Source organism: Rutilus rutilus, assembly GCF_951802725.1.
Source record: "Rutilus rutilus genome assembly, chromosome: 1".
Lineage (NCBI taxonomy): Eukaryota > Metazoa > Chordata > Actinopteri > Cypriniformes > Leuciscidae > Rutilus > Rutilus rutilus.
In genome coordinates this window covers 34,447,574-34,519,662 of record NC_140209.1, presented here as the reverse complement: position 1 = coordinate 34,519,662, position 72,089 = coordinate 34,447,574, and the positions used below count along the sequence as shown (strand labels likewise).

General features: G+C 39.5%; 1 protein-coding gene across 1 annotated transcript; it reads left to right on the top strand.

Annotated features, from left to right (window-relative positions):
* Positions 1-13,070: 13,070 nt before the first annotated feature.
* On the top strand, positions 13,071-64,886 carry baiap3 (BAI1 associated protein 3). Its single transcript, XM_084414511.1, has 34 exons — positions 13,071-13,205; positions 23,557-23,718; positions 36,682-36,769; positions 40,046-40,123; positions 40,223-40,330; positions 42,148-42,207; positions 42,746-42,812; positions 43,207-43,420; positions 43,518-43,562; positions 43,642-43,719; positions 43,849-43,954; positions 44,056-44,163; positions 46,235-46,327; positions 46,411-46,514; positions 46,729-46,846; positions 49,308-49,432; positions 49,813-49,903; positions 51,007-51,063; positions 51,459-51,556; positions 51,810-51,861; positions 51,976-52,127; positions 52,331-52,454; positions 53,484-53,627; positions 53,794-53,892; positions 54,178-54,393; positions 55,423-55,491; positions 55,601-55,680; positions 55,885-55,993; positions 57,609-57,680; positions 57,761-57,844; positions 58,581-58,701; positions 60,910-61,033; positions 61,129-61,334; positions 62,737-64,886. Exons 2-34 carry the CDS (start codon positions 23,570-23,572, stop codon positions 62,838-62,840), a joined length of 3,543 nt encoding a protein of 1,180 aa, XP_084270637.1. The 5' UTR covers positions 13,071-13,205; positions 23,557-23,569; the 3' UTR covers positions 62,841-64,886.
* Positions 64,887-72,089: the final 7,203 nt, after the last annotated feature.

The window sequence follows — 72,089 nt, the reverse complement described above, 5'->3', positions numbered from 1 at the left end:
TGGATACACCGTAATAACATGGGAATGGTTGGTGATATTAAAGTCCTGTTTGTGGCACATTAGTATATGTGAGGGGGCAAACTCCTCAAGATGGGTGGTGACCATGGTGGCCATTTAGAAGTCGGCCATCTTGGATACAACTTTTGTTTTTTTCAATAGGAAGAGGGCCATGTGACACATCAAACTTATTGGTAATGTCACAAGAAAAACAATGGTGTGCTTGGTTTCAACGTAACTTTATTCGTTCATGAGTTATTTACAAGTTTCTGACCACTTATAAAATGTGTTCAATGTGCTGCCCATTGTGTTGGATTGTCAATGCAACCCTGTTCTCCCACTCTTCACACACTGATAGCAACACCGCAGGAGAAATGCCAGCACAGGCATCCAGTATCCGTAGTTTCAGGTGCTGCACATCTCGTATCTTCACACCATAGACAATTGCCTTCAGATGACCCCAAAGATTTTGTTCAGTGATGAGGCAAACTTTTATGTGAATGGTGAAGTTAACAAACAAAACCACCGCTATTGGTCTGACACTAACCCACATTGGATGGATCCCTCCAAGACTGTTGGAACAACAAAAGTGATGGTTTGGTGTGGTATATGGGGTACAACGATAGTGGGTCCATTCTTCATCAATGGAAACCTCAAGGCCACTGGATATTTGAAATTGCTACATGATGATGTGTTTCCCTCTTTATGCACTGAAGCTGGCACGTTCCCTGAGTTTTTCCAGCAAGATGGTGCACCACCACATTATGGGTGCCAGGTCCGAGCATTCCTAGATGAACAGTTTCCTGGAAAGTGGATTGGTCGTCGTGGGCCAGTTGAATGGCCCCCAAGGTCTCCCGATCTGACCCCCTTAGACTTTTATCTTTGGGGTCATCTGAAGGCAATTGTCTATGGTGTGAAGATACGAGATGTGCAGCACCTGATACTACGGATACTGGATGCCTGTGCTGGCATTTCTCCTGCGGTGTTGCTATCAGTGTGTGAAGAGTGGGAGAACAGGGTTGCATTGACAATCCAACACAATGGGCAGCACATTGAACACATTTTATAAGTGGTCAGAAACTTGTAAATAACTCATGAACGAATAAAGTTACGTTGAAACCAAGCACACCATTGTTTTTCTTGTGACATTACCAATAAGTTTGATGTGTCACATGGCCCTCTTCCTATTGAAAAAACAAAAGTTGTATCCAAGATGGCCGACTTCTAAATGGCCACCATGGTCACCACCCATCTTGAGGAGTTTGCCCCCTCACATATACTAATGTGCCACAAACAGGACTTTAATATCACCAACCATTCCCATGTTATTACGGTGTATCCATATAAATGGCCCACCCTGTACTTTGAGGTGAAAACAGGGTTCTGCAAGAACTCAACTTTCTATCTGATGCTGTTTTTTTTTGTTTTTAGATTATATAACTTTCGAAGAGGCTCTATCATGATCACTTGGGACGGCATTGAAGAACCTCCTATGAATGCTTTTGATTACACAAAAGAGGAGACGTCTGTGCGAAGACAATTCGACCCATGGAAGCTTTGAATGCAAGCGATGAGGGAAGCTTGAAAGAAATATTCCCATTTGATCCTTTCTAACTGTGATGTATTTTAATACAAAACAGTACGCAGCACCACAAGTGGGCTGGTGGAAGTGGAAACCTCTAGAGCTTCAAAGGACCCATCAATTGCGTCGACTGGCTGTTTATAAAGTGCAGGCCCTAATTCTCCATGTTACAAGCACTCAGCGTTTGCAAGAACAGAACACAGTAGCGTCTAGCATCCTGTTCAAATCTAATTCATTCTGACCCGGCCACTTAGCGTGCACTGAAAAAGAAGCAAACCTGCATTCTGTAATCCAGTGGAGCTCATTACATCGGTTATGGCTCAATAACAGTGGCTCAAACTCTTAATTGTGTTTTTTAGCATGTTTTATTTGTCGTGGTAAATATATTTCAATGCTAATGCATGTATAAATTACTAAATTGGTCACATTGGATAGCCACTCAGCAGTGGAGCCAAATGTATCATAATAGAATGAGCTGTAGGCTGTAACACAAGTTTTTCTGTGCTTTATATATATGCTCCATGCTGGGGAGTAACTAACTAAAGGTAGTGATGCTAATAACATTGTTACAGAAAAAAAAAACTGCATTACAGCTTAACTAGCTATTTTTGTAACACTGTATTTCAGTGGTCCACTTTAGACATTCTACAAGTAACTTTGCAACTACATGTCAGCTAACTCTCATTAGAGTATTAGTAGACTGTCTGCTTACAGTTTTTCTCGATTGCTTAAACACATTTCTTGAAACTATGCCTCGTATTCTCAAAACTATAAACACAAATCCATAACGTCTCACCCAATTCCCCAAACGTCCTATTTTCGGGTCAAAATGAAGCTCTACACTCAAAACCATTCACTCTTGCTGAAAAACCAAACTTTGTCCTCAGACAGGACACACAAGACCTCAAAATCACACGCACTACAACATAGTCTAAGACACTGGTGCAATACATTCAAAACAACATTTCCAAAATTGGTAAGTTATGTTGCTTGTGGTTCCCCCCCCCCCCCCCCCCTTCACAAACCTTTTCACATGATGAACACAAAAGACACAACCAATGGATACATTGGCACATTTTTATTCATTCATGTACTACACAGTACAACACACACACACAAAAACAATTTTTTCTTTTTCTTTTTTTTTTTTACTTTCTCCTCTACTTTTTTTTTTATATATTTACTTACAGTAAGATGTGTGTGACCATCATATGACAGTAAAAGAGCACACACAAACCATATTCTAATATGGAATTGTATTGGAATGGTAAAGAGTGTTGTTACGTGACAGGAGGGCCTCCACTCAAGGATACAATATGATGAACAAGTCTAAGAATGTTCCACATATGGTTGAAATACCATCATTGGCCTAGAAAGATAACATTCTGGGAGTCAAGACTATAAAGGATGAAGGATGCCCTCCCTTTACTGTCACACTCTGTAGCCACTCTGTGTGACTGTACGACTGCTGGCCTTTTCTTGCAAGAAAATACACCTCATCAAAGACTATTGGAAATGTTTGTCTCTTATTCAGTGATAGAATTTTGTTTGCCACCACACCTCCCTGAAGGTTCTCGAGGTGACGGTAAAGCGACTCAGATTTGGCCTTACTCGTAGCCCAGCTTCCCTCATAGTCATACCATTGACAAAGACATGGGCAACTAGAGTAACTTGATTTTCATCTGAGACTGCTTGTCTTCTTGTCCTTGCCCTTCCTCCTCCTCATTCTTATCCCTCTTCCTTCATGTCTTTCTGGATCCATTGTTCCAAAACTCAATAAACTGATTTGGGCCCTTTTATATATCTATTGAAGGTTCTGATTGATGTGTGTTAAATTTTGACTCTTAATGTTTCCACCTGGGTAATTGTGTGCTAACTGAGCTGAAGCTGTGCTGATTTGAGTGAACAATATTGAATGCTAGTGCTTTCTAAATGACAACATGGTCTAGGCAATGAGAAATGAAGGGATTTGTGTGCAGAGTTTTGCAGTGGCAGTTCAACAAATCTGACTCATGTGTCAAAACAGGGAATAGTGTTTATAGTTTAGGGAAATGGGTGTGCTTTTTGATAAATGGCATTATGGTTTTGAAATTTTAGTTCAAAAGCCTGGTTATAGTGTTTAAGCAATCGAGAAACTGTAATATCTGCTTAATCTTTATTTTGATGCTCCACAACAGACATTCTACTAACTATAAGTAACTTTGCAAGTAGATGTCAACATATTATAACCCTAACCTAATGAATGGAAGTTGACATGTAGTTGCAAAGTTACTCATAGTTAGTAAACAATGTCTAAAGTGGACTACTGGAATAGTGTAATCACTTTCTTTTCTTTTTTTACCCTCAGAATACATTTAAAATCTGCATAATATTTTTGCATCCCTGTGTTTTGAATGTACAATTTTACATGAACTACATAGAAAAAAATAATAATATATATATTCAATATTCATGAAAACGAAATCATGAAATCTTAAATATCTAAGAATTTACAGAATCATATTTTTAATGATAATTAATTTGAATCAAAACGGTCAAAAACAGTCACATTTATGAAGCCTACATTTTCTTTTTCTTTTTCTTTAAAAAACAGCATAAAAGCAACATACATATTACTTTATAATATTTGTATCCAAGTCAAGTCACCTTTATTTATATAGTGCTTTTTACAATACAGATTATTTCAAAACAGCTTTACAGTGATAACAGAAAAATAATGCAACAACGTTTGTTTCTGCAGCAGCAGATCTAGAAGAAAATAGCGTCATTGTTCAGCTTAAGTAAGTTCAGTGATGGTTAATTTCTGTTGTAAAAAAGTTATTAATTTAGTTTAATTTTTGAATATCAAGTGTCCCCAACTAAGCAAGCCAAAAGTCAAAGGTGACAAAGATGATGGTGGCAAGGAACCAAAATTCCATCAGGTGAAAGAATGGAGAGAAAAAAACCTTGGGAGAAACCAGGCTCAGTCAGGGGGCCAGTTCTCCTCTGGCCAACGAACAAACTGTGTATGATTATGATTCAGGCACCAACACAGGTCAGAAGTCAGGTTGGATCGGAACATTCAGAATATTATCCAGCTCCATCTGGCTGAAGGTCAAAGTCATCACTCCGGTATGGAGAAGGGTTTGTTGAGGATCAGTGCCGATGGCTGTCATGTCGATGAGGCCTTCACAGGGGAGAGTCTAGTTGACACAATCTCTGCTGACACTTCAGGGATGCGTTGTGGTTGTGTCTTGGTGCAGGTCCAGCATCTGACTACAGTAAACATCGGGATAAACAGAGAGACTAATATTAGCGTAAATGCCATTCTTCTTATGATGTAACAAGTACATCAGGTGTTATAGGAAGTGTTCCCGGTTCCGACTGACCTAATTTATGCAGCCTAGCGTAACATAATTTGGGGGCTCATCCAGGATATTTTCTCAATATTGAGGAAGTTCCGGTAGTTAGCATAATCCCTGGTTTTACTCTGGGAGTGTCTGTGGTGGATGGACTCAAGTGACTATAGGGTTGTCAGTATTGTCACCCCTCCCCCACAACCAATCCTAAATCTACCAATGCTAGGGGGGTAATAATTTGGCGGGGGTCGAAATTCGGCACAACACCGGAAGCTTACCGATAAAAGTTTCAGAATTATAGGAAGAGTAGTAATCAGACCTTTGTCGAATTCGCACGTGAGAAAGGAGTTTTGTTTAAGTGGTTCGCTTCGAGTTATGGTAATGATTATCTTTCCTTATGTGAATTTAATGCTCCTTGAAGCTTTTAAAGTGTTTGCCTGAACGCATTGGTTTGTACTTGAATGAACAGAAGGTGATGGAAATGTCTGTGGGTGCTGTACTAGAAGACAAGTTTGCATTGAAAAAATGTGTTTAGTACCATGCGTTGTGATAGAAATGGTTCCGCCGGTTTTCCGCTGCACACCGCTGCAACTAAACCAAGGGTAGAACCACCTAAAGAAAAGCGTGAGTGTTTTAATTGTCACAAAATGGGTCATGTAATTGCAGATTGTATAGTGCTGAAAAGGAAACAGCAAAATTATTTTTTCAAAAGTCAGTTTGGTAAAAACAATCCCAGTATCTGTTGACTCTGTTTACCAATCGTTCTTGTTGGAAGGTTTTGTATCTTTTAGTGGCCAACCAGATGATCAAGTGGAGGTTCGGGTTTTGCGAGACACTGAGCTGCACGCTCATTCATACGTGGGGATTCCAGTATCCTGGTGCAAGGTATTAGCATGAGCATATTGAAAGTGCCACTGCATCGTGTGCATTTACGGACTGAGTTGGTTGCAGGTTTCGTGGGCGTCGGTGTGTGACCGGTGTTGCCAGTGCCTGGTGTTGAGGTCATTTTGGGCAATGACTTGGCTGGGGGTAGAGTGCTGCCAGTTTTGGAAGTGTTGGATAAACCTGTGGTTACTTCTGTTACAGAAGAATTAACTTTGAAGTATCCTGAGGCTTTTCCGGCCTGTGTGTTTACTCGTGCACAGATGAAGAAGATGGGGACAGAATTTACATTGGACGACACGTTCATGTGCACAGATGGTGATGTTTTTGTGGGAGATCATGTGCCTCAGGAAACAGGGAAAGAAAAGGACACCTGTAACCTGACACCTGTTACCTGTAAGCCGCAAAAAGTTCATCAAAGCCCAACGGGATGATAAAACTTGAACAAAGTGCTTTGATGCGGTATCTGATTTTAAAGGGGATGCATCATATTTAATGGAAGACAGTCTGTCAATGCAGAAATGGCGGTTTAGAATAGTCGATGATGTAGAGTTTTCTACTATTTGTCAGGTAGTTGTGCCTGCAGAGTATCGTGCACATGTGCTTTTACTCGCCCATGAGCATGTTATGTCTGGACATTTAGGGGTGACAAAGACATGCAATCGTGTGTTGCTGTTTTTTTTTTGTTTTGTTTTTGGCCTAGGTTGAAAAGGGATGTTGCAGCTTATTGCCGAACATGCTCTACTTGTCAGGTTATGGGGAAACCAAACCAAGTTATTCCTCCCGTGCCGTTAGTTCCAATTCCGGAGCTTGTGAACCTTTTGAGCATGTGATCATGGATTGTGTCGGACCACTGCCTAAAACTAAGACTGGACATCAGTGTTGCTTACGATAATGTGCGTAACGACTCGATACCCAGAAGCAGTGCCATTGCGAAAAATTACTTCCAAATCGGTCGTTAAGGCATTGGTCAAATTCTTTTCAACTTTTGGTCTGCCTAAGATAGTACAAACCGATCAAGGCACAAATTTCATGTCCAAGTTATTCACACAAACCTTGTCTTCGCTGGGTATCCGTCATCGTACTTCCAGTCCTTACCATCCTGAGAGTCAAGGTGTGCTCGGGAGATTCCACCAGACACTTAAGGCTATGTTGAAGAAGTATTGTTGGGAGACAGGGAATGAGTGGAATGAGGGTGTGCCACTTGTTCTTTTTGCTATTCGTGAAACCACTCAGGAGTCCTTAAGGTTCAGTCCAACTGAACTGGTGTTTGGACATAGTGTCCGAGGACCACTGAAAGTCCTTAAGGAGCAAATGCTTGGTCTGGATGACAGTCTAAGTCCTACAAAGTACATTTTTCAGGAAGTGCAGGAAGCCTGTAGCCTGGTCCTACCAGACTCTTGTGCATTTCATTTATACAGAGAGTCTGGCCACTCTCCATTGACATGCGTTAACTTCCTTGAAGGCGGGAACTCTGTTGAAGTTTAAAACTATTGGATCTGCCCAGAGCCACTCTGGATCTGCCATAACCAATCGCTAATGTTTGGTCGTGACGTAACCCTACAACTCAAACTAGTGCACGACATCAACGTCATCATTCTCAGCCATTCCGTCTGTTCGCTCAGTGGACCGCCAAAAAATTGGCCGGAGAAAAACCAAGAATATACCGTAAACCCAGACGGAGCACTGAAGGAAAATGACAATTGAGCGGAAGTACGTAGGAGGGAGCCTGTGCGCGTGCCAAAAAAGCTCTTTCTGAAGCTCAATCTAGCATGAAACAGCACTTTGATAAAGCAGCAGTGTCATGATCATTTTCAGTGGGTGATAAGGTACTTGTGTTATTACCAATTCAAGGGACTGCGTTGGAGCTCTCCATGTATCCAAGTTCCTAAAGCTGATGGAACAGTTTGATTTTGTACTGATTATCGTTGAGTGAATTCCGTAATAGTACCAGATTGTTTTCCATTGCCAAGGATGGAGGACTGCATTGACAATGTGGGTTCTGCTAAATTTGTTAGCAAGCTAGATATGCTCAAAGGTTTTTGGCAGGTTCTTGGGTAAGCAAGTGGGGAAAGGTCAAGTTCGTCCAGTAGAGGCCAAGGTTTATGCCATCAAAGAGTTCCCTGCACCTACTTCTCGTCGTGAGCTGAGAAGATTCTTAGGAATGGCAGGGTATTACAGAAGTTTTTGTCAGAACTTTTCTTCTGTTGCAAAACCCCTGACAGACTTGCTTAGCCCCACAAAACAATTCATTTAGTCAGCCCCGAAAGTCAGTGTGCTTTTGAAACTATTAAACATTTGTTATGTAGCTCTCCCGTGTTGTCTACCCCTAATTTTTCTGTACCCTTCAAAATAGAGGTGGACGCAAGTGCAGTTGGAGCAGGCGCTGTGCTGTTACAGGAGGACGAAGAAGGTATCGATCACCCAATTTGTTTATTTTCTAAGAAATGTAACAAACATCAATGTAACTACTCCACGATTGAGAGAGGCTTTGGCTTTGTTGTCATTGCAGCATTTTGAAGTGTATGTTGGGTCTACTTCGTATCCTGTAGTTGTGTATTCAGATCACTACCCCCTTACATTCCTGTGTCGAATGTACAATCAAAACCAAAGGCAAATGCGATGGGCTCTTGTGGTTCAAAATTATAATATTGAGATTCGGCACAAAAAGGTAGTGGATAATGTGGTTGCAGATGCCCTTTCTAGAGTGTACCTCCTGTGAGGGGTTGTTTTGTGTACAAACTTTATAAAAACGTATGTTTGATTTGAAGGGTGGGGGTGTTACGTGCTAGGATGTTTGTTCCCTCCCCTTTTGTTATTGTTTGCTGTGTTTCTCCCCTCTGCTGTTGGTTTCTTCCTGTTTTCCCGCTCTCTGCTATATCTGAGTTTGCAGGTCCTGCTATTGGTCGGAAACAACCAATCATCAGCTGTGGTTTGGGATATAAGGCACTCTGGAGAATGGAAGAGGAGGAGCTTGATGGCTGTGCTACTTTTGTTGTTAAAGTATACTGACTTTGTGGTGGTTCGCTGGCTTGCTTGCTTGCTTGCTTGCTTGCTTGCTTGATTGAGTTAACTCAGAGGACGACTTCACTGATCACTAGTCCGGAGAGAAGAGAAAAGGAAAGTATGTCACGTGATATAAGTACGTAATACATATTGCAAACACGTAGAACTATACCTCTGTTAGACACACTAGGTAAGGAGCATGTGCAACTCTGTGTAAGTTTTGTTTTAGTTAGTGAAGCTTTAGTTGTGGCGTGTTAAATGCAGAATAATTATTTTTCTGTTTTTTTGTTTTCAGTTAGCTTTGAGGGTGGGGATTAGTTAGTGTATGCTTTGGTTTTGTTATTTTTGTTTGTTTAGCACCACTCATCTTTTTTTTCTCTCTGTGGCTTATTTCAATTATTGGTTTTATTTTATTTTTGCTGAAGTTGTGTAAATAGCTATAAATAAGTTTGTTTTTGTTTCCATTTATGTAAATTATATTTTGCATATCATAAATAAAGTGAACCACCTGCTTGCAGTTATCTCAGTTATCCTTGTGTCATTCACCCACAGTGCTCTCCAGAGACAAATTATGGGAGTGTTTAAATTTTATTATGCATGTCTTCATGATCATACCTCTATGCCATCAGGGGACGAAACATAAGTAACTTCAGAATAGTTAGCTACTTTTGGTTTGTAGCCTCTAGATTAGTTAAACGCTTGTTCAAAACAGTCACTTGAGTGTACTTCCATTATGATTATCTTGTTGCTTGAAAAGCAGCAATTTCAAAACTGCATCACCAAAGAATTTTTGATGGAGACAATCCCAATCCATTCCACCATTCAAGCCAGGTACTATGATTTCAGCACAGCTGGGAAATCAATGAAAGTAAATAATGGTTGGATACATCCCCCACCTTCTTGTGTGCAGGTAAAGCCGTTTAGAGCTTCTTCCAGCCATTTGGAAATCCTTTGCTGAGAAGAGATGCCTGGCTGGCGCTTTGTTTTATTGGCTCTGCTAAAGAATAATTTCAGTGTACTGAGAGGCACCTCACCCCAGCAGCTACGTAATTAATGTGTCCGAGACTATTTATAGTAGCGAGGAAAGGCAGTGGAGACGTGGGTCGTGTAGATGGGTGAGGGGTACCGATGGTGGCGGGGTGTAAGGAACGAGCTGGGAAGCACTTTGCGTTGCCTCTTGGTCATGAAATCTGAGGCTTCATACGTGAATGACAAATAGTGAAACGCTCTGAGACAGGGTCTGATGTAGCAATGAAAAGCACAAATTGAATCGAGTTTAGAAACATCTTGAGAGGATTTCCAGAGTCAGCTAATCCTTGTTAGACACTTTTCCTGAGCATGTACACAAGGTTTGAGATCCATTCAACAGTGTTACTCTTTTATTAGTTTTATTTTCTCAGCTACACTGAAAATAAAGGATCTTTAATGGCATGGTTCCACAAAAGACCTTTAACATCCATATAACCTTTCCATTCCACAAAAAGTTCTTTATAATGGGGGAAAAAAGGTTCTTAATGTTCTCCACACAAGAAAAAAAATATTTAAGAACCTTTCACGGAACCAAAATTTTTTTTTTTTTTTTTTTTTTTTTTTTGCTCTGCACTCCAAAAGAGCAATGCCATAGAAGAACCATTTTTGGTTCCTCAATCTTCCAGTCTTAAAATATATATTTATTTTTTTTCGTGTGAAGAATATTTAAAAAATCTAAAGGATTCTTTTCCACTATAAAGAAACTTTTGTGGAATGGAAATGTTCTTCACGGAACCATCAATGCCAATAAAGAACCTTTATTTTTACGAGCATGGCATTGCTCTGAAAACTTTATTTTTAAGAGTCTAAAATAAATATAAATTGTGTCAAATGTTTCTCCTACAATTCATGATGAGAAATAAAATAGACAATTGTTGACATAGGAAGAGCAAAGAGCTATAAAATGAATGTTGTTGGCATAGCTCAGATAATTTGGATTAGAATAATTTGATGTGAAATTTGAATTCATATTGAGATTTGACATCTATTGGCATCTTAGCAAATCAGAGCAGAGTTTGGGATATTGGTTTTAAAGGAGACCTGTGTGAAGGTCTTTTTCTGAGGGAAAAAAATGGGCAGAAAATTAGACTGTCTGTTTCCTCTCCATTGAATCTAAATGTTAACCAATTAATGTTTTGCCAATCATTATTGCATATTCAAGTCTTTAGCGACCTGGATCTATATCTAACACGGATGGATCTCTACCTGCCGCGATAATATAAAACTCTTAGATTACTCTTAGAAACTCTTATTAGAGTAACAATTACAGAAGAATGAAATAAAGCATATTTCAGCCCGACGCAATTATCATTTTCATGTCCTGCGCGGCTGCGCCACAATGTTAGTAATGTGCGCCTATAGGCAGGTCCACAACGTGTGTACACTCTGCTTATTACACACACAGATTAATATTGTGTACATAAAGATATGGTGGAATCCAGCTTGTCCCATAGATGGTCTGCTTGCACGCTTTAACCTCGAGCACGAGCAGATCCGTTTGCGCTCTGAAGACGCGTTCAGTCTTTCCGCTTGCAAATTCCGCCATGTAAATAGGGAATCCGCCATGGCGCGAGCGCAACTGGCTTTTAAAGGGAATGGGAGATGAGACTCTGGTTAGTTTATTTCACGTTACGCCCAAAACACACTCATTACTCATATAGGGACAAGACAACCCTTTTAGACCATGCGCCTCACGTGCCGACCATTTTTTCCCGTCGTTAAACTAGCAAAAGTGGATTCGGACATGCCCTAAGTGCACTTGTGGCGTGCGCTTTAGACCATGTGCTTATAGATCATTAAAATATGGCCCTAAGAGTCCACTTCATCATTGTGTATCAGACATTGTCACCTTGTGGAATAAAGGTGAATTGCACCTATTCAGTCATCAAATATTCAATTATTGTTGTACAGAAAAAATATAAACGAATGGGAAAACAGGCATTCTATTATATATATATATTTGTTCTTGTTATATTGTTTATAATGAATTGATTGAGGAATACTAAGAAGGTTGAAGTCTATCTTTAAAAAAAAATGTAAAGAGGAGGAGGGTATGAATGACTTCCCAGGTCACTAAAGACCCGAGGGATGCGTTCAAAATTAACAACTGGTATTTGGCAAAGATTGCGTTTTAATTTTCTGAATTGACTTGCCAGATTTGTCTGTTGAGTATGACGTTGGCTAGTCCAATAGGTATTTTGACACTAATCTATTTCTAATCTAGTTTCCCATGTTGAAAGACCAGTAATCAATAACCGCAGCTCAATAAAATCAGCCAAAATATTAATCAAAAAGTGGGCTAATTTGAAAGAACACCCCATCTATAGCCTGTCACGTGTGTACATTTAATTGAATCTGTCTGGAGACAACACCAAAGAATAAGCAAAACAAAACATCTGAGAGTGGAGGTAATTTTCATCCTCAATGTCCTTTGCTTTCTTCCCTTGCTCCAAGCACTAAAAATATCATGTTTCATCATATTCTCACACACATGTCCATGATCACAAGGCTCTCACACGTTTGGTCTGTGACAGTATGAGTCACCGCACTGTTTGGAAGCTTGGGTCCACGCTTCTGTTTTACTCATACTAATAAATGTCTCAGATCTACTGTCTGCAGGGTAGCACCTCCTCCTACTGGTTTGTCTAATTGGAACAAAATAGAGGAGACCTACATAAATGCCAAGTCTTGGCTGTGGCTTTCTTTCTGTGAGCTCTGAAAACAATAGCCTGGAGTTTGTATGGAGATTTTGTGAAATTTGCCCAAGTTATGCAATGGCACAGCATGCAAAACCCACAGTTAAGGGAGAGTCAATTATTAGGCTGATTTGTAAAATTGTAGCCTGTCCAAATTGTGATATTCATCTGTTTGGCAGGCAATACTCATGCAACTATAATAGAGAATATATTATAACTTGCTGTATTCACACTTTCTGTAGGTTTTACCTGATGCTTTTGTTTTTGCCTGTAAGTCTCTGATATGCATTTCATGTTATAGTAGGCTACATGCTATACCCATAACAGTGAAATGTGCTCTTGTGCTGTAATAGTATAAAACACGGTCTTTCTTGGCAAAGCGGCTGACAGCCCCTCAGCAACAGCTCGAGGCATGCAAAGTAGTCTTGCACTTCCCTTTACCATATATGGATTATACCGGTGCGCACGAGAGCAGACGGAAACGTCTCGGAGAAATTAAAACGTTTTCCTGTCATCAGATGAGGACAAATTAACGTTTATTGCTTAGTTGACATCTCCCGTCTTAAAGAGATATACCACCAACCAGTTGCGTAGATTTCGATGGGAGAAGAAAAGTCTGAGACGCACGGAAACAGTCGCGCGCGCATCGCACAGCAGTGAATGAGAAATCCACAGGTGAGATGCTCGCATTTATATGGATTTATACGTGCATTGTGCTGCCTGAATTATATCCATTCATTTAACAAGGGGAATTATAGTCTAATTCGCATGAGAAGGAAATATTACTAGCTTAATCTATTTTCTGTGAGTATAAGTCAGTGTTTATGTTGTTTAGTCTTGCTTTATACCTCTCTCATGTCGTTGCAGGATTTCTGTTTAACTAAATCGCAATATATTTGTATTTTAGTCTGCATAATGGCTTATTGTGGGGTTGAATTGCGTTTTAGTTACATTTAAGAATTGCTTAAAATTTGTAAGCATTTGATTTAATGTTGCTACTTTAAAACAAAATATTATTTCAGATCTGTGTTTATGTCTTATAGTAGTTGCACACCTGTAGCCATGTCTCAACAGATGTTATAGGTGGCAACTGGCAAAGTAGCTTTCAGAGGGCGCAGCTTTTTTTAAAGGCTTTTTTTTTTTTTGACAATGAAAAACAAATTAAGTTGTGTTCCATATCACATGCAATTGTCCATATTGTAAATTATAATGAATTCTAAAACAGCCCCACACACTAAAAAACATTTTTTTTTTTTTTTTTCAGAAATGTAAAATGCATTTGGGTTTTAGCAACCAAGAGTAGAAATAATGCAGGAATAGTTGAAAGACCTGTGTCTGGATAACTTAGAATGCCAATAAGTATTTTCATCCCAATGCGAACATTTTATTTTACCCCCCACCCCCCATAATGTGTTGATGGTGCAATGGTGCACAAGGGAGTTAGTTTCCAAGACAACAACACATATAGACAGAAGATAAGGTTGACAATCCAAGAAGCAAATTATAAATCAAGTCTAGTATGTTTATTTAAACATGGTACAAAAACTTTTCAGTTCAATGCAAAAAAAAAAAAAAAAAAAAAAAAAAACCTTTAGAATTAAATGGCAAAATGGACTAAGATAGATGAAGTGGAGTTCGTAATTTGTAACAGTGGTTTAAATAACAACTTTGATGATCTTAGTGAAATGAATGTGAGTGGAAAATAATTTAGATATGTTAAAATGTACGTTTTCTGTGTGTTTGTCTCTTGTATTCATTGTAAACATCACTTGATGTTGTCGACATTGACAAAATGTTGAGAATTCAGAAATATCGTATACAAGACTGAAGTATCAAGATGGAAAATACGTCTTTCTTTTTCCATAGAGACGCATTCGCTCACACATGAGCTTGTCCCAGTGTAATTTAATGTGAAAGCTCGGCAGACTTCCCTTTGGTCTCTGATTGACAGTTTAAATCTGTGCTGTTCTTAATGGGGGCTTGAGCAGACATGTGAGCAGAGCTTCCTGCCACAGGTGAAAGACAGCACTCCATTCTCTCATCAGTCTTTCTGTGAGTTGCAGTGAACGTCTCAGTATAGCTAGAGAAAGACAAGAGGAATTGTTTTCCTTTTCTTGCAGCGACTATGTATTTTAATGTGTTGCTGTCAGATGCTGTTTTGGAGTTTAAGATCTCTTTTGATTTGAAGTTAGATTGTATTTTATTAGAGCTGTTGGCTTGCAAATGTCCATCCATTTTTCATCAGTCTCTTAAATCATGATGGCTCGTCATCATTTACCCTTTATTTTACCCAATAATCAGCTGCTCCACTTTATAGTTGAGTGACAGTTTTCTGCCTAATTTAAAAAGACCGCTTGAAATTTGCTGTTGATTTGAGTACTTAAATGTATTCCACTCTTATTCTAACAGTGGCCTGTTAAAACCCTGACCGTAAATGTCAAAATCATTTACCCACTCTGATCTCATTCCAAATCTAGAATTGTTGCAGAATCTTCACTTCATTATGATGAGAATCCATAGTGATAATTCCTGATAAGGTCCCAAAATGCACCGTACGACGCATCATTCTTGTATTCTAGTCAAGTAAAGCGTTGTGTGATGAACAAATTGAAATTTAAGGCATTATTCACTGAAAAGTCAGTGAGTTGAACCAGAGAACCACAAAACTATCATATGGTTGCAGAAGCCTGGAAATATAGTTACTTTTTTTGTTATGGAGCTGAACAGCCTTTGTCAAGCTTTTTGTTCTACTGAAGAAAGAGTCATATGTGTCTGGAATGACATGAGGGTGAGAGATAATTATGAAGGTAAAAGAGTAGCAAAATTCGAGAGCACGTAGATGTGAATTTGAGAACTTGTACAATAAATATTCGTACTTGTACGTGAACATTTCCACTCACAGCTCCAATGTGAAAACCTGTAAAATAAAAATCTGAAGGAGCCGTTTTATTGGTTGGCGCCTAGCCAATGAAATGGGACTTCTATTGTACGTGATGATGTCACGAAATCCGCGTCTCCGACGCTCTGAAACACTAAAGGCTTAATGCATTAGACTGATATTAAAAGACATAAATGATATTATCAAACTCAGTAAACACGATACTAATAATGCATACTACAGAAAAGCAGATGAGCACAGAATATGACGAAAAAAAGCTAATTTGTGTTCAGTGCAAATAAACTTGCTTGTGTTTTATTAATAATGTATAACGAATTGTGTGTTTTTTTATAATTTTTTTAACTGTTGGTCCATTAAGCCTCATTAAGTGTCTTGGTTTTCTATGGGCGGAAAATGCTTAACGTACAATTTAACGCGATGCTCAATTGCTTTTCTGTACGCTTTATTTGTATGGTGTTCCAAAGCTCCTGAGTTTGGTCTTTTAATACCACTGTCTTGATTAAATGCGTTGCGTTCATCTGCTGTGCTCATCTGCTTTTCATCTGCTGTGCTCATCTGTGCTCAGGTGTTTTGTTTTTTGTCTAGATTAACTGACAATGGGGGAAAGAATTCCTCAGAAACTGAACCGTCATCTTACTTCTGTTATTTTCAGTATGCAAAGAGCAGTAGACAAAAAGTAGAATCATGGTGTAATGTACATAATTAAGTTTTGTATAACAAAGTATCCAAAAGAAAACAAGACTTTTTTTTTTTAATTAAGCATCGTAAATTAAGCTGCTTCCTAAGATGCCTTGTTTTGGCCAAATTTCAGTGCAGCATTGTGTGGATCCTTTGGCTACTTAAAAAAAATTTAAAATTAAAATTTGATATGTTTGGTCTTGGCGGAATAGATCTGCTACGCTGCTGCTGCTGTAGGTTATTGCTGTTGCTGTTATTGCTGCTGCTGCTGCTGCAGAGCAAGTACGGGACTTGCTACTGCCAATAAATACACGACACGCTGCTGTGAGCAAGTAAGCTGTACAATATAGCATACATGAATTACCCATAGCAGATCTATACAGGTGGAGCTGGGGAAGGTGGAGAGTTTCTGAAAGCATGCTGTCCTGCTACAGCGAATGCTGACCCAGTATTAGAAGGTTGAGCAGTGAGTTAATTGGCTACTGATTCAGCAGGAACCAATCACCTGTGTCCTATAGAGAATGATGTGATTGCAAGCAGATTGAGTTAAGGATCTATTAGCCTGCCTGCGCCATCTAGAGTTTTATGACAGAACATTGTATATGATTGGCCATTGCGGCCAGATATGTTATTATCCTCATAGAAAATGTTGGCAACGTGCAAGACACTGCATGCCAAGTCAATTGTACAAATAATGAATAATTAAATAAAAATGTGTAATAAAAAATGTCAGTCCTTTGCAATATTTATCCTTAAGAATAGTGCAGTGTTACCTGCAACAATGTCAAACTCTATTTAAATCAATTGTGTGCGTCAAGTCTCCTATACAGATCGCTATTTGTCTTGCTGCCAATAGCTAAAAACCCTGTGCAGGATTCAAAGATTTTGATTGAGTTAAGCTGATGACTGGTTTGCAGCAAGAAGTCACATAGTGCACGCCATCCGCTGAAGTTCATCTACTGAGCTGACTTGTGAGATGACTGCATGTTGTTGTTGTCATATTGTCAAGAATCAGCAATCGTATGCGAGCAAATGTATTCAAGGATCATGTGAAGAAGAACAATCTTGCAATTTACACACCTAGTCAGTGATCACTTGTATAGTTTGTGCACACCACCATGACAGGAGTCCTTTAGTGCCCACAGGGAGACATTTTCTGTCTTTGTAGTGAGTGCTTGGCTTATGTGGAGAGTTTTTAAAATCATTTGAGGTGCCATAATGATTATAGGATGCTGCCTTTGAGGCAAGTTGCTATGTAGGCAGCGAAGTAGCTCACTAGGTTTTGGAACTGGGCGAATATTTCACTAGCTGTCATTGTTCAGCATCCAGTTACACAACACACTCAGAGTAAAAGACTGTGTCACTGGATGTCTATCTGATTTGTTCCATCACATGGTGAGTGTAAATGCCTGTAAACATCTCAAATGCATCTTGGACAGACAAAGAACTATAGCTATTCTTATTTAGTTTCATTTCAGAGAGACCAATGGGTCTTCGAGTCGGATCGATCCCAATTGTGAAACGTCTCTGCGATACTATGCTTGACGTTAACGTTGATCAACACTGCAGATTGGCTCTGTGAAAATAGCCTTGTGGGGAATAAGCTGGCATAGATCCCCTGATGGCCCCATACACCTTTATCACAGCCTGGAGGATTATTGGTCTTATCGACTCCTAGATTGTAATGATATGTGACCCGGTTCCTCCCCTGTGTTACCTGCCCTGTATTAGTGTTTCCTAACCTTTTTTGTCTTAGGACCCCCACGGCCCAGCAATAGTAGTAACTAGTAAGTACCAATTAATTCTCATCAAACCAGAAATATGTTCCTTTTGACTTGTATTATACAGAAGCAATTTAGAAATCTACCTTTGTCTAAAGTCTTTTTATGTGAATAAGCTTCTGCTAAAAGACATTCTGTGGAAAGTATTATAAGGCAAAAGTTCTCAAATCTTTTTTATAAATCAAATGTAAATTCATGTCCCAGTTACACTTAATGTTGTCACTTTTTCCTGGTCAAATAAACTACGTCAAAAAACAAAAATACAATTCTATTTTGTATTTTTCTTTTACATTAACTAGGCCTGTGTAATCAATGTGCTATTTATTAAAACCAAGTATGAATCTCATCACTCGAATCTCGTCGATTTTACACATTTTTATATTTATTCCAAAATAATAACTAAAGGCAGTAACAATTTAAACAATATATTTTATTTGTGAACTTATTTCCATCAATCATGAAGCTCGATAAACACTGTCTGTCACAGATATAAAGATGTACCTTTAATTTTCCCAAACTGATTTGTCAATAAAAAAAAACACAGTCATCATGTTTTCAAGCCATTTCAAGTTTGATTTTGACGTGACATAAAGCGGTGATATCTAAGTGGCCGAGTTGTTTACTTACTTTTTAATTAGTCTTTCCATTAACACCATCATTTAGTTTATTCAGAGCGATTCGCGAACATGCATGAAAAAAAAGAGGCGGGATTTATCGCACAAACCAATCATATCCAATCGTAGTGCGATGGAGGCATTGCCTCCAGACTTTTGCTTACAAATAACTCTGAATTTCTTGGTCCAGGTAACACGGAGAACGAGTAAACATTACAATGCAAAGCGGGTTGAAAATATGAGAAAACCTTAGGGTATTCCACACCCACACAACCAATAAAGATGACACGTTTTGGGAAAGAATTGTGGGTCTGGTTTGATTGGATTACCTTCTGGCTATAGGCAGGTTAAATTATTTAAATATACTTGTATATCATTTCATTATTGAAGTGAAAAAATGGCCACCCTTACAGGTAACCTTTTACCCCACCATTCAGAGCTTCATAATGAGAAAGACACTTGACATTTCTTCAATTTATGAAATACTGGAGACACGGTTATGGGCCGTCTCTCAGTGCTTATCCAGTGCTTATTCATTCATTGTTTGAGAAGAGAGCAGTGATTGCGTCGATGACAATCACAGGGCCTGCCATCATAAATTATTATGAAAACAGTGTTCCTGTTGGATTAGTGGGCAGAGAGCAGGGCCGTAGCTAGAGGATTCGGGGCCCCCTGAAAAAAATATTGATGTGAGCCCCCACCACCCTCCACCAATATCATATACTGTACAATAGATGAGCATGGAGGCCCACATATAACAGAAGAAGGCGATGTTGTTGTAAAACCTTTATTTTAAAAGTTAAATGTTTATATAAAAATTACAACTAATAAAAACTATTAAAAAAAAGCAAGAAATTATTAAATAATAATAAAACCAATTTTAAAAAAGTAACAGCAAAATAATGGGTCATAATCATTCTGTAATAATTAATAAATCAAAAAGTAAACATTTAGAAATTGACAAGAATGCAGTCAAATTTTACAAATAAAATCATTTATTGTCCTATTTTTTTAATAAAGATCATATGGAACTGGTAATATTATTAAATAAATCGAATAAATGTATTCATCCAAGTGCAGTGTGTTGTATTCGTGTTTTCTTCATAGGTCAGGTGCATAATGCAATGCGTTGTGACTCGTGTCAATTTTTTAACTCTATTTACAATAGTGTAAAAGACAGGGATTTTGAACACGTAATCATTTGGTCGATTGTGGTGCGCCCCGATAATGAAAAGTGACAGTACCCGGCAGGCTGTATGGTAGTTTTCTTATTCCCAGCGAATAACAATACAACCTGTCTTTAAGAACGTCTTGATCGACTGGGATACAACAGCTCTCCTGGCCTCCCTCTCCTTCTTTTCATGGAGTTTCTGGTACACAGATTTATGTTTTCGTTTCCCCAACATTTTTCAGTCAGTCAGTCAGTCAGTCTCCTGCTCTTCCACCAACTTTATTGTTAACTTCAGGCACTGAACTCAACTCTGATTGGTTCTGTTCACGAGCTGGGTTGGGACTTACAATTTTATCTGATGTTTGTCACTGACTGAATAATGAATAAATACTTTAGATCGGACTAAACCATTTTTAGGGAGGTAAGAGAAGCAGGTAACCAAATTGCATGTTTTTGTGGTTTTCATTTTAATCTCAGGCAAACAACGAATTGTTCATACAACAGGGGCCTATATAGTATAACTGCTGGATTTTGTGGGGCCTTCTGGGCAGCGGGGGCCCTATAATTGTCACCACCTTTCACCCCACTAGCGACAGCCCTGGCAGAGAGCAATAGAATAAATAGGAAATAGTGTCAAAGAGCATGCTGAGTTTCCCAGCTCATACGATTTATGTTGAAATAGCTCGAAAGTAATGCAATACAGAACTTTATTTGCTATCTGATGATGCCAGAATCATTCAACATGGTCTATTTGGTGACATATGGCTAGTGGAGGCTCACATCTCACATAAAACAGATACATACTGACCTGGAAAACCTCATTGTAGTCTGAAAGGTCTTCCTTGGATGGCATATCTTGTCAGAAAGAATTTGCCACAAATAAATGGAGGTTGAGGAATAGGCACTGGTGAGGCTTGTGTGTCAGACTGAACGAAAGCATTATACAGCAGCCCTGCCTCATTTCGCTTGACAAAGATCAGAAGGTTAACTCATCTCTATGAATGAGAATGAAAATCCATATGAAAAAGCAGCCGTTCAGCCTTTGTATATGAATGAGAGTGGGAATCTATGTAAAAGAAGATTATGAAATCAATAAAACAATTTGGTAGCAATTGGAGAAATTGAAATCGATAAACCTGAAGCTGAGGAGAGAAGCATGTCAGCAATATTACTTATCTGCTGGTGGCGCTCTTAACTTTTACTTGCGAGTTTAGAAATAGAAAATGATGTTGAATATTTCCCAGAATCCTCTGGTCACTGTTGCTAGCTTAAATGCCCTGACAAAAGGTGATATAAGCAAACGAAGAGCATGATTTGTGCAGCTTTTGTTGAATCCTGTGTACCTGCATTGACGGTTCCTCTTGCTCAACCGTTACCATAGAGACCCCTCCGTCCCCAGCCGAGAAGCCTTTGACTGCCAGGCTTACCGTCTCTATTGAGCAGTGGTGTCATTCATGTGGCCCAAGAGCCTTTGCGAGGGACAGCGGCTTAGCGGGGATGACCTGGTGAGAAGGAGCCGATGTTCCTGCTCTCGGCTATGGCAACGCTCCCTTGGCAGCTGTTGTCTTGTGTTTGGTAGCATGTCAGTTATCGCCTTTCATGGGAGCTTATGACTGCGACGGAGTGACATTCAATTCAGGTGGCGGAGTGCGTAATTGAAATGTGTTCACCTGGGAAGCAGCTGCTCAGTGGCCTGGTGCTAATTGCCACCAGTAAGAGCTGAGAATTCAGGTGAATGCACTGCTGTGCCCTTCAATGCGCATTATGCTCGATTCCAGCACAGCGACTGGTGGAATCTGCTTTGTGGAAGGTGCTGAGACTCTGAGATAGACTGCTTTGGCCCATCTTTTGACATTTCTTAATGCACATCTGGTCAGATTAAAGGAAGCTGAAAAGCAAACGCACCCTCTCCTCATGTCTTGCAGGATTAATCAAGCTGAGAGAAACCAGACATGATCTTAACCCAGACCAAAGGCTGGAATACACTATACCACTATACCACAAGTTGACGCTAATTGCCAAAAGTCAGAGCCAATTTGCAGATTTGAGTTGACATATTTCACAGAAAATCATGTTGGGTATGATGGAAACAGACTCCAATATTTTTAGTTGTATACTATAATTCCATCCTGTCAGAGGCTTTCAAACATGTTCGATAATTTAAGCCGGTTTTGGAAGACAATGTTTTCATTTGTCAGGCGTCTTCTAGCAGCGAGCTGCATGTATGAGTTTGATGTGTTCAAGTAATGGACTGGTTAGAGCTTCATGTACACCTCACGCCTCTGGCCTCGCTGGAGACCCTGGTTCGAATCATGCTTGGAGTGGGTCTAGTAGGACCGGTTACATTTGGTGCCGTAACCTGGATGGGAGTGATGTTTAGGGGGGTGACCAGCAATATACTGTAACCGAATATCTGACTCCAGCTACACTGCTGAGAGCAATGGTTAGATGAATATGTAAATATGCGCTTTCCTCTCAATAACAAAATAAGCACGCAACAAAATTGAGAAAACAGAAAAAGTACTTTAATAAAGCATAAGAAAAGCATCTGATCATAGCGATGTTGACGTTTGCACGAGCTCTACAGCACTCCAGTCAAGTAACGGCACGCTTATTTATATATCACTTTATATAATAATGTTTAATCCCAATTAAACACATCTGAACCAGCTAATCAAGGTCTTCAGGAATCTGCAGGAAGGTGATCCACCAGAAGCAGGATTAAAAATCCTTAGGCTAAGAGTTTTTTTTTTTCCCCAGCTGGGTTCGATTCAAAACAACCCTGCAAATGGCCTGAACTAGCTAAACTTGTAACCAGCATAAATTACCAGTTTGTTGCATCTTCTTCACAAGTACAAGGCATTTTGAGGCACCTTCATGCTGTTTTGGCTGATCGTATCCAAGACTTGGTCAAGCTGGAATACAACAACCAATGCAATTGTATGTTGCAATATAGACTGGTCCAAACTAGTCTACGGTGATTTAAAATGCTACATTTTCTGAAAAATATAGCTTTTACTACAAAAACCTGCCGATTAGGTATTATGAATGCACCAGGGACACGTTAGATCCCCAAGTAAACATAGAGTCATTGCATAGAAAACAACTGATATGACAGTGGGCTTCAGAACTCCTCCTCGTAACATTTAGAGATTTGACAAAGGAAAACTGTCATGAGCTGAAAGAACTATTTGTACATCTGCATATGACATCTCAATCAAAATTATTCTCCTTCACTCATTCTGTCAGTCTCTTACGCTAACCCCCGCCCCCCTTGATTCTTTCTCTGAATAGAGCCGTTGCTTTTCCCAAAGATGTGACTGAATGTGGCTCACTAGTGAATCATATACCCAGTGAGTCTGTACCCAGAAGTAGCTGTTCTCACCTCTCAAGACTCCTCAGGTTAAGGGCCTTGAGTTTAAGCCTGTGGTTCCAGTCATAACCGTATTAAGAGCCTCTGCCGAACTCTCACAATCTCCATCTGCACCACATCTGAGCTGACGGGTGAAAAATTTGCCGCCGTCTTGACATTGAGAGTAATTGCAGGCTTCGCTTCTCACACAGATGACCGCTTTCTGTGGCTGAAGACAAATGTGCCTGACACGTACGTCAATTAACACTGGACAGCAGCCGCATGTGCCCTATGCAAAGCGTGTTTATAACTGGATTAGGAGAAGGAGGGATGATGCCTGTAATTACTCATCGTGCCTGTTGCGAGCACAGCAATTGGTCAGCCTGAGAGGTGGACGCTGGGTTAATTGTTTCACCCGCTCCCGCCTTTCTGAGAAGTGCTCTCTGATAATGGCCCCACACGTCCCCTCATTCTGTCACCTTTCCTCCTCTCCTATGGCGTAGCTGATGCAGTGTGTGGTATTTTTTGCAGACAGTGAACAAGCATGTCGACACTGCTGGACCTAAAGAGCAGTGTGCTCAGGCAGGTGCAGAGGAGCCAGTCCCTGAGGACCAGGAGGGAGCCACCGGCCAGCACCAGCGCTGGAGGGAGTCCCCCGACGCTCGCACGCCGCTCTGGTACCGTCGTACACAGGTGGGTCTAAACCATGAGAGCACATTCTTAAAAACGAAAAGACTTTCAAAACCTGACACTGCTTAACACACTTCTTTATTATAATTTACTTTAGAATGTCTAAAAGTGAAGTGGAACACAGCCAATGATTGAAAAACACTGCTTTAATGCACCAGTATAGAGAATAGTTCTAATCCAAATAACCATGAAATCAATTCAATTTCTTTTTGTATGTATTGCACTCTAAATAATTTTGGGTTGTTTTAACCCAATTTTGGGTCAAATATGTAAAAACCCAAACACTGGGTTAAAATTGTAATTTAAAAATGTAACCCAACGGCTGAGTTTGTCCATATATGACCCAAAGTTCAACCCAGCATTTTTTAGAGTGTGTGCTTTTTACAATATATAGTTCCAGATTCATAAAGAATAATATATATATACGTATATATACTTACAAGTAACTTACCACAGACTTTTGAACAGTAGTGTGCACATTTTATAATTTACTATCTGCCTTTAACTAGAAGCAGCAGCAGATCATGGTTTGTTGATTCATTTCCTTTCCCAACCACCAATTAGTTACTGAGGAAGCGGCTGTAGTTTATTCATTTTGAAAATGTCTTTGTGGTTTTCATCCATGATTAGCCTGTCAAGTGTGGATTTACCAGGTTTGTGAACTAAAGGCGAGTTAAAAAGGATGAGCACTTTAATATGTCCTATCCCAACCGGTCTCAAAAAATACGGGAAAGGAATTGCACCCATAAAGTTCAATTTCATGGTCGCTTTAACAACATTATTTTTTAGAGTGATACAGCAGAGATTAATTCAACACAATAACAAACGGAGGCTATCGCTTCAGTGTTCTTAATGTTTAGAGTTTTGTATTGATCTATTAACTTCCCCCAGATCTTAACAGATGGTGGGATGTCTGATGTCCATGAAGAGGCCAGTGACTCAGTTAGCTCTTGAACGCCTACTACGTTTATAGTATATTCATGCTTTTAGAATGACTCAATCTCGACACCTTGCTCTATCACATTTCAATTTTATCGGTGTTAACAATTCAGTACAAGAAGCCCTTTGTGAGGATCATGCAACAATTACCTTTCTGTCTCAAAGCGGTATCACAAGGCCTTTTCTTTTCCATTCAGGCCAGGGGTTTTTAAGGCAATTTCCAGGCAGCAAAGATAAAAGTGGTTTGGTCTCTGTGGTTAGAAAAGAACGTTAATGCAGGTCAGTTTGATCTTTACGAAAATGCAAAGAAACCAGAGGCTTTAAATGTGATACGACTAAAATGTTTTCCAGCGCTTCTCCACCATGTCTACAAGAACAGAATATGTTTTTCTACCCTATCTGGACATGGTTACTGCTCTAAACACCCGTAAAGACGTCACTTTGAGCGTGCACATGACTTCTTGTGTCTTGGGTCACATGACCATTCTCTGCTATATGATCAAAGTCATGTCCAAAGACATGTATGTGGTGAATGGGTTCACTGCTGTAGGTAAACAAAGTTGATTGTTTTTCATCCGTCCTCTCGGTCTGTCTTGTTTTATTTCCTTTTCGACTGATTTCAAAGCCAAACGTAATGATGGGCATATGAACCTTGAGGTTTCTATAGCAACCAAACACGTCTGTTTATCACAGCTGCTCCTAAAATATGAGCTGCTTTATTTTTAATGACTGCACCTCTTCTGTCTAGGAGGGGACAAAACACCTGTTACGTGCAGAACTGAACTAAATTATTGTTTTGCACTTCATTTGATGTACCCTTCTTCGCTAATGTTATTTATACCATATGCAAGGGTGATTGCTGTCATTGCTGGCCAGATGTAACTAGCAGTAATCAATAAACACAGTTCATCCATTGTTAACTAGCAGCTGGACTACACAGGATTCAGTCAGCATCCTATGAGACTGCGTAGTTTGTAGTGATTTGCCTCGGGCTGTATGACTCCCATCATTAGGCTTTCAGGAAGCTGTTTGTCTCCTTCATTAGCGCCGAAGAGAAGTAATACCTGTAACCCAGATACTCACTCATTAATATTATGCAAATGATCCAAAGCTGTGCAGAGCGTCCCTTCCTTATTCACATCACTGGTGACCCTGATTACAGCCGGTTTAAGATCTACAGATCTGTGGAAACGTTTGAAAAGGCACAGATTCTTAAGATATCTTTTATATTGCTATATTATTACTTATTTAAAAAGTGACACCTCTTTTATAAGGTTTCAGAGCTGTTTTGTTACCTTTTGTCATTATGGTCACACTTTAGATTTTGGTCCAATTCTCAATATTAACTAACCAGTAACTATGACTTTTGCCTCAATAAACTCCTAATTACTGCTTATTAATAGCAGTCATGCAGAATAAGGCACTAATATGTGCTTTATAGGTACTAATAACAGCCAATATCCTAGTAATATGCATGCTAATAAGTTAATAGTGAGAATTGGACCCTAAACTGAAGTGTTACAATCATCATTTATATGTATATATATATATATATATATATATATATATATTATCATTTAATGCAATTATGCTTATATTTTGTGTGTAAAAGACATGGTATGTCATCACCATCATACAAATTGTAAAATAAAAAAAATAAATAGTTCATCATTTTTAGATAATGCTGGTATTAGCAACACCAGAAAAACAAAATGGCTGCTTAATAAAATACAAATGGAGTTGAATAAAATGTGGTTATATTGGTTATATCAGACAGTTTGTAATAGCTTTTTTTGTCTTGGTAGTATCTAATCATGCACTAATGTGAGCTGATCATTACAGCAAATTTTATTTTGCATCGTCAAGCTGACCGCAGACCGCATCTCACACTAAAACACAGAGAGGGCAATTTGTCATCACTTTAAAAGGAGGAAGAGGTGGGGGGTTTCTCCACCACAACCTTTTGATTGAATCACATCATTGCATATGTGTTACACATTTTTCTGTGTTACATGTGCTTCTATATAAGTATGTCCTTCGTATTTGCTCAAATAAATTGAGAAATGACAGTCTGGAACGTGACAAACTGCAAAAAAACGAAACAACAATGTTAAATTATAGATTAAATATTTTTCATTCTTAATCGTCCATAAGAATGAGAATGTTCGTTGTTTACTTGATATACAGTAATCACTTGGTTGTGAGAAACACAACAGCAGGAGCCTCAATGTGTAACTTTCATATAGTTGTGACAAACATCTAAATGACCTGGTTAAGAAAAAAATCTTGTATTATGATGCGCCCTCAGTACACTGTGGAAAATATGAGGAATACGGCTGATTGGCGGCAGCATTAGAAATTAGTGTAATCACATGCAGTACGACCTGAAGGGCCCGGATGGAATCAGAGGTAATGAGTTCCATCCAGAATTTTATTTCCTGTTGTGTGGGTGAGCATTACTTTTATTTTCTGCATGAACTCTGCAAAATGGTTTGTCTCTAAATGTCTTCCTAACCCATAGAATGATTATTGCATACTTAACATTTCATTTAGCTGGGCATTCATCTGATTCATAAGTGCCAAGCTGTATTTTTTGTCTCATGTCAGTCGACGGGAAGCTATAAGTCAGTAAATAATTTACGTTTTTTTTTTTCATTTTTTGCTCTCCGATACAACCATTGAAGTCTGAATAATGAAAATAAACAATATTGCTAAAATAATAAAAAGCTTCATGGAAAACTCTGTTTCCTAGCAACATGAATGTGGACGGCCAAATAAGCTGTGTGCTTATTTGTGTGTGTGTGTGTGTGTCACTTGCATTTGTATAAATCACAGAAGTTCTAATAATCCATGCCTCCCATGCAATCACTTTTCAAGTAATAACAACACAGGAAGGTTTAAAAGCTTTGATTGGAGATGTAAAACCAGGCACAGACACAAAAGTGTTCATGAATTTATGCTGCAAGTTTATTGGTTATTGACCTTATATTATAGCTCAGAGGAATATCTGAAGTACGCGTCCTTCAGGCCCCAAGCTGCAGACCATTCATAGGGATGGGCATTAGTAATACGTACTGGGTAGTAACTTGAACGGAGGCTTAGAAAAAGGGCCCGAATCAAGCACACAGATCCCTAATGGTCTAACTCACTATAGTTTGAGTACAATAAAGAACAGGCCTCACTTAGAAGCCTATTTTCATGTCGGCTGGAGGAACTGCTCGATCGCAACTTTGGCCAGTAGGAAGTGACGACCGCACACACGGCAGCACAATTCGGATGTGTACAGATGTGTAACAAACAGCGCTGCACATGGGCGGGTGCCGGACGAACTGAATCGTCTAGCTGAGTCTGATGATACAAGAACCGGCTGAGTCGGTCAGGAGCACCTTTCAGTGCTACAACGGACCAACACAGGGGGCCCAAGGTATCAGAGACGTACTCAGAGTGAGGCAGCGGGTTAGAGACAGGGACCCAGCTCGGAAGGCCTGAAGGCGGCCTGTAGCAGGCCTGTAGCAGGGTCTGAGTTGTAAACACCTGTCTCTAGGTAGCGGCAGAGAATGCGTGAGAAGGCGTGACCGGGTCCTTGAATGCACTCAATGCCAGCTAAAGAAGTCGAGTCTGTAGGTACAGGGGAACCGCTGGATCAGCCAAGAGCACCATGTAGTGCTACAACTGAGCGAAGCAGCGGAACCACAGATACCATAGCCTTCAGGCAACAAACAGGGACCCAGCTCGAAAGACCCAGAGGCGGCCCGAGACAGGGTCTGAGTGTGTAGTGCGACTCTTACCTGTCTCTAGATGACCCCAGAGAGTGTGTGAGAAGGCGAAACCGGGTCCTCGAACCGCACCAAACTGTTGGCTGGCGAAGCAAGAGGTAGCTGAAGGTTGCAAGGCTGTACAGGGTCGCACACCAACAGTCTAAACCTCTATGGACCTCTATGAAAATGTAGGATCAGACCTACACAAACAAAGACTCCTCCCGGTCCTCCTCCGGGGGGAGGGAGTGGATCGGTGACCATCTCTAAGAGCTCTCTACTCCATCCCTGAGCTCTTGCCACCTGGTTTGGCAGCGTCTGATACAGGCTGGGCGGCCTGCCTGCGGCTAGCTCTCTGCTGAGGCCTGCTGCGGTGGCTGGCTTGAGCTTGAGCGGCGGCAGGGGGGCGCCCTCGGCGACGTGCAGGTGGAGGAACTACTGATGGCAGCAGCGGGCAGGATGTGTCGGACCTCCTCCATCTGCTCCTGAGCAGCAGAGAACTGTTGGGTGCAGTTCTCCGCTGCGTCGCCGAACAACTCAACCTGGGAAATTGGGGAGTCCAGGAACCGAACCTTGTCTGCATCCACCATATCAACCAGGCTGAGCCAACTATGATGCTTATGAACCACCAGGATCGCTAGACCGATCGCACAGGCCGCAAAGCTTGTGATCCGGAGAGCCAAGTCAGTTGCAGTGCGGAGCTCACTTATGAGCACATGGTCTAGACTACCCTTGTGCATATCCATGAGTGCTTGCCCGCAAGCTCTATAAACTCCGTCCGTAAGAACAGACGAAAACTCACAGACCTGCGAGGGGAAAAGAGGCTCCCCCGAGCCAGATGCAGCGGCCGCCGGACACAGGTGTGCCGCGACAGACCGCTCCACTGGAGGGACAGCCACGTAACCTCTCACTGCTCCTTCTTCAAGGGTAGTGAGGGGGGAGAAACTATCCAGATCATTTCCAACAGTAAAAGGGGCCATCCATGATCTAGTCAGCTCTCCATGCACCTCGGGAAAGAAAGGCACTGGGGCGGCGGGCTGAGAACCAGCACGGCCCGCCCCGAGAAACCAATCATCCAACCGCGACTGAGCGGGACACGGTGGAGGGTTCCACTCGAGCCCGACATCCGCGGCGGCCCATTTCAGCAGCTGAGTCATCATCTTCAGAACCCAGCTCACAGTCCGATGTTGCAATCGGCATCCTATCCTCCTGGGGAACCCCCATGGAACCTCTGGCCCGTCCATTACAGACAGGCCAGGTTGCTCAACAAAGCAATCCATTGGTATCGGTGTGATGGAATCGTGAGGAGTCCACGGGGAATGGTTACCGGGCAGAACCTCCATCACTATCCTATGATCACCCAAATCACACTGCACCCGAGGTTGGGGTGTAGAAATGGGGACTCCACCTTCGCGGACGAAGGCGACTATAGATCTCAACCCCGAGACAGTCATGTTCCCGCAATGAGAACACAAACTATCCACAAAAGCTGCTTCAGTGTGCTGTGAGCCCAAACACATGATGCAACAATTGTGGCCGTCACAGGGGGACAGGGAACAACCGCATCCAGAAATGCACGGGCAAAATGACATCTTGAAAAAGATGCAAGCGCACCCGTGTTGCTCTTTCAGGAAATAAACGCTCTCACCAGTGCCGGAGCACACAGGGGAATAATCGCGGCAACACTGACAAGGATGGTGCAGCCTGTACCAGTGAAGCACTCACTCTCTTCGCCCTCAACTGGCCGTCAGACAGACAAACACAAACAGAGATTTGCTTTGCTGTTAAAACAGCAGTTGAGAGTTTAGAAAGCTTGCGATCACCGCTTTTACGCGCTGTAAACACCAGCACTAGGAAAGACTTCCTGAAGAAGCACTGACACACTCGCCTGTTGTCATACAACATACTCTTCGGAGACATCGACATGAAGACCGATCGGCTCCGAAGCGAAAGACAACTGATGCGTGCATCCACTTCCGTATTTATACCCACGCTGCGGGGAGGGGCTTGTGATGCGATGTGATGCAAAGCTGGGCTCATGTTATTATGAAAATAGTCATGCATTTGAAAGCTCAGTTAAGATTACATAAAATTATAACAGCCTTCTGTCTGTACCGTCTTGACTTCTTTGCTCGCTATTAACACTTTCGCTTTTATTCTCGTGCATTGATTTGTTCAGTAAACTGGACAGCCAATTAGAGTTCTCTTTTTCACCGACAGCCCGATGCTGATTCAACATTCTGAATCGGCACAGAAAAGCCCAGATGGCATCCGACTAGAGCCAACGGTGTGGAACACTCCGAACAAACTAAGCCGACCGATGCTCAAAAATGGCCCTATGTTGCCTGATGGCCGGCCGTCGACTTGGTGTGTCCCGGTCTTAAAGACCGCAGCCTTTAGTGTCAGTCATTAGTGCGCCTCTTGAGGCCAGGGAAGTGAGGTTTAACCGCGCAGCTCTTACTAGCTGGCCACCATTACACTCACCCCCCATCCGGGTCACGGCACCAATATAACCTCTCTGGTTCTACTCACACCTTTCCAAACATGATTCAAACCATCATGGGAGGAGAGCGCGCTAACAAGGACTCAGGGACAAAGACCGCAGCCTCTACCATCAGTCACAATTCCGTCTCTTGAGGCCAGGGGAGTAAGGTTTACCCGCACAGCTCTTACTAACTAGTTGGCCTATGTTACATATAGCTACAAAATGAAATCAGATAATACAGCTCAAATAATTAGAAATTCTGAAGTGTTTGTTAAAGTCCCCCTGTAGTTAATAATTGTATCCCTTAAAAGTCTTTGATCACCAAAATTACATATTTAAAAGTTTTGTTCCTGTGAATTTTTTTTAAATAATAATAATAACAATAATTATATATATATGCATTAAAATAGTTTGAATGTAACTCTACACCCTTGCTTCATTTAGTATACACGGATTCATGAATATGCAAATTAGCCCTGCCTCCACTCACTCAAACCAGCTCAGAGATTCACTCGCTAAACTTTACTGTAGCAAGTGGAAATGGTTTAATTCAGTGACATATGTTTGCACCAGGATCTTAGTCAGAAGAAAAAGTGGAAGAGTTATACAGGCTGGTATACTAGTCGATGTATCAGAATGGTAATGTGTTTTATGTATCGCTCTCTACAACGTCGGACACATTACGGTAATTAATATGATTAGCCTTTTGCTTGACTACGTTATCAAACAGCTAATAATGTGTTGTTAATGTTACACAAACCGTGTTCCCATTCGTCATCTCAGAGTCAGATAGCTGCCTTCTAAAAATCAGTATCCTTAGAAATGCTTTGAACAACTTAGAACATCAGTGGAGAAAGTTTATCATACAATCGTAATATATACATCATATACATAATTCACCCGCTATATTGCTAAATGTACATGATTTTTCATATCAACAGAAAACTATACCGGGATAACCTGGCTTCTCTTGAGACTCCCCTGCTTCACAGCATAGTAATGATGATATGCTAAAGCCCGTCGGCTCATTGACGTGATTGGTTACAAGGTAGTTTGCGCCAGCCATTTCAAACTGCATTTTTGTCTTTGGTTCACTGGAGTTTTAAGGAGAAAATACTCAGCAATGGTGTTGGCTTATGAATTTGCAAATGGTTTGTCTTAATATAGACGATCCTTTCCCTTTGTTATGCATTCGCATCACAGTCTAAAATATCTGCAGATGGAAAATTAGTCATCTGCAATTCATTAAGGCATATTAAAACATCACATATAAACAACATTAAAAACTTTATTTTCACCACAGGGGGTCTTTAAGAGTTTAGATTAGAATCTTTGGCTTTTGATGGAAAACTTGGATATCTTGGCACAGTTTTGACACTTTGGAGATCTCTTCTGAAGCTCTAGAGGAGATGACTAAGGTCTTTTCCCAGGAGAGAAATCTGAGAAACAGGCAACTTAAATGTGCTCTAAGCAGTGTTTTTGAATACCACACATAAAATGTACTCACTACCTGACAGATTTCACTGAAATAAATATCGCTACCTGTTACTATAACAGTACTAGGCTCTATAAACAGCTAAAAATAGTGAAAGAAGCAGCCTCTGAAAAACAGGGATGTGATGTTTCCTTATTTATATGGATTTGCATATTTTTCGGTTGCTGTATGATGGTTACTGGTTACTGTATGATGACTGAAATCGCTTTTCTAATAGTACTTTCATGCACGGATTGCTTTTGACAGTGCTGCATGAGCTCACGGCACCATCTGTGGAACACCCGTAGCATGTTAGCCAGGGTTCAAAGTGCCAAATGCGGGTAAAAATTGGCGTTGAAACGGTTTTACTCACCAGTTGCCCAGAAACGTTTGTATGAATTTTGACAGTGCATGGTTATGAGAATGTGATATAGCTTAGTGCAATCATCAGATCGCTGTTGTAAAAACACGCTGACGCCATGTGACTGACATTTGCCATGAAAGTACAGCAAGAGCAATTTAAGAGCAGCCAGCTGGCTCATTCTGCGCAGCTTCTCCAGAGCGTCTGTGCGAGATCTGATGACGACACAGCTGTTTCACGATTGGCCAATAACAATAACAACAATCACTTGTGTTTCGTGTTTATTATGACACCTTCTCAGCTGATGCTAACAAATTTGTGTTCTTAGAACAGTAAAAACTCTTTTCATATAACCTAAACCTTAATATTATATTGCGTCATGTTTTTCAAAATAAAACTGCAAAAGTATACCCACTTTTTATGTTATATAAATTGTATAGGCTTATGTTAAACTTCATTCTTGTACATATGGCGCTGCATTAAGTAGTACATAAAGTATTGAACGAAAAGTGTTGCTCTATGAAAACATCTGAAATCTCTGTGTATTTGACAAATATTGCATCTAATCACTTCGTCTGTGATAAGTATGCAAACACCTCACAGGTGTCACCATGGGAACGTCCAAATTCATGTCTCAGGTTTTAACAGCTCTCCGACAGCAAGCGGCAAATCTCAGAGATCGGTTACATCCAGCCGAATCCGAAACACTTATTGTTGTTCTGATGTCAACACAAGAACAGGGAAAAATATAAGCTTATTTAACATTTTTGAGAGCCTCCTAAAGAATGAGCACTGGTAATTACTATAATATAGTGAAATATTAACAATTAGTAAATATAAAAAATATTTAGTCAGTCTAGAAGGATCACTTTAAATGTCCATCTGTGGAGAAAGATGTATTAAAACTATATGGCATAGTTACAACATCTACCAGCAGGGTCTCATACCACATTCAGACACTTCCAACAATGCAACATCTTTATGTGGCATCCTTTTTAAAAACATAATTCAGTATCTAACAAATAATAATAAATACAAAATGTAAAAAATATACAATTGACTCTTGCACTTTCATGCAACGCTGCAAACCTGCAGCTTTAAAGTTTATTATTTTAATTCAGCTAAGAGGTCACGTTGTGATGTATAATTTTTTTCTGTTGGTCAGTGGTCACATATTCACACGATACGAATTTGCAGGTCAGAGTTCTCCAAACTCGAACGCAAACTTAATCGCAGCGAAATTCACATGAGCTTGCATTAGCGGTTTCGGGCATTTGCATGCTTATGAATGGGAGTGACTAAAACAAATATTATAATGTGACTGGCCATTTGGGTCCATGCTAACCAGCCAAACCTTGACACCTTGTGGTTTGCTGACATGTTTTGGGAAAATAGGGTTTTGGAGAAAGGCATTCTTGAAATGAACAAAATTATAGAAGGTAACAAAATGACTAAATCACTCTCATGCAGCACCTTTGCAAATTTTTTTTTTTTTTAACTCACTGCCTCTAATCTCTAAATCTCATTTGTGATTTTTTTTATTTCTCACGAGTAAGAACAAAACGGTCCAGACAGCCCTAGATTTATCAGACAATGATTTAATGTGCGGCCTCATTTAGTCCATATTTATATGGATGTATGCAGACTCAAGGTGTCATCCCTAATTCATCTTCTGAGGGAATCCCAGGAGCGCTCTGTTGGATATCTAGGGGTGCAGGTATCTAATGCACACCTGCTGTGATGCTGTTGATAAAAAAATTGTCTGGAGTGCTGTGGGCTGGATAAATAATGAGAGACGGGAGGGCTGGAGCTCACCGAGGGGGTCTGGTCTGTCTGACAGCTGTATGGCCATACTAATGCGTTCCCCGCTCATTCCTCCACACTCTACTGAAGTCAGGCAGGGCAGAGCACGAGAGATGAACGATATTCCCTAGGTACTGCGCTCTGCCAACCAATCCCACATTGAACGGCTATCATCACCATGACGACCGGGTCTGGAAAATTAGCAAATGGCAGGGGTCCAAGAGTTCACCCCGCTTTGTGGGAGTTGCACCCCCCCTCCCCCTCCCCTCACCCTCCCCCCTCCCCGCTCCCCGGATCGCCTCCGGATAATATAAATGAAGTTGGACAGGGTGTAAGAGTCTTGATCAGAAGCGGCAAGACACGATAGTGTAATTGTTGCATTGACGATGTTTAAGCAGTGCATGCGGCAGGGACTCTAATGAGGGCGGAAAATGTCCATCATCTTCTTATCTCCATGGAGGCCATTTCTCAGGGATGCGTTTCAAGCTGTTGATTTTCAGGCTTGTCAGAGGGATGGGGAGGCCTGTCACCTCAATCCCCAGTGAGCGCAGGCGTTCTGTAGATAAACTCGATCAACAAGGTCCACAACAAGTTCTGAAATCCGCTGTCAGTGTTTCCCAGCATGTTTGTTTGTTTCGCTTGGCTGAGACACATCTGGTTTCTGATCCCCTTCTTTTAGAAATGTAAAGTAACGGATTACCTGCCTCGCTGAAAAGACCAGCATTCATTTCCATTATGCACCGGGGTGGTTAGTGCTGCATGGTTTGGTACTAGTTGACATGTGGAGCATCAAAGCAGTGTTCACCAGAGAAATGCATCTGAAGAAGCTGTTTGATCTAGGTTAAGTCGCCTGGTGAGAACAAACCAGCAAAGGTATAGCAATTAGGGTGTGCAGAAAAGACGTGTCAAAAGCAAGTGTCTTTTGCAACCTGATCTCACGAGGAAACAATTCGTGGCAATTTCGTATGAATTCGTATAATGTGAGCCGCACGAAAACTTAGAAAAAAGTAAGCATGAAGGTCCACCCCTTAACATATTGAATGAAAACATGAGAATATCATATAAATTCATACAAATTGGTCACAAATTTGCCATTGACGTAACTTGCTATGAGTGCGTTGATCTATTGCAATGATAAAATAATCGTTTCTGTATTCAGATAGAACAGGATGTGGGCGGAGCTTAAACAGGAAGTTCATCGGCATTAATGAGAGGCCTATTTTTCTATGTAATTGTATTTCATAGTTTCCCTATTGCAGATATTCCCTGTGGATTTCGTACAATTATTTATTCCCTTTTTTATTGCAACCTGTATGTTAAATCAAGTTAAAATAAAGTGAGAAATAGAAGCATGTTATCTTGCAAGTTTAAAAAAATAGGCTACTTAGACATTTTAAACAGTAGAAAATAGGTATGATACAGTTTCATAGTTTAATGTTGCTCTTGAAAATGTTTCATTTCTGGGACGCCCAATAAATTGAGATACAATGTGACCACCAGAACTTGAAATCGCTTGAAATCACACCACTTTACCACATGTTACTTTTTCCATGTGCTTATTTTTATAGCAAATTTTCTTTTATTATTATGTGTTTGAATTATTATTCATTGTTATTAGTCATTATTTGTGGTATTCAGTTGAAGGCATTCAGCATATCCCTAGTAGCAACTGCTACTAAGTATTATTGTTCACATTAGTGTTCGCATTGAACAGAGAAGTTTAACTTCTCCTGAAACCATGATCATAGTCTGAAAGTAAAAGCTTCATGCTAATTTCTCCTCATCCTGTCTTATGTCAGCATCGCTCTTAGTTTCAGCCTAAACTTGACAATTTGACAGTTTTTTACCACTTCTCCATTTATCTCTGTTCAAGTAATTGCATGTCAACCCAAAACAAGCATTTGCTGGATGCCTGTCAAAGATTTATCAGTGTTGCTCATCTTATCTTATCAGTGTGAATGAGCAGCACTCCAGAATTCCAGGTGACATTTCAGCATATATGTGATACTGATTACAGTGAAGCAGAACCAGGAAAAAAACGTCCCATTCTCGGCTGGAAGGGAAACTCTTTTTTGAAGCCACATTGTGTAATTAAATGTAAACAAAGGTGAAATGTTTCGCAACTGAACTGATCCGTCTCTATTTCCAGGGTTGCCAGGGGAAACGGAGATTTCTTTGACCGCATGAATAAAATCCTCCAGAAACAGGATAGTCTGCTGTCTGCCGGCCAAACGGAGGTAACCACATTCTTCAAAATATTGCATCTCTGCTTTATCCCTGTCACCACATTCCCCTGTGTGTTCAATCTGAAGAATCAGGTCATATTAAAGTAGTTCTCTCTCCTGAACATTACGGTGGGATTCAGCGATCACAGAAACTCACCCTCACTATTCCTCTAATATACAGACAGCATCAGAGTTAATGTGCTTCAATTAGATGTTTACTGAAGAGCGTTACTCTCCCACTGTTCTAGCAGTATATGTTGAAAAGGACAGCAATCAATGCTGGCTGAGACTTTGCCTTCAAGTGGTTCTCGGTGATAAAAATGTCATTACCACTTTCAATGGCTACTGTTTACTCACTATTGAAGCATCCTGCAGAAATATGTAGTCCTGACAATCTAATCACGCAATTAATGTATGAAAATATGCTTTTTCACATCTTCATTGAACACAGTGATCCAACATTCACCATCTTTGTGGGGAAAATGATAAAAATATTGATTTATATATACTCCTGTAGCCCTCGGATGCATGAATTAGTGAATCACAAAGGTTTTTTTTTTTTGTAAATCATTCTTTGGCCAACCCAGTCATTGAGATTTTTGTCTCGCTTGAGCATCCTACTTCAGGTCATGCCACAACATTTCATTCGGCTAAAGGTCAGGACTTTGACTTGACCATTGGAAAACAGATAATTTCTCTGGCTGCTCCTTTCTGTTATTGATTTACTTGTGTGTTTAGTATCATTAGCATTGCGATGCATGACCTACACTCTGTTAACCGTCACCTCATGCATTGTTGTCATGACATTCACAAGTATATTTTTCTGTATAAATCAAGTCAGGTTTAGTGCCATTCATCTCATTGCATCTCATCTCATCAGAATACAATACAATGCCTATTGAGATGAAATAGAAAGCAGACAGTCAAATTCACTAGCGTTTCTGCTGGGGAGATGCCGAGTACAATTAAGATTCATTATGCCCACAAAGACTGCAAGCTATCCAGTTCTTAGGCTGTAAATCATGATACTCCCACCACCATATGGCATGTCTGCTATGAGGGTCTGATGTCAGAATTCACCATTTTGCTGTGGATGAAAATAACTTTCCCATTTATGCTATAAAGATCGAATTTTATCTTGTCACTCTGGCAAATGTGTCTGGACCTTTCTTGTGGTCTTTAACAAAGCTGAAATGTGCAGCACTGTTCTTTTTGGCGAGCAGTGAATCCCTCCTTAATAACTTCCCACGCGCACATCTCTTGCCCAGTGTTTTCCTTACAGTGGACTCATGAACTCTGACAGCAGTCACTGCTAGAGTTATTGCTAGCAAACCGTTTGTCTGTTTTCCTGGGATTTTATGATCAAGTTACAGTTGCTAAAGTTTTAATTGAATTGGCCACACCCATAGGAAGTTGCATCGGGATTACGGGAAGTGGACAAATTACAATAGAGTGCAACAGCTGGGTTCCGCAAGTAAAAATCCAATTAATTTTCTCCATAAGGGAATTGATTTTTAATGAAAATATATAAAACATTAAAGACAGACCTACTGTGAGCTACATGGCTGTTAATCGATGGTATATGCTTCTGTTGAAGCTGGCAGTCCACATTATTTTTTATTTTTTTTAAATAATCATGTTTAACAGTAGAATTCCTGGTGTTCAGTTCAGTTCTCATACAACAGCATCAATAGTCAGATCAATAATATTGTTGATATTAAAGGTAGGGTATGGGATTTGCAAAACGGCCGGCAGATTTTGAAAATACACAACTCAAATGGTCTTACCTTCTTTCCTACAACGCTGGCCCTGACTCCACCCATTCGAAGAACATGGACGGGATGGGGGAGGGGGGTATGGTACGACCGTTTGATTGACGAACTTACTGTCCAATGATTCTAGGTGGTCTTGGAAATGATTGGCTGGAGTTTTTCGAGTCCTGCCCGTTCCACAGATGATTAAATTGCTTAATTTTCATTTCAGTGCTTCTAACTGAGTGGCTGTAAGTGGGTTAGGAATAGGATTTCAAGTGATTTTGAAAAAATGGACAAAAAAGAGAATCACATACCCCACCTTTAAGTGTGGCTCATTAAAGCTGTTATGGACACAGTCTTGTACCTTTTTTTTCTTCTTAGAATCAGAGTTTCTAATGTTAATTCACCTCATAACTTGTTGGTTTGGATCATGGCATTTAAGTTTTTAAGGAAGACTTTATTAAAAATTATTAGGAAAGATACCTGTGAAAACTGGACGACACTCTATCAACAGAGTCAAATTGAACCGGTCATGCCATTCTGGGAAATTAAATGTTCTTCCATCCTGGTCCATATATTTGTTAAATGAAAATTAAGTGCAATCTACTGTTGACTCTTCGTCTGCCAGGCCTAAAACATTTTTACTCCTTTAAAGTTTCAAAGAATCAAGACTTAATTAGAAATTTCACACTGTTGCAGTTATACAAATTTCTTGGAATTTAAATTGCAATTCTGCATCATGTTTGCCATTTTGATTCAAATTGCAGGAACTGAATTCAAATTCAAAATCCCAGACTGCAACATAGAGTCGGCCCACATCTGGTATACGCATGGAATCCACATGTACCAGATGTGGCCCGGATCTGGGCCGACACTACAGTATGTTGCTGTCTGGGATGGATCTTTAATTAATTATGAATAGCAAACATGATGTTATTAGTTAATAGCCATTTTATACTGAATGAGGACTTTAATTCATGGCGCATGGTTTGTCTGGTAGCTACCACAAGGTATCACAATAGTAGTAAACAATGGTAGAATTTTTTTATCTGAGTGCCTCATAAATCACCATAAATAAGCCTGTGTTGTGAATAAAACCTTTTTTTTTTTTTTTGATTCTCCCTGAAACTCCTGATAGCTGATTGTCAAGTCATTGATTAAAACATTTGAGTCAAATCACTCCCCTTGGAGAACTGATTGTGTTATACATTCACCGACTAAAAAGTAAACGATGTTCATTGACAAAAGTGCGAGTTTATCACTGTGCTATTGTCGAGATCCCCTTCATCTATTAACGTAACCCAGACAAAAGCTCATATTTTGGATCAAATTATCCATTTCTCACAGACGGTAATTCTGAAGAGCTCATAAACTCTCCTTTGGCCAGCTCATTGCTCGCAGCCCTTGAATCTACATGGTTACGGAATTGCTTTGAGCTCATTGTTACGCACAATTAATGATCTCCTCACTCTTCATTGATCACCTCACCTGTCATCTTTGTTTCTGTTGGTTCTCTGTCCTCATGCATTTACAGGAGGAGAGCAGCTGCGCTCCTCCACCCCCAGAGTGCAAAGACCAGGCTTTTGTTCCAGAAAGAGCCACTAGGCATGAGGTGAGTCTCCTGGTCACCTTTCAAAACGCAAGAATGATTCAGATTGCATGATTCCTTCTTGTGGCACATTGCTGTTTTTCTCCAATCATTCTGTTTTAGCTGGATTTGTTGTATGAGGAGGCGATCTACACCGTGGTCAATCTAGTCGGGGTGCCGTCGCCAGAATATGTCACCAGCGAAGGGGAGATTTTTAATTACCTGCAGAAGGTGCGGCTCTGTTATTTGCTTAATAAAGATTTAAACACTCCCACATCCTTCCAATAACAACACAAATATCACAATATGTGTTGTGCCTTTGGTGCTCCAAAACCACCAAGACCTAAATAAATATCGTGCTCTGATTGATTTCTAAATGGAAATGAAATTGACAGGAATATTTGTTTTATCTTTTGTTTTCAAAGTGCCTTGAAGGGATTGTGGGGGAGCGGAGGGTTGTATGTGGGTGGTGGTGGGGGGGTTTGTTTACTTTGACTTGGTTTTATGAGTTGGAGCAGATGCTCTTGTCTCAGACATGATTAAACATCAAAGCCCGTGCCCAATGGGGATTGATGTTCGGTGCTTATATTACACCTATGAAACCCCTGTCATTCCAGAGGAGCCTGATTACATTCTGAGACCTCTAACACTGAGGTTCAGCAGGTCTTCCGTTTGAAGTGTCTGATCTATAATGTTTTTTCTTCCAAAAAAAAACAAAAAAAACCCTGACATAGCCTGAGCTTTGATTACCATCACTTCTATAAAAGGCAAAACCCCCTTTCCCAAGAATAATGGCCGTCAGCACTCATTTGAATTACGTTTTTATGTAGAAGTTTAGATGCCATAAAGAGTTTTCTATGCAATGTTTCCGAAAGTTGAAAATTGAGATAGAAACTCTAATCAGAGCTTCTGGATCAAGTTGTGTTTAAGACTCTTATAGTTTGATACTTCATTCGGACTCCAAATTAGAGACCCGTGAACAACACAACTCTTATGTCTACAAGGAAAAACATTTTCTCCAAATATCACAGTATCTCATACACTCTTAAAGGAATAGTTCACTTCTGTCATCATTTACTCACCCTCATGTTTTTCCAAACCTGTATGAAATTATTTCTTCTACTGAACACAAAGGAAGATATTTCGAAGAATGTCAGTAACCAGACAGGTGATATGGAAATACTATGGAAGTCAATGGGAGACATCAATGACATTCTTCAAAATATCTTCTTTTGTGTTCAGCAGAAGACAGACATCCATACAGGTTTGAAACAACTTGAAGGTGAGTAAATGATTACAGAATTTTCATTTTGAAGTGAACTAATTCTTTAAGTGAGTCTTTTATACATAAATGTCTAATTGAGCAGCCATGAACAAACAAACTTGTCTAAAAATTCGATCTTGTCTCAGAGTTGTTGATTTTGTTTTAAACAATTTTTAGACAATTTTGTAAATATGTCTACATTTTAAAATAATAATTAAACTATTATTCATTTTTAATATTAACATTATTATTAATTATATTATCTTTTGTCATATACTTTTTAGAAAAGTCTAATAAGCCTATAGATATATTTGTTTATGATGAAATTCCCTTAAAATAAAGCATGTATTTATACACAGTACAACATCTATTATATTTACATACACTTCCAACTTCGGAGGTTTGGAGGTCGGTAAGATCTTATGCTCAACGGGGCTGCATTTATTTGATCAGAAATACAGTAAATACAGTGAAATATTATAACAGTTTAAAATAAATGTTTTCTATTGTAATATATTAAAAAATTCCTGTGATGTCAAAGCTGAATTTTCAGCATCATTACTCCAGTCTTCAGTGTCACATGATCCTTCAGAAATCATGCTAATATGATCTGGTTTGCTGCTTAAGAGACATTTCTTATTACTATCATATTTGAAAACAGTTGTGCTGCTTAATATTTTTGTGGAAGACTTACTGTAAGACTTGTGAAGATGTCTGTCATTGCATTTCTTAATCATGAATGATTCCAGAAACTAATCTTTCCCCTGATCACTTTCTCGCTCAGGTCTTTGATATGGGTCAAGAGGAGCATGACATCATCCTCCAGAGAGTCAGAGAATCGAAGGTGAGGGTTTTGTCTGATACTATGTACATGACTCTCTTGTTCTGACTATTATTTTTCCTTTTGTGTGAGTAAAGACTAAAGAAATCTTCAACAAGTGGAAAATATTGATATGCATAGAGAGCCTCTCTTACTAAACAAATCAATAAAAATCAGTTTCTACATGACTAAACTTTGAAATATCACTGTGAAAGATGCCCCAGTTACCTCTTGTAACCTCTTAGAAGGTCTTTGAAAAGGACAGACAAATGTTGTGCCATTTCAATGTGCATCACAATGATCCAAGCTTTCATTTGAACAGCAGTCTCCCACTGCCTGTGTCATACACAACATACTCACTTCTAACATCTGAAAAAAGAAAACCTCTATTGACTTCTTTGCTCTCGACAAGCCTTGGCACTAAAGCACGGCATGCTTGCGTTTATTTTACCGTGCACTCACTCAAGGTGCCGCCACCATGTCGAACAGCAAAATGAAACATGTTTCGTTCTGATTACTGCAGTAGTGCTTTCTAATCCAGGTGTGAAACGTTCTTTTGCAGAAAGCCAGCTTTTCTCTCAGGGTCTCGGTAATGAAAGGCAAAAATCTCATGGCGAAAGATGCCAATGGTAAGATATTTTAGCCTTTCGTGTATTATCTGTGTGCTTTACTTCTAAAATCATGACCTTTTGGTGTAGTCTGTGGCATTGATTTTTGGTTTGGAGTTTCCAGAAACAAACAAGAACAGCAAGACAAAACATTCACACCTGCATCCCTTAGAAACTCTTCAAAGGACATTTTATTTATATTACTTAAAGCGTCATAGAAACTGTGTTAGTTTTAGACTTTATTTTGTCTGCAAATTTTTTTTGTTCTCCTTTTGATGAGCCAAAATTCACACAACATATATGATTCAATAAAACCGAGTGAAAAAAAAAAGAAGTGATTTATCTGCTTTGAAACCATTTATCCTAGCCTTTGTGGAATTAATAAGCCAAATTTGTTTTGCCTCACACTGGGTAGGCTACAGTGACCCCTACTGCATGCTGGGAATTCTCTTGGGACAATCACCCAAAGACACCGAGGAGAAGAAAGAGAGAAGGTTCAGTTTTCGCAAGAGACGGGAAAAGCTAGAGAAGCGCTCCAGTGTTAAGGAGGTGCTGGCGGGAAGGGATATCCAAGTGACCGAAGTCAAACCAGAGACTCTCAACCCTGTGTGGAATGAACACTTCGTTTTGTGAGCATCTTACTGTTAGAACTGAAAATTGAAAATCTGTAATCATCAGTTATAATGTAACTGGGACATCGTTTCTAAATGTGATTGTTTTCCACAGTGACATTGATGACGTTCACAATGACCTTCTCCATCTGGACATATGGTAAGATGCATCAACAGATGTTCCTCAGAACGAGAGCAGTCTGTTTTTCTCACCGAAAAGTTGTTATTTTCCACCCTAGGGATCACGATGACGATGTTTCAGTTGCGGAAGCCTGTAAGAAGCTGAATGAAATCAGTGGATTCAGAGGAATGGGCAGGTAGATCACACAACGACCGTCTGTTGTCTAAAAGCCAATGAACCTGAGATGCATCTGACTCATTCTCTGCAAATGCTTGTTAAAATGCATGCCGAATGTATGACTCAAACTGTTGCATCATGATTTTAGATATTTCAAGCAAATTGCCAAATCCGTGAGGTCTAACGGGGCCGCTGCATCAGGAAGTGAAGAGAATGCTGATGATTTCCTAGGTTGCATCAACATCCCATTGAATGTGAGCTCTAATTCTGCACATTTAAGTTGTTATAATAGCCAGGCAACTCATCGAGTTTGTCACTGTATCTACTTTTGTGCCACTTTTTCGTCTCTCAATAGGAGATCCCGGTCGTTGGTTATGATAAATGGTTTAAGTTGGAGCCCAGATCCAGCGCCTCTAAAGTTCAGGGAGAATGTCACCTGATTCTTCGCCTCTTCACCACTCAGGTACTGCTGGAATCTAGCAGCACTCATTAAAGGGATAGTTCACTATGAATTTTTTATTATCATTTATTCACCCTAATGTATTTCAAGTACTGCATGACTGTGCAACACAAATATTGAATGTTGAAGAATGTACTGGCTTCGCTTTTCCATCTACCTATTCGATGGGGATCCATGCTGTTGAGCTTCAATTGTAATTTTGGAACTCGAAAGCCCAGATTCCCATTTAATTGTATTTAAATAGACAAGAGCAGCTACTGCTAAAAGAAATTAATTATTTTATTCAGCAAGAATGCATTAATTTGATCACAAGTGTCAATGAATTAAGAGGATTTATATTCCAAATAAATGCTGTTCTTTTGAACTTTCTATTCATCAAAGAATCCTGAAAAAAATCTATCATGGTTTCCACAAAAAATATTAAGCAGCATAACTGTACAACATTGATAATAATAATAAATGTTTCTTGAGCACCAAATCAGCATATTGGAATGATTTCTGAAGGATCAATATAATATCATACAAATAGAAAAGTTATTATTATTAAGCAATAATATTTCACTACATTACTGTTTTTACTGTATTTTTTATTAAATAAATGCAGCCTTGATGAGCATATGAGATTTTAAAACTCTAAAGGCCTGTCCACACCAAGGAAGATAACGATAACGATAAAGAGACAATTCTATAAATCTTTCTAAATTTAAAAGAATGTCCACACCACAGCTATAACAATAATGGCACAGAGAAATTATATCATTGGAATCACTTTCAGATTTTTTTTTTTTTCCAGCTGATGAACAATAAAAAAACATTGACTGCTAATAAGAGCATATAAAGTGGCAGACGACAAAGCTGCAGCTTGCGCTTAGAATAAACCGACGGCTATCGTCAGCTGTTGTGGATGCTATATAATTAGAGTTCTCTTTATAGTTATTGTTTTTGGTATGAATGGGCCTTTACCGATCCCAAACTTTTGAGTGGTGCTGTACATTCTAATGCATGATGGTTTGTAATGACAGGATGGTGAGTAAATGACTTCATTCCTTTAAAGGGTTAGTTCACCCAAAAATGAAAATTATGTCATTAAAGTCCAACTGAAATCAAAATGGACCCTATTTACTTTGTTAGCGCATATTACTAGTCTTGTGGTGAACAATTAATCCGTGCAAGTTAAAACACGGAAAAAAATGTTTTGGCTTCGTAATCTTTAATCAAAATCTGAAAATGCCCCTCCTCTCTGCATTGGAGGACCTTCCCTGATGACGTATGCTTGACGGCTTGGGTTGAGAAACGCTTAACCACTCCCCTCATACCGTTAGTCTGTAATGAGCGAGAGATGGAGAGGAGGAGCACTAGAGTAAAACCCTGCCCTCTGTTCAATATTCCTTTTCACTGGGAAATACGTCACAGCACTGGAGAAAAGTCGTTTGCAACTTCCGGTTCACGCGGACTTTAATGACTCACCCTCATGTCGTTCCAAGCCCGTAAGACCTCCGTTCATCTTCGGAACACAGTTTAAGATATTTTAGATTTAGTCCGAGAGCTTTCTGTCCCTCCATTGAAAATGTATGTACGGTATACTGTCCATGTCCAGAAAAGGTAATACAGACATCATCAAAGGACTACAGTGGCTCAATCTTAAGTTTATAAAGCGACGAAAATACTTTTTGTGCGCAAAAAACAACAAAAATAACGACTTTATTCCACTATTCATTTCCTTTTCTCTGGGCCTCGAGTTAGTTCACGTAGTATAACTGCGTAGCGCATCTGTGTTGTACGTCACACGTAGGCTCACTATTGGCCGACGCTGGTCATGTGTGTGATGCGTCTGACGTACAACACATGAAGCGCTACGCAGTTATACTACGTGAACTAACGAAAGCTCTCGGACTAAATCTAAAATATCTTAAACTGTGTTCCGAAGATGAACTGAGGTCTTACGGGCTTGGAACGACATGAGGGTGAGTCATTAATGACATAATTTTCATTTTTGGGTGAACTAACCCTTTAAGATTAAAATGCTTATTCATCTTTATAATATGTATTCATCACTCTTTTTTCTGCTCAATAGAGAGACACAGCACTGAGTAAAATGGCCTCCAATGTAACCATTCACAAGAAGATGTTGAGTCAGATTCTGGACTATGAACACAATCAAATTCAGGTTGCACTTTTTTGTATTACATTGCCTAGCATTCATTTGCATCAAGCTTAGAGCTTGTCATAAATAATCAATTTTAATTGCAGAAAGAGCCTTATAACTGGAATGGACAAGTGTGTGCGGCTGCATGGACTGTGCTGTCCCATCATGCAGTGCAGGCTGACCTGTCCCCTCTGCAGCAGGCCATCATGTGCGTATTAAACATCAAACCTGCAGTGAGATCATATCTCGCCACGCAGTCATCGTGTTTATTGACAGGATGAGCACTACAGCAGAAAACAGCACATGCTTATTATAACACCAAGGCCCATCCTGATAATCACTGCATGCTTTAGCTACACATGCCTGCCAACAGTGAGACTGACACTAGTGTGTAAAACGGATGTTTTTGAATGTGTTTGCAGCCGTTGGCAGTGTTACAGCAGCCATCACCGCTCTCAGAGGATGAGCTACGCTCTGCTTCTCAGGCTACTGAAAACCATGGAGGCAGAGTGGGAGGATACCGCTGTGCAAGGAGAGCTGGTGGGTCTTTACAACAGCTCGCTGACTCTGAACATCTGGGAAACGTCCATGTGCTGTAACACAGTGTCTGGACATCACTTTAGCACTTGTTTGAGTTTTACACATTAGGGGCGAATTCACTTTGCTGATGCTGCGCAAAAAAGCATTTTCCTGTTTTGTCCACCGTTTTCCAGTAAAATGCAAACTTTTGTAGAAAAATGTTCACTTACTTAAGAAGCAAATTTGCATGATATCAGGATTTATTGTCTGAGAATATTTGGAGACAATATTGTTTCTGTTCTAAGCGTAAATCAAAAAAATATGCATTCAGGTTTATGCTTGAAAATAGTTTAAACTTGTGATGTTTTAATATATTTTTGTAAACAACATACATATAATTTTGCTGAAGTAAACGTATGTTGCTTTAAAAGATATTTAGATATTACACTGGAAAAACACGGCAAAATTGAACACGGTTTTGTGTTTAAAAAAAAAAGTGTGGGGTCGCGAGACTCATTTAATATATATATATTTTTTTTCGTTTAAAGGGGTCCTGTTATGCCCTTTTATGAAGTCTTGATTTTGTTTTTGGGGTGTTCTAGACTATGCTATGATGCTTGATTGTTCAAAAAACACATTATTTTTGACATATTTTACATTATTACAGCGCCTCTCTCTCCAGTCTGGCTCGAACATGCCGGTTTCGATGATGCCCCTCCTTCCGAAATACGAAATGTGCTGTGATTGGTTAGCTGACCCAGTGTGTTGTGATTGGCAGCGCTTAGTAGGGATGGGCAAATGAAGCCTCATGAAGCACTGAGGCTTTTCCCTGATTGTTCCGGGAAAAGATTCGAAGCATCAAGAGTGTCGAAAACAGCGCCATCTTGTGGCAGGTCAAATTTATAGCAGCCGTAAACCCGAGTCCGCAGTGCCATTGTTTTATGTATTAAGCACAAATAAAAGCCTGACAACGCTAAATGTTCAGTTTTCTGATAATATAATTCACATATTAAAGTGTGGCAATAAATTAAATGTAACAGTTATATTAATACTAATTATAAAAATACCCAAATAATTGCTTGATGCAAGTAAATGGTGGTCTAATTATTTTATGGTTTCTATGCTGTTTATAATAATGACAGAATATATGATCATGTAACATAGGCTATAGGCTTATTTATAAATACAAAAATAAATAATAGTAAATGGACTTAAATTTCCAAAAACCTGTAGAGTAGTGGTCTGGGTTAAAACATTTCGACACACAAAGTGAAGCATTCACGTGACTGGAAAGAACGTGAGGCTTCGTTTTTCGTTGATCACGTGTTCCTCTGAAAGAAATACGCGCTCCGGCACGCTTCATGAGAAATTTCGCTACGAACTCGATACGCGCTTTGAAGCTTCAGTGTCATATGTAACATCACTAGCGCTTAGTGCATGTTTGGGAAATGTCCAATCCCTCCATAACTGCGAGTTCTTCTCCAGTGTAAATATAAGTAAGGATGGCGTCAATTTCAAACCAATTCGAGCTCGATTCAGACCCTGACAATGTTAATGAACAAGAGGATTGTCCAGAACGGAATTCATGCACAGATTTTTGTTGAATCCAAAAATGTGACCTATGTGAACCTAAGAAGGTAATAGTAGTGTAAACAGTTTCACCACTTTTGCTCCCAGGATTTCAGCGCGAACTTTCTTTGTAGCCTTCTTTGTAGTGAAAGTAAACTTTACTAACCACCCGCAATCCACTTTTAATAAGGCGCAATATGCAGTGCATATTTATATAAAGTCAGAATGTAACATAATTAGCAATGGATGTTTTCTTCCATATTGTTACATACATTTGAGTGAAACAGATTTAATCAAATAAAAATAAATGGAGGGCGTGGACTATCCATCAGTTGTTGATTGGATGGAGGCAGATCTGAATGTGAGCTAGTTGGTTGTAATAATGGACTAAATGATTGGAGAAGTCCAGCATACATCACCAGAGAAAAGTCTGCCATTTCACTGAAAGATTTTGATTGAAAAATGTAAGCTTGTGCTGACATGAATTCGTCACAATAAGATCACATACATTTATAAAATATATTGGGTTAATTTCCTTTTCATCTCGACTTGTAGAAAGATGCATGGTCAATCTTTTGATCACAATCATGGCTACTTTCCATGTAAACTAGGCTTATTATACTCATTGCTATTTGTCTGGTGCATTTAACATTGTGCTAAAACCACTCACGAAAAGTGCCGCATTCCCCACAAACTTGCGCTCAGAATCGAAGAGTTGCACTGTGCGCTAATTTAATGTGTCGTTCCTTTAGCAAATCGGATACTAAAACAACGCAGTCAGCCTGTGCAAAAAAAAAAAACGCTGCTATGAGCAGGTGTAATTCATTCTTTGTGAATTCCCCCCTAAGGCTTTAGTTTGGAACTAATTCTTTTCATCTGGCTCCATCCTGTAATTGTGTGTTTCTGAGTGCAGGAGAGTCTCTTGGCAGAGAGCTTCAGACTTTACTGTGATTACTGCCTGTCTCAAATGAAGAGTATGCGTCAAGTATTCCCCTGCAACAATTCTGCTGCCATCATACGCTGTGAGCTTATGCTGAGGTAAACTTATACCCACACACACGCACACAGGCTACAAAGAATCATGAGCTCGCAGACCGGCATTCGCACGGTCGATTTTCTGGCCGAAGGACCAAAATAAATCTATTTATATTCAGATATTTCTACCATCAATTGCAGCAGCTGTGTCTGCAAGCTCATGGTGATCTGCCCTTTCGGACTCTGGGTAGATCTGTATTGGGTAGCGGGACACACAAAAATGGATTTCATGTGGGGTTTTTGCTACTACAATGTAGTACAGTACTCTAGGCTCAGACACACACCAACACACAAACATACTGTATGAACAATGCATGCAGTTTCCAGATAGCACCGTTGAAACTGTTTTTTTGGATATTGATCTTTGTGTATGTGTGCTTTAGGAGCATTGGTCACATGCAGTCAATGGCAGCCTTTAGAGCAGTGTGTTCAATCCGCAATGAACTGCACTTGGAAATAGCAACAGTTATAAAGGTAACTAGGTGTTCCAGACCAACAGTGAGACATACAGTGGTCCTGAGGGGTATTTGGACACTTAAGCCACACTTGCCAAAAATGTACACTGCAAGGATGCATTAAATAAAAAAAGAATAAAATTATAAAATAAAAGTTATATATATATTGTATAAATATCTTTGCTATTTCAAATAAATGCTGTTCTTTTGAACTTTCTATTCATCAAAGAAAACTTTGTCATGGTTTCCACAAAAATATTAAGCAGCACAACTGTTTTTAACGTTGATAATAATAAGAAATGTTTCTTGAGCAGCAAATCAGATCATATTAAAATGATTTCTGAAGGATCACGTAACACTGACTGGAGTAATGATGCTGAAAATTCAGCTTTGATCACAGAAATAAATTATATATTTTAAATATATTCAAGTAGAAAACAGTTATTTTAAATTGTAAAAATATCTCACAATATTACTGTTTTACTGTACTTTTGTTTTAAATAAATGCAGCCTTGGTGAGCAGAAGAGACTTATAAACATTTGAAAAAAACCTAACGGTAATGTATGAATGTCTCTGCAGTATATTACTAAACATTAAACCAAGTGACACTTTATTTTCAAGAAATACAGCACAAGTACACTTTTCAAACAACATTTAGCAAGGAAAAAAAAGACGTTTGTTTGGTTTCCATTAAATCAGTTGTTCAAAATGAAGACATTTTTGTGACACTTTGGTTGTCAAACGTTTGTGGGACATAGTAAATGTGATGAAGTCCACCTGTGGTAAATCTAGGACACTTTTGTGAACTAGAGAGGAACTGACTTCACACATCTACCACTCATCCTAAGACCAGATGTTAAAGGTCACTGCAAAAATGGCACAGAAAATGGAAGGTAGTTCTGAGAAAAGCTCAAGTGGATATATTTTATATCTAATGCAGTGACATTCCGAAATTTCGACAGTAAGTGTCCAAATATGTTTGGGGCCACTGCGTACAGTAATTTAAAATATTATCTGTTGAATGTAAAATAGTACCTGGAGCATTTTATTGTACTATGGGTGCATTGATATTATTTTTTCTATTTGTAATTTTTGGTTTCTTTGCTTGTTCCTGAATTTAGAAAGGCACAGTTGAGTGGTATGAAGGAATAATATCAAACATTAAACCAGACGAAGGAGTAAGTATTCATTTTATAACAATTGCAATTTGTAATATATATTCAAAAATATATAATCTTCCATTCATTTAGCTACAGCACAACATAAATGTTCACCTAGTTTCAATGGTCCTCTACAGAGGTTTTCTTCCAAAGCCTTTTACGTTGTTTTACATTTTACAAGTTCATGCATTCTCTGGGAATCAAGTGTTGACCTTAGTGTTGGAACTAGCCATGATTTACTGTTTGAGCGGCAGGAATGCTACAGGGATAGTTTATATAGTAGTATATTATATCTGAAAAGAGAAGACATACTGCTGTGAATAGAGCTCCTGCAGTTTTTCTATTGGCCATAACTGAGCAAGATAGCATTGGTGGAGTGTTTCTATGAGCCGATGTATTTGTTATCTCTACAGACTTTAGAGGAGCAGCTGAGGCGTCTGGTTGTGGTGGTGGATGCAGTATGTGATGATGTGCAGAGAGGACAAAATGTCTACAACAAGCTTTATTACAGGTAACTTTTGTAGAACTTTGCATAAAGATGAAGTGTTTTCAAACAGGTTTCCAGAATACAAATAGTTTTTTTTTTTTTTATAGCTGTCTCTGCAAATGAAGCTGAGATAGAAGAAATTATTTTAACAGAGAAAAAAACAAAACAATTCAGTTTTAATGAGATGGGTTGGGACACAACAACAATGAAATTGAGCATTAAAAACAAAACAAAACAAAAATTCCAGAAAATACATGTTTTGTGCCTTGTCTTTCAGCTCTGTGAAGGTTGACTTCTTCAGCATCTCCTACCGGCAGTTAGAGAAGCTTGTAAGTTTGAACGCCCCTGGAAACACTTATAGATCTCCGTTAAAAATAAGTCTTGCCTCGATAAACAGGAGCCAGGTGATAGAGAGGGGCTTTAATGTTGTGCTGTGTCCCTAGGTGGCAGATGACGTCAATGTGGCAATGGAGAGAGTGTGTGGGAACCTGGAGCAGGAGAGTTTTCGGTTCACTCAAACCATGGGAGAGACCCTTTTTGAGCTCTTCATGTCTCTGAAGTCCCTCAAACGCTTCAGGGAGTACCTGCCTCTCAAGTTAGTCATTGGGTTGCCCTTCATCCATCTGCATGAGTGCTAATTCATCACCTAAGCTATTATGTAAAGAGTGACTCACATGGAGAGAGTGAATGAATGTACATGAGGGTTAACATTTAAATGATTTTACCCATAATTGATGAAGTTATCCACTCTTGAGTATGAGAATGGCCAACAAACTGGTGATTCACATTTATTTTCAGAGACACTAAGATGTTGGCTCTGACTGGATTTCACAATTGGTTTAAGACCTCTATTCACAAATGGCTGCAGATTGTACATGAAAGATCCACTGACAGGATCCGCAAAGCTGTGGAAATGGATCAGGTGAGCAAGGACAAAACATTTTAGTGTTATAGCATATATTATACCTACCAATACAATACATGGCCAACCAATACAAGTTTTTCAATGGCGATGTCAGAAAGAATAGCATAAAATAGCAGCAGATTAACTGGCCTGGGCCTGTGGGGCGCACAATAATGTGGAAACTGTGTTATAGGCAGATTCGTTGTAAAGCTATATCTGTAGCAATTCTGCAAGCGAATTGTCAAGAGAGGAATAGGTTATGGAGGATGAGGCATTGGGTGACATCATGACAAGCCAAGACATGTGCAATGGTTTCCATCCATGTCAGTGAGTCATTTTAAAACCCATTTCTACTTTAAAGACAGCATGTCCGCTCCCACTGAATTTTATTCATACACTGAAAAATAATTTACTTTAAAACTATTTCCTCTCAGAAATTGCTATTAAATTTCACAAATATTTACAAAGTAACGGCAAGTAATATATTGAATTAAATTTGAAATTTTGAAGAAGACTCCAATAATATTTTTTCTTTTTAACTTTGAGAAATATTTTTTACAGTGTACTGTTGTCTCCAGTAGTCTATACTTACTATAAGCTTCAACCTATAATTTTTAGAATTTTTTTATCATAATTTATATGATCTACTAATAATTATATTTGGAAACGTGGCTCTAGCTGATATTTTAGTTTACCACTAAGAAAACCTATACAATCAGTTCATATTGAGATAAAGGGACTAAAAAATGACAGCTTCTTTGATTTAACCTCTTTAAGTAAGAACAATTGGTTACACTTGATTTCAAGGTGTCCTTGTTACAGTGTATTTATGTAGTGAGTAACAACATGTACTTACTATAGGGTATAGGGTTTGGTTCAGTAATTCTGCATAATTTACTGTTATTACTATACATTACATGCAAAGTGTAAAAAGGACACTGTAAAATAAAGTGTTACCGAAAAATCAAGCTAACGTACCCTCATTATGAGTGTGTTAATGAGGGTTTGTTGGCTGCATAACGTGACGTGTGTATTTTAATGGTACAGCTGGAGCTGATTCAGAGTCAGACCAAACACAGCTCCTCGGCGGTGGACGTTACAACATGCTTCAGCCAGGTGCGGGAGTTCTGGGCCCAGCTGGCGTGGCCCGATTCAGCGGGAGCCTTCATTTTCATCACACGCCTGACGGACGTGAGCACCACTGATCTCTAAGCTCCACTTTCATAAGCATGCAGTTTAAGCTTGCACAGCTGGAGAGTGGCAGTCAAAAACTCTAAAAATAAAAAGCTTGTCTGTAATGGAAAGGAGAATTGATGGTTTCACTCAGATAACGCAATTCTCTCTTGATGTATGGCAGAATTTCTGCAGCGAGGCGGTGTGTTACGCCGAGCTGATCAAGCGCAAGATTGAGAGGGGCCAGCTGGGACAAGACCACAACAAGAGTTTCATCGTGCAGGTAGCGCTTCTGGGCGATGGAGGGTTGGCTTTAATTACGAGCGAAGTAAATGTCAGCGTTGAGTGCTTCTCCCTGACAACACTGACGTCTCAGCGGTGCGCCTGTGTCATAGTGTGTCTGCCCTCGTTAGCGCCCCCTTTTCATTACGCACTATATGATCTCTCTCTCCCTTCGCCCCATTTAGACCTCCTTACTTTCTTCCTTTTTGTTCTATCCACTTTTTACCTCTCCTTTCCTCATTTCCAATCTCCCTTCCTCCTCTTCCTGGCTGCTGCTTTGGCGCAGGTTTGTGTGGCTCTGAATAGCACGGAGCTTGTGCGTGTGTACCTGGGAGGTCTGCCGCGGGAGCTGGACTGGCGGGGGGTAGAACAGGCCATGGGGGAGTCGTGCGGCTTGGAAGGGAAGGAGCAGGTCAACAAGTCCCTGAATGGGCAGCTCTACAACGCTGATATCGACCTGCAGAGGGAGGCCAAGCGGCTAATCACACATCTTACTGATAGGGTAATGGCATACATCGAAGGGCACAGTTCAACTTCTAAGAGACTTGATTATATCAACAGCTTCAGTGTTATGAATATGGTGACATACAAGCAAGCTATGTTAACGCTGATGCATACTGCACATGAAAATTGTTTTCTGAAAATTAGATTTCTGCAAACGGCCAATCTGGGGTGCGTTACCCATACGACAAGCTAAAAGACATAGGACCAGATTTACTAAACATGACAAATTAGCGTGGAGCGCAATTCCCCCCCCAAAAAACGCCAATGGGAGTGTAAAATTCTGCAGACAACGCGCAACTTAATGAACACGGACACTGCCGGATCATTTCCATGATGACCAATCCAATCTACCAAATTAGCATCTGTTTTTAAGACATGCTTTTTTGGGGCGGTAAATAATGCTGCAAATACCAGTAAATTGACTAGCGCAAAACCCTAACCTTAAATCACCTTGCATGATTCATTTAAATACTCTCCTTCCATAAATTTTGCATCTAAAAGGGAAACTCCTACAAATACATATGCAATAAGGTCAGCCGCAAAAATAACCCTATCCACACCTTTTCAGTGCTGATTTTTCACGTCATGTTTTAGTAAATCCTGACAGTAGTTTTTCAATGCCAAAAGAGGGTTTGTGCTGGAGCAAGCTTTTAATAAATCTGGCCTAGAATGAAGTTTGTGTATAAATGGAATGGAAGATATAGATTGTACAGCAAGGTAGCTTGTATATGTTTCTCAAGAGCATAATCTATTTAAATCTAACAAGAAACTATGCTTCTAACCAAAGGTCGAGACCTCTTCCACACAACTTTGTGATGCTTTTTGCAAATGTTTGTTGGAACTATTTCAGGTTCCAGGAAGCACAAATTCGTTGAACTGTTATTAACAACTGAACTTGACTATAGTTCGCTATCAATGCTTTTAAGAAAAGCACTCCTGATTGGTTAATTTTGCACAATTTCTGCACAGATTGTACAGAGTAATGAGTCACACTTGAGTAAACCACATCAATCTTTGTCCTACACAGATGCTTTCTGAACTCAAGAGATGCATTCAACACATCAGCTTATCTCCAGACTCTATTAACAATGACGAGGCAAGTATGAATTAACAGAGAAAGAACATTTCATTATTTCATGTTAGCATAATTCAGCTATGGTCTAATGTGTTTTTCAACATATGTTCTCTCTGATGAACTGCTCCAGGCTGTGGCTCCTCTGATGAAGTACCTAGATGATACTCTAGTCATCCTCAATGAGTCATTGGTTAAAGAGAATCTAACAAGGTAATTACTTTCGTCATTTAGTGATAAGAGCGGCCCTAAGGGCATACTGTAGCGATAACAGTAATGTAACAGTAATGACACATAGATTTACCATTGGAAGCATGTTTTCCAAGTAAATTGGGCTCTTTAAAGTGGCAATTGACTGCATGTGAAGGAGGTCATTGTGTCCGTGAACGTGATCTTTCTGGTTGTTTTGTACCCTAGGGTTCTGCAGAGTCTGTGGGAGCTGCTCCTGCGGATGATCCTGGACACGGTGGCGGAAAACAGGGGTGTCCAGGTGGAATTCTACTCACGTTTCCAGTACACTGTAGAGGTCAGTACGGATGAGTCAACAAGAGTATCACCAAAGTCCCTTTCAAGGAAAGTCAGTTCACGTGGCGGCCATTTGTGCAACGGTCCGGGTCGCTATTTTCTCATGCAAGACCAACTCCTATATAATGGGGACATACAGAATCAAAAACAGCTTGCCAAACTCACATTTAAATAACATATTTCAAATCAGCAATACAATCTGACACAAACTGTTTAATAAATTATATGTCTTATTTTTAAAAATGGTTAAAAAAGCATTTCAGGTTGGTCCAACAAATGCACATGTGCTGTCCCAAGTGCACATCTCGGGACACTGGAACCGGAGTTTCTAACGGCAGCTGCAGTGGTGCAAATACTTAGCCAGTTGGCCACTGGCTCTTTTATTTAGAGGGCAGTACGTATTGTGCACTATTTTGCATTGCAGTTTCTCCCATTCATAGTAATATGAGTGAACCATCCTGGTTTGGTATCACGTCCAGAGCTATTGCCTAATTCCTTATGCCCATTTATCCAGATAGGTTTCTGGTGCTCAACCTGTAAGCATTCCACATGTTCCCACCAAAGAAAGGGGGGTTCTAGGCCAGTTAAATTGGCTATACAATGGCTAAAAAAAACCTCTGATCTCAAACCACCATTAACGTCATAGTCCAGGGTTGGATAACGCAAAACAAATCTAAACTCTGCAAAACTAGACTCCAATATAATTGCCCAATGTGTCGAAGCAACACATCCATATATGATTACTATAAATTGTATTCATTATATATTTGCATAAAAGCAGCTCATAAAACAGTCTGAATCAATTACTTAAGATGTTAATATGTTCACAAAACTTGTAATACAGGATTACACTACACGACTTTTGAAATCTATTTTAAAACACTAGGCAACATACACTTGCCGACTTTGTAAATGTTACAGAGAAAAACTAAACAACTGAGAATCACACACTACCAGTTTTTCAAGGGGTTCTAACACCACAAACTCGCACAGAAATGTGCCTCGGTGCTAGGAGATGCATGAGAAATTAAAACAAATGTGTTCTAAAATCAGCTCATATGATCAAACATGTTTGATATCCTCTGACTGGATGAAATTACAGTCTGAAGATTAATAAAATTGGTTTTGAGAGAGGTCCGCAGGTCCCTTGGTTGAGTTCCAGCACCATTTCGGGAGGAAATGAGTACTAGATTAGTTCGAAAATGGTGCCGAAAGCCAACAATGTGTTTTGCCAGCTAGCAGTTTAGTACAATAACTCTGTGGACTGTAAGGGTCATGTCTGGTTTCCCTCTGCCTGCATTCTCAGCCACGGTCACAGTCACATCATTAATTCGCCGCCACAGTTCTTGACACAGTATTCCAGCAGAGAGGAACTGGCTGGAGCTCACCACAGATTTACATGAAAACTCAAGGGTTGAACATGTTGTTAACCATATAGTTGGTCTATTAGCACAACAAGTCTCAAGAGTGTGTTACGAGAGTCCGTGCATGTCTGCTGGAGTCCATGCAGTCAAAGAAAGAGCACAAGAAAAATATGATGGCATAAAAGAAGAAAACATGTGTTGATTGTCAGTCTGGTAGTGATCAGACACCTTAACAAGTTCTTTTTCGTGCAGACGCTGGTGCGGTTCTTCCAAGCTGATGGAGAAGGGCTGCTCTTGGAAGACCTTAAGAGTGGAGATTATAAGGTATTCTCACCTTCAACCAATGTGGCTGGCCAAATGAATTAAGCATGGCTTCATCTTCCTTCCCTCTTCCTTCCCATTAGGGCCTGGACGAGGAGCTGCGTCTGAACAAATGCTCCTCCTTTGAGCTGATCGAACAGTATTTCCTGGAGAAAATCTCCCAGCAGGTGGGTAGGAGTCTTGCTGGGCTGCCGCAGCTTTTAGCTCCAGCCCTGCCGAGAGAGGAGGTGTTGATTAGGAGCTAAGACATCACAAATACTATTCCTTCCTCTGATGATTAAAAGTTTACATCAGTCATTTCCTCTTTGACTAAGCGTTCTTTGCACTGTGTAAGATTTCGCAGTCTCTGACTGTGTCTCAAATCCCGCTAAGCTGACTTGCTGTCTACTGCCTACGGGGGCAGATGTCTACATTACTAGTTATAAAACCAAACCGAACCTCAAAAATGTCTGATCTGAACAGACAGCAACTTTAACAGCCACATTACAAAGTTAACTTGTGATAATTGTTTTCAGTGTTGAATACAAAAGTACATTTCTTCTGAATTGACATGCCTGGATGCGGACGACCACAGGCATCATTTTGGTTGTTGACATTGAAGGCTGCATTATCCAATAATAATTCTTCAAATGTTGGTCACAGAGTGGTGGATCAGTCTCAGAAAGTAGCATCAATTCTCTACCTTCAATTGAAGACAGTCTTAACGCCAGTGTCACGGACAATGCTAGGTTGTAAACAAAAATTATATTTCACTAGCTTTTAAGATAAAACATGTCACTAAAATCAATTATAGAGTCTCAACCTTGGCTAATGTGTTATTGGTTCTAAACTAGAAACCAATTTTATATGTATTACTGCTGTGATGTAGACAGTAATCTTAACAAATTCCCATTTGCTTTACAGAGAATCTTGAAGCACAGTCGTTTTGGACGTATCAGTCTGAAGTGTTACTATGATGCCCCTGAGCAAAGACTCACTGTGGAGATACTGCATGCAGCTGATCTCATTGCCTTGGATGCCAATGGTAAACTCCAATTACACTAATTTGCAAGCACTACACACACACACACACACACACACACAGACAGACAGACAGAGGACACGCTGAGGATAGAGCAAAACAAAACACCAGTCATGAATTAGAAGTCTAAAACGACAATTTTTAAAGAGAAATGTCGGAGGAGATTGAGTTTGTTGCCCACCCTTGTTTGTTTGTTTGAACCGCGAGAGGCGGCAAAGCTTACGCTACTCCTACATCCTACGTCACACAGTGTTACTCTTTTGGCATAAGTTGACTTGCATAGGCCATCTGCCGGAAGCTAGTTATTTTAGTCAATAAAGGTTTAAATATGGATATATTTTTCCAGTCCTCAAGTTCTTCCCAAAATTGAGATTCATTGGAAGATATGCATGACTAAACCCAGGTTTATAATTTCCCAAATGTTTCCAATGGCTTTAAGGTCAGGGAATTGAGGAGGCCACTTGAAGACTTCAAAATGCTGAGCATGAACACTTTCATGAAGCACAACTTTGTTGCATGTGCAATGTGTTTGGGATTGTTATCATGCTTTAAAATACACATTTGATCTCCAGACAGATCCTCTATACTTGGCTACATTGTGTTCAACTGGATTCCCTAGTATTGATTCATTTTCTAAGTGCCAGCAGCTTTATAGATCCTTCCAACACTTGCTGCCGACATGCGTCCCCAATACCATTACCACGCATGCATTTGGTATTTAAACACTCTGGTCGTTTCCTACAAACATACCTGACACCATCCAGTGCTAGGTTGTAAAAATTTTACTTGTCGGACTGTAGAACATGGCTCCAATCTTCTACACTCCAGTCCTAATGTTCTTTGGCAAATGTGAGGTGTTTTTTGAATAAGATAAAGCCAATAAATGGTTTATTTACTGATACAGAAGCTCTCAATCCAGCCTCTTGTAGCTGTTGGTTTACAGTTCAAAATGAAATTGGAGGTTGGAGGTCTCATCCAGGTCTTAAAAGCTGTTTTGAGGTGGTCCCACATTCAGGTGATTTTCATAATCTTGTCAAAATGCTGACTAGTCTTCCTTGACCAGCCACAGCACTTTACATTTTGAATGGTAGTGGTCTCACTATGCTTTGAAATAATTCCGTAGATATTGTGGCCATTCACATCGTGCACAAGAGCAATATCCAAAACTGACTGACCAGATTTAGCCATTTTATCAAGCTCCTTCCATTTGACCATTTTCACTAAAACCCACAAAATAACATCTAATATTATAGCTAATACCTGCCATATAGTGATTTATTGAATTATGGGCTGGGAATAATGAGTGAAAGATTGATATGACCACTTGGCCAAAAATGGTGTCAGCACAGTTCATGATAAATGCTATTTTACACTTCAGGCACAACTTCACAAAAATGCATACAAAATATTTAATAGAATAAAATATTTAATAAAAATGAATTAAGATTTGAACTGAAATGTTTGAATTCTGTGGCCACAACTGTGTATGTTATTTAATTGTGCATGCTCATTTCCTTTATTTTTTATATTTAACTTTGTATCTCTCTATATGTTCAAGTAAATACGTTAATCTTTAAAAACACTACTAAGGAACACTGTTAATTATCCAGCACTACTCAAAATGATTATCAATCTTTCATACTGTTTTATAGCTAAAAAAACAAATGCAGAAGACAGTGATGTTTTCATAATTGCGACTGATCTTCTTTACGGTGAACGTGATTTCACCAAGTCCAACTTTCCAATCAGATTTGAGGGACAAGTTTACAGTTTCTGTCAAGTTTAGGCTTACAACCAGGGTTAGGTGTTTGTACATCAGTGTTATTCACTATCATTTCCCTCTGATTTTAGTGATAAATTATGGGTAGGGTTAGGTTTAGGGGTAGGGATAGGGTTAAGAATTATTTTTCGGACAGGAATGTTGTACCAGGATCAACATTATGTTGATCCAGGAACATATCTTGCTTGGCAAAATCAGTGGTGGCCCTTCTTTACATCAGGTCTTTCTTACGTATTTTAACCATTTATTGCCAGTTATACATCACAGAGACGGTGTTGCATTTGTGTGTTGATTATAAAGTACTGAAAGTTTTCCTAAAGCTTTGGCACTATTCCTACGCTTCCACGCAGGCACTGGTATTTCCAAATCTAGTTACTTGCTTAAATTTTCTGTTGTTTATTGGATTTGTCTCCTAATTCCTGCTTTCCTAGGCCTCAGTGACCCGTTTGTCATCGTGGAGCTGTGTCCTCACCATCTGTTCCCCATGGCTCGGAGTCAGCGCACCCAAGTGAAGCTCAAAACCCTGCACCCTGTTTTTGACGAGCTTTTTTACTTGTGAGTACCACAACAACTGCTCACCTGAACACCTGCTATTAACTTTGAGTCCCAGCACCTCAAACAGCATTTTGATTCCATTTTCTCCATCACAGCCATGTCAGCCCTGAGCAGTACAGGCACAGATGTGCCTGTCTGACCTTCACTGTGATGGACTATGATTGGTTGTCCACTAATGATTTCGCTGGCGAGGCTGTGGCCCCATTGAGTGACTTCTGTTGGCCGGGCAGGCCGAGTGCCACACCTGCTGGAAAGACCCTTCAACCCGTCATCCTGCACTTGTCCCGCCAAAAACCAAGCGGTATGATAATCTCTCAGATGTATCCACCTTACAAATAAAATCAGGAGACCCACTGAACCTTCCAGTAGAGTTTAGATCTAGCGCTGCTCTTCCCTGCCTGTGATGTTCTAGTAATCCTAAAGACCTTTATTAGCTGGATCAATGTGTTTGATTAGGGTTGAAGGTAATGGTATACCTTCGAGTCCTTCTGGTAAAATTCCTACCCACGAGTTCGCAATTACGTCGTGCAGTCAAGTGATTTTGATCTGAATAAAATAGAAAACTGTTAGACAATTTCATATTTCTTTCTCATTCTTAATTCCTGACTGACACAGGAAGTAGAGATGCGCGGATGGGCTATTATTTCATCCGCAACCGCATCACAAAAATCATCATCCGTCCGCCATCCAGCCGCACCAATGTTTTTGACCAATTTTCAAAACCGCACCCGCCCGCCATCCGTTGATTTGTGTATACATATATTTTTCATTTGATTGGTTCAACCGCCCGCCACCCGCCCGAATTTAATTAAAATATTATTTTTCGTCACGTCATCCGCCCAATCCGCGGTTTATCCGCGGAGTCCGCGGCTGTAACCGCCAACCGCGCATCTCTAACAGGAAGCTTTTCTGCTACTGCTATAAACTGCAATTGCTTCATAATTGATACTTTTCTTTGTATTTTACCTTTCTTGTGCCGTTGTTTGTCTCGCAAACCTTTTAGCTATAAACCAGCAAACGGTTGCACTTTATTTTACAGTATGTTTATTTATAGATTACTTACCTAAGAAATTACTGGGTAATATAAGGAAACTACAGGGGTTAAGGTAAGGTTAAGGAGTAGGTTCAGGGTAAGTACCTAGTTATTACCCAGTTTTTGTAATCACTGTATAAGTACATCGTACCTACATGGGGAACAGGATTGTAAAATAAAGTGCTACCCAACTAACTTTATCACTATCAACATTACACAAAAAGTACACAAACTAGACTACACAGTCAGCATTCACAATTACGTCCTATTGTACTCAATAACAGATAGTTTCTACACTTATTCTTGAATGAATTGTCACACTCTTGAAAGTCAGCCTTGAAGAAAATCCCAAGTTTGCATAAATATCAATCTTTTTGACATAACGTAGAACAGTATAAACTCGCAATAAGTGACTTTCTTGAGCCCAGTGGAATAATTAAGAGTTGTACAGTAAATATGACATTTTATTTCAAGATTTCAGAGAGAAAAAGAAGTAGTGTACTGGTTAGATTTCAATGTTTTGTCAGCATTGCTTGGTGTTTAGTATCTGTTGCAGCCTGTCCTCTTGAAAAGATTTCCAATTACATGTGTCATTCCCTATCGAGAGGTCTGCCACCTCAACATTATTGTTGCATCTGGTCTGATGGATTCATTTCTTCTTTTGATACAGAGAAGCCCATCATGAAGATGCTGGAGGCGAGAACGGGAGACAAAGAGGCTCAAGAGTTTGTGCGAAAGCTGAAAGAGATTGAGAAGTCAATGGAGGAAGAGTAATGTGTCCCCTGTAGTGCACGTATTTCTGATGGTGGTCTTTTTTACCTGTTGTACTATGTTTACTCTTCAAATGCACTCTTTTAAATGTATTTTTCACTGTTGTCCAGAAGAAGAAAAAAAGGTGAGGTAAATGATCATGTTTAAAGATCAGTATTTTATCACTGTTCAGCACTCAATGTGTGCTGTGTTTTGATGTTGAAGCCCTCTGATGGAGCTTGTTGTTCATAGAATTGTATGAATTTAGTAGTAGAAAGTCTATTTTGAAAGAAACATTTCTCAGTTGGATTGAATTCTAACGCTTTTCTGAGCTATAGATTGTGACTTGAACTCTGGAAATCTTGAACTTTGAAATAATTAGATGTTTACTTGAGGATTTTCAAAAATGCTACAAAAGAAACTGAATTTCTTTACATGTAGCAGTTTTGCAAGGCCACGTACACACTGCAGACAAATACGGTTCACTACCAAAAAATCCTTTTCTAAATCAGTTTATTTGAATAAAACGTACACTGAAAACAGTAATAATGTGAATTTAAAATAACTGTTTTCTATTTCAATATATTTTAAAATGTAATTTATCCCTGTGATCAAAGCTGAATTTTCAGCATCATTACTCAAGTGTTCAGTGTCACATGATCCTTCAGAAATCATTATAATATGATGATTTGCTGCTCAAAAAACATTTGTTATCATCAATGCTGAAAACATTGCTAGAAAATGTTGTGCCGCTCAATATTTTTTTGTAGAAACCATGATCATTTTTTCCAAATAAATTGATAAATAGAAAGATAAAAAGAACAGCAGTGATTTAAATTGGAAATCTTTTGTGACGTTATAAATTCAATGATCAATTTAATGCACCCTTGCAGAATAATATTAATTTCTTCAAAACTTTGAATAAATGAATTATGTCCAAAATCTGTTATACAGTCAATTAGCCCTGAACAGATTCTCAAATGTCTCAAACCCTCAATGTCTTTTTCATTTGCCCTTTAAAATTTCCCCAAGCAATTTGAGATGGAAAAGGTTGGCATTTCTGTTTTTTTTTGTTTGTTTTTTTTACAGCCAAACTGTTGCTATGGTTATCACCATGCCAAAAGTGACTCCTGTATTCTGTACACATGGAAGACATTCACTGCCACATTTAAATGCAGTTGTCACTCCCAAAACCTTGCAGTGTGTATGTGGCCTGAACGTTTAGCAAGATAAGCAACAGAATTTTGACGACTTTTTCCATGTAATCATACAGCAGAGCCGATACGATAATGTTTACCTTATTAAGTGTTCTCTGTTCGCTCTTATCAAGGAAAATACTTTCAGAAAAGTCCTTTATCTTAAACGGTGAATGTTCAGTATTTGTCCTTGAATCACACTGGATTGTGTTGAGATTTTATCGTAACATTTCTGTAAGATGTCGTCTTTCCTAAAGAATGTATTCGTTAATGCCAAGTGGTTCTTCAATTTACGGGTTTAGTGTTCAGATGGTTCTCTTCTCTTGTATTTTCTCTGCCAAATTACTTGTTTTTATTGCCAGTAAACGATTAGGTTAAAAAAAAAACACTAGGACTTTTTCACATCGCAAAGGCTTTTCACCCACCACGTTTTGAATGTCTTGCTATTTTTGTGACAGAAGCAGAGTTTATTTATTGGCTTTATGAACTCTTCTTTCACATTTCTCCCCCCATCTGTACATTATGAATAGCTCTCAGCAGGCAACTTCCTGTTCAGCTATTATAACTTCAGCCTGTTACTTTTCCTCAGCAGCATCTCTCTTCTTCTGACCTTCACACATCTCATGCGCTATTCACCTCCTGGTGAGTGAAAACCACCAGAAATGAGCCACTCGCAAACAAATGAAGGCCAAAGCCTGCTGAAACATACCGCAGCACCCGGCAACACTGATATTACTGCTCCACTTGAAACATGTGATGCTCAAGAATGTGATACTGTCAGCAACTCTCTGTCTCCTTTGTGACTCCAGTAATGGTGTATATGGTGTGTGTGCATGCACGTGTGTGGCTGCGTGCACTCTGAGTTCAATAAAGAGATAACGATTAGAAGGAGACGTGTTTATGATTAAAACAAGTTGAATCGGAGAGACCCGTTTTGCGCAGATGGTGTTGTGACATCTCATCTCAACAGCAGAGCCGTCTTCAGCCTCATTATCACTGCATGCTTTCAAAGACACAATAAATCCTCACGAGTTATTCCAGGTACTTAACAAATAATACAATATGATCTCATCTGCCATATAATACAATGATTGCTTAGTACATTCAGATACATATTTACACAGTAGAACTGAACAGTAGCAGAATTTTATACCCCTGCTTTGTTTTAAAAGTCAAACTAAATCTCTTGGTTGGTTTGGGTGTAAAGTAAAGCATAGTTTGATTTAAGGCTATAAAATGATCTATCTATCTATCTATCTATCTATCTATCTATCTATCTATCTATCTATCTATCTATCTATCTATCTATCTATCTATCTATCTATCTATCTATCTATCTATCTATCTATCTATCTATCTATGTTACAGTAAAACACTGAGGGAGGGAGTCACCACCAGGTGTCCCCACAGATTTCAGTATTACTATCTTTAGTTCTTTGACCAGACACTAGATGGCGTATTAAGAGGTGAGATGGGTCATTTTATTTTAGACGTGAAGAAAAAGGTCAGTTATTAAAAAACGTTGAATCATTACTTATAAACTGACAGGGCTCTTTAAGGGACAGATAACAGTATCATAAAATGGCATAACGCCCACTGGAAGAGGTGGGAAGCTAATCTGTGTTGCGTTGCAGCATCATAATTATGAGCACAGAGAAGACACCTACTTATTAACTCTAGTTATTATACATAGTTATTATACTTCTGAGTTAGCAGTCCTAGTTCAAACCTAGCACGGCAACATTGCTGCATATTGTTTACAATGTAGCCTATCATTAGACTGCTAAAATTAGATGTCTTGGTGTTTTAATACTGCTTTGACTTCAAGGTGTATTGTAAAACCTCTTTGCACGTGCATTCTGGTCATAGAACATCTTAAAAGACACAATGCTTAAATGCATTTCATCTGTTTGAGGCAAGTGAACCTCACAAACATGTCAAAAACATGTCTCAGCTATGTTTCACCCTGAACAGTATATTTGTATGTATACAAGCATAAAATATTTTATTATTGTTTATTATTATAATATTTATGTTATATGTTAGCTTTTATTATTTTACACAGTATAACTGTAATGCGATATATATATATATATGAATAGCTTAAATTGTATCGTTTTTTTTTTTATCATGGTAGAATTAGTATGTAATTTACACATCACATGTGTATTCAAATGATATTTGTGCAGGTACCATTCTTATTTTTAATCCTTGTTTATACATCCACACCAGCATTGCTCTACTGAGTTGTGCTCTGAGATCAGCGTGTGTTGGTAACTGACCTGAAAGGTCCACTTTTGTAGTCTCCTTCTCCACATGTTTGTGTCCTGGCAGCGTGTCATAAAGCCAGCCATGGGCTGTTAAGCTCTAAGTGGCTGCTGATGATGGTCAGGCTCTGGACTGTCACACCTGGTGTGTGGGCCTGACTGGACCTAGCATGACATTTACTGACTCGGTTTACACTGTCACTATTCTAAATGAGCCCTTTCACTGCAAGTCAGATCAAATCACCTTTATTTATAGCGCTTTATACAACAGATTGTTTCAAAGCAGCTTTACTGTGAGAACAGGAAAATGATTCAATGATTTCGGCTGTACAGCAGCTCTAGAAACAAAAGTCATTGTTCAGCTGAAGTCAGTTCAGTGTTGCTTCAGTTCTATTGTAAAGATCATCAATTATTAAATTAGTTCTTTAATCTATAAAGCAGTTCTGCAGAAAACAGGCCTACATTGTCAGCTGTGTTCTAAGGCAGCATCCATAATGGAACCTCATAGGCGAGTGATTTGGAACACTCTACATTGGGAACAACTCAAAATTAGCATTCTGCATGGAAGACTTGGCTCACAATTAACACCAAAACCCTGACTGAACAATACTATAGCGTGACAATACAATTAAGTGCACTTCTTTTCCACAAGGGAACTTATGGCAGTGCATTGTGGGATTGCCTACTCCACAGAGAATATATGCAGTGCTTCCTTTAAATGCTGCCTCTGTAGGCAGTCAACTAAGATTTGGAAAAGAGCAACTGATTTCTGGTCTTGTTTGCTCACTGACTCACTCATTCCCTTAAAGCGCTTGTTCACTCGCACGTTCATTCGGATGTTCTGGGAGGATATGGATGAGATCCCCTGATGTCATGTACAGGAACTGCTATATCCTTATGACCATTACATCACATTATTAACACATAACAGGCCTAGTCGTGTCTGGTGGTGGGGGAGGGCTAATAGCATTTCCATTCCACTTGTCACACATGTTAGTCATGATGGACATCTCCTTACACATGGTCCTCATCCAGCCCGAACTTCCTGGATGTAGTGTTGTTAAAGGAGACAGATGCAACGGGCCTTTGTAACCCCCCTCAGTACTCGCTCAGGGGCGGTGAAGACTCTGTCCTGGATGCGGATCTCTCTGTGGGGGAGCGTGGCCCTCTTCTGAGTGCATGTGTGAGGGCCACATGATGCTTGGGACGCCTGCTGCAGAGTAGGAGCTTGCTGGGGAATCGTCCCGTACCGCAGAGGCAAGCTAATGAAGAACAGAGGGTAGATGAGGAAAGAAGTGCAGACCCAGTGTCATTCCTATATAAATATTACATAGAATGACTGATGAGAAGCAGAGAACGAGAGCGCGTTTGATAAGATGGAATGTGCTGATAGAAACGCCCACGCCCTGCTGAACATCCTGAATTATTATACATGCAGTCCTGCGTCTTCACAAGCACGAGCACATTCTCTAAACTACCACATTTGGGTAATCAGCACTTTTTTCGTTTTGTTTCGACTCATTTGGAAAGTTTGAAATATTTTTAAGTTATTGCTGCAGATGCTAATGATTAGCACAGAAAATAACTTCATCCCTCAGTTTGAAAACATTAATGAAAATGTATTTACTCGTTCTTAATGCCCTAGCAATGGAATAAATGTAATGTAACTGTTACGCAAAAAAATTTCAGACCGTTTTGAAATAATAACACTTAAAGATTAGTTTTGGAATGTGTTAGCATAAAAATGTGACAGAATCCACAAAGCACTGTGTGCATCGAGCAAACTCCATTAAAATTACATTACCGAAGTTGTGTGCCCTTGAAGGGCCCTTCAGGAAGGGGACACCATTGATGTGTTTAAAACCAAATTGAACAACAGAATCCATTGGCAAAGGGTCCGACTACAAGTCCATTAGAAAGGGGTACATGCGATAGTCATTTCAAGTAAATTTATTAAAAAAACTTAATGATAAAATGTGTTTATTTGCAACAATTATATGAACAGCGATCATAAGAAATTACTGTTGATGACGCACTGAGCTGTTATGGTAAAATTACAGGTTAAGATAATGAGGAAATTACATTCGCAGCGTCCGAAATTGAATACTTCTACTTCTGAATACCTACTATATGGTATGCGAAAAACAGTACGCCTAAAAAGTAGTAGGCCTATTTCGAATTCATAGTATTCAAAAAATGACAGGTCGAAAAATGAAAAGTTACCGGATGACCAACTAATTCCACTGAAATTCTGAAGTGCGCATTCGATGAACATTCATTCCCAGACAGCAACATAGTGTCTGCCCAGATATAGCCCACATCTGGGCCGTGTGCAATCCATGTGTACCAGATGTGCGCCGGATCTGGGCCGACACTATGTTGCAGTCTGGGTTCATACTACCTGGGTCATTCCTTTGGTAATATTTCAACTTATTTATTTTTTTAACTACATATAATTAATTTTCTAAATATCGCACATCATTAGGCACATATCAAACCTCCAACAAATCATATTTTCTCACCTCAGCCATTAAAGACCTTTTATTATTTTCAGTTTTTTTTTTTTTTTTTTTTTTTTTTTTTTAAACACCTTTTATTCTCAACCCCGTAGTGGACAAAAATGTAATTTGATTGATTTAAAAAAAGATTTTACACAAAACTTGTTATAAAACAAACATCTAGCCTACCCATGTATCCCTCAAACAACTACAAATGTAACATTTATGATTATTTTCACATTTTCATGGGATTGAAGTTAAAAATACACAAATTGTGTGTCTGTGGTCGCTTTATTTTTAGAAAAAATGTATTCAATTCAGTTTTATTTGTTAACGGTCGCAAAGTAAATTCAAATTCAGATGTAGTACCTACTCAGAAAATATGCACTTTCGGACGCAGCAGTTGTCTTTCCTTTCTCCCTTTGCTAAGTACGTTCCAAACGGCTTCGTTATGACACACAAGTGACCTTCTCCCTCCAAAGTCCCCACTTCAAGGGCTCTGCCCTTCAGAGTGAGTAGAGCATAGGGATGCTCACTTCCAATTGGAATTTGATGTGTTTTCCAATCTTTTTTACAATGTGAGGGAGGAGTAAAAAATTTGTTTCTGTGGGATATACAAAGACAACTATAAAATAAATATAGATTAATTTCACAGAAAAGTGTAAACCATGCTATCAAAACATTAAACAATAAATACGAGCAAGCTAACATAAAATTATGTTGTTTCCCTGCCATACACAACTCCTTTCCTGTGGCCTCATGGAATTGTAAAGTGTCCATTAGATGTTCGATTCTAAAATCTCACCGTAAGAAGTAGGTCATCGGTGAATTCTGACACATACTGCTTTTCACCTACTCCATGCATATTTGGCTGCAGCCATTGGCTAAATTCAAAACAGCATACTAGCATACCACTCCTGGCATATTGCTCTTAAATTTCTGCCAAATATTGCAAATATACTTCCAGCATATGTCAGAAATATTAAGAGTAGGATGCTAGTACTGTATGGTATTCCGAAATCAGCCGTTGCTTTGTTAAACCACACAGCAACTCTGGCTCAACCAATAGTGTGAGTTTGGGGCGGTGCTTTCTGTTTCACCAACCAATGGCAAACAGCGGGAGTTTGGGAAGCCTGTTTAAAAACAGCCTTTGTTTTTTGTAAATACTTTTTGTGATTTAGCACAGAAATGATCCACTTCACTTAAATAAGAGATTGACAAAAAATGTTTTGTATATTTGTATTTCTGCGATTTTTTTTTTTTTTGATTTTTTTTGAGAAAGGGCCTAAGAGAAGGAGAGTGAGGAATGCTGGCAAAGATCTGTGTTCAGGGGTGGGTTTAAGTTTGGATCTGGCTCTGTCAGGTACGTTTAACAGCGCTCTAATCTCACATCCCTTATCTATTCTCACACAGCCCTAATCCTCCCACAGAAATGTAGCAGTAAAGAGTTTCATCAATAGCAGGCCAACTCCCTGCAGCCCCACCACATAGTTACACCTGCACGTTCCTCTGCTTCACATGGGCAGCCCGCACCTCAGGATTAGTAATGATATCAGAGGGGATATGTTTCCATTCGAGATTTATGCATGCTGGGCTGTCATTAACAGCAGGGTTCGCTTTACTTCTCTCATGTTAAAACATGTTGACTAGAAGCCGAACTCCTCTCACGGGGAACTTCCAGATTTCCAGCAAGTCAAAGCAAATGCCTTCAAAGGCACAGAAAACTGATCCGCTCTTAAAACAAAAGGTTTTGCATAGCTCACCGAATTTATAGACAGTATCGAAGGAATCGTGCTACCCCATGAAAATCATGCTAACAACGGAAAAGAAAGTTTGTTCTACAAAAAAAAGGTGGTGTAAAATCTTTTGCTTTGTACGAGAGCACATAATTAGAATCCCACAGATAAAAGTTGGAAAGAGGCACCTGTTGAAAGGACCTTTGGCAGAAGGCCACAGGTGGGCTGCAGATTGGAAGTGGCGTCAGGGTAATTAAGCAGTTCAGAAAGGAAGGTTGGGAGAGCTGGGGTGAGGATAGACCGACACAGAGACTCCTTTGTGGCTGCCAGAGCTCCTGTCAAAGGGAGCAGAATGATATTGGACAGCTCGCCCTTGAGGAATGCAGCTGGATCGGCAATGGAGGCTTCGCTCAACCCCGTTCCATCGTCCCTGTCCCTCTCGCCTTAGAGGACTTCTGAAAGCGCAGAGTCATGGTGAAAGAAAGTACAGTGAGAGTGCAAAAAGGAAAAGGAAGGTATATGTTGCTATTCTAACCAGAGGTGTCAAGTAACGAAGTACAAATACTTCGTTACCTTACTTAAGTAGAAATTTGGGGTATCTATACTTTACTGGAGTAATTATTTTTCTGACGACTTTTTACTTCTACTCCTTACATTTTCACGCAATTATCTGTACTTTCTACTCCTTACATTTTAAAAATAGCCTCGTTACTCCTATTTAATTTCGGCTTGTTTTCATTCCGGCTTGTCGTCGTAAAAAAAAAAAAAAAAGGCCAATTACGCAAACGGTTTAGATCTGAGTCCCGCCTCCTGAATACACATCGCTAAACTGACTGGCGTTGTGGTGTCTTTCTAACTTGTGAGAGGCTGTAGTCACATTTGGTTGTGCGCAGCGCCAAAACTCCTCTGAAGGAAACCTAGATGCGGTAAGCGAGGGAGAAATCGGGGCAAATCGCGTCGAGAGAGAGAGAGAGAGAGAGAGAGAGAGAGAGAGAATGAATTGCATTTTTTTTACTTACATTACTTTTACTTTTATACTTTAAGTAGTTTTGAAACAAGTACTTTTATACTTTAACGTGAGTAAAAAGCTTGAGTTGATACTTCAACTTCTACAGAAGTCTTTTTAAACCCTAGTATCTATACTTCTACCTGAGTAATGAATGTGAATACTTTTGACACCTCTGATTCTAACTATGGCATATTAGGAGGCCAAAGCGTTAAGCAACAACATGGCGAAAAGTAGTCCCACTGGACAAACAGAAGTAGATCATCATCTACGTCTGTTTTTCCAGTTGCCCAGGTTGTAAAATAATACATTTTCCAAACCACTTGTCCAATGTAGGGTCGCAAGGATGCTACAGCATCTTAGGTCATAGTGAGGGAAACATCCTGGATAGATGGCAGATAACACAGAGTAGAGTATCCAGTTCACCTGTCTTGCATGTCTTTGGATTGTGGGGGAAACGGGGGCAAACACGCAAACACAGGGAGAACATGTAAACTCCACACAGAATTGCCTCCTGGCTTAGCTGGGATTCGAACCAGGGACCTTCTTGTTTTGAGTGTGTTTTTCTGT

Excerpts from the sequence above, each read along its gene's own strand:
- baiap3 (XM_084414511.1), top strand. The coding sequence starts at position 23,570 with ATGTCGACACTGCTGGACCTAAAGAGCAGTGTGCTCAGGCAGGTGCAG. Across the intron at positions 42,208-42,745 it reads AGAGAGTCAGAGAATCGAAG|AAAGCCAGCTTTTCTCTCAG; the intron begins GTGAGGGTTTTG and ends GTTCTTTTGCAG. Across the intron at positions 43,720-43,848 it reads GGATTCAGAGGAATGGGCAG|ATATTTCAAGCAAATTGCCA; the intron begins GTAGATCACACA and ends TCATGATTTTAG.